Raw genomic sequence first — 72089 nt, forward strand, 5'->3', positions numbered from 1 at the left:
CTATGGATATGGATATAGTGAAAAGATCAGTGATTACCAGGGCTGGGAGAGGGAAGGGATGAGTAGGTGGAGCACAAAGGACTTTTAATGAAAGGAAAGAGATCTTTATTACAGTGGTGTCTGATTGACAGGGAAGGAAAAGAAAAGAGAGAGAGAGAGAGAAAGTGGGGGAGTGTATTCATTAACAATACAACATGTCAGCATTTTAAGGTGTTCTGTTTTTGGACCATCTTGCTTGTACAAAAATGCTATGCTTGGTGCTGGGGATGTGGCTCAAGCCATAGCGCGCTTGCCTGGCATGTGTGGGGCACTGGGTTGGATCCTCAGCACCACATAAAAAAAATAAAATAAAATAAAGATGTTGTGTCCACCGAAAAATAAAAAATATTTAAAAATTCTCTCTCTCTCTTTCTCTCTCTCTCTCTCTAAAAAAAAAATGCTATGCTAATCAATGAAGGACATTTGTCAAAATTCCAGGTCATTACTATATGAATTTTTAGAAAATAAGTCAGAGTCTGCAGGAGAACTTTCCCATGGCCTTTACATCTATGACATCACATGCCATTTTAGAAGTTCAACACTGGAATCTAAAAAGGAGTTTATTTACTTCAAGCAACAAGGAGACATACCCTCAATATTAGAAATTATAGACAACAATAAAAGAAATGTATAGTATTAGGAGCCCTTTCAGTGTGCTTAGATCTCAAGTGGAGGTGCTTTTAAGTGTACCTTTAAATACAAATAGTAATGCTTGGAAAATAGAAAAGTTAGTGGTTCTAGGGAGAATATTAGAAAAATATATCTCAGAGGAGGGTGGGTTCCCCAGCTGCAGGAGACTCTCAAACAATCCTGCCGCCCTTAAGCAGTCAATCAATTATAACAATGAGAAATGGGGCTTCACGACAAAACCGATCTGCCACTGAGGCCAAGTGACCACAAGCAGGACGGCCACGTGGCACTCAAGAGATTGTCTTGCGCTGGTGTCTTTCACTTGGGTTTCCAAGGGAGGAGATCAGGCTTAGCGCAGGACCAACATCTCCCTGCTCAGCACCAACAATCAGGAAGGGGCTTTGACAAGAAAGCATCCAGGGGCTGGGGATGTGGCTCAAGCGGTAGCGCGCTCGCCTGGCATGCGTGCGGCCCGGGTTCGATCCTCAGCACCACATACAAACGAAGATGTTGTGTCGCCGAGAACTAAGAAAAAATAAATATTAAAATTCTCAAAAAAAAAAAAAAAAAAAAAAAAAAAAGCATCCAGCTGGTTCTGAGCAGCTCAACCACGCCTTCCAGGTGTAGGTCTCAAAGCATGCACGGTGCGGCGCAAGCACTTGGCGCCCTCTCTTGCCAAGTGGCTCCAATCACTCTAGTTGCATGCAGATGCCTCTCCTGGTCAATTAGTCAGGTATGAAAACAAGCCATTCACTCCTGGGCCCAGAGTTAACAGCCGCCAAAGCCTCAATAAATTACTTTAGGAATGATGCCTGTTTTCAGTGGAGTCTACCTCATCTTTCTGGTTTTGTCAAAGATAACTATTCCAAGACAAACCTTCCTTTACCTATGGCCAACGGGAGGCTGAGAGGGCACAGGAGCGAGTCTGGGGCAGGGGTGAGATAATAAGATGAACACAGTAGATACAGATTTAGCAAGCAAAACAGGTTGGTTGTTTTTTTTTTTTTTTTTTTTTTTTGTGTGTGTGTGTGTGTGTGTGTGTTTTAAGAGAGAGAGAATTTCAATATTTATTTTTTAGTTTTTTGGCGAACACAACATTTGTTGGTATGTGGTGCTGAGGATCCAACCCGGGCCCCACGCATGCCAGGCCAGTGCGCTACCGCTTGAGCCACATCCCCAGCCCCCCCCACCCCGCCTTTTTTTATTCAGACGCGATTTCATGATTAATATTTACAAGGAGAGGATCTATCCACATTTGCTGCTGCTTATAATACTTTTTCCATTCAAATTCCTTGGTCTTGATGCACCTAGTTTAGCAGGTAACACCCCCTCCTTATAATGTAATGATAATATTTTCCACTGAAAAATAAGAGCCGAGATTATTGGAAATCCTAGAAGATGTTCCATGTCTTTGTCTATAGGAGGCTTCTGTCATTTCACCCCAACTGTCAAATTCCCTGTTGATGAGCGGTCCACTTGGGGTAGCCCACGATGCACCAGGTCCAGAGATCTGAGAAACCTGAATGACAGACTTCTATGAAACTCCACAGCCAACAGGAGGGCTCTGCTTCTCTTTCTTCAAAGCCACCTTTCCAGCACATGTCCAGAGTTTCTCCAAGCTTATATCTTTCCTAAATGACGTTCTTCATCATGAATTTCCCTTCCGACTTCTCCACTGTGTTAGCCAGCATCTCCTGCAGGGCCTGCACTGAGAGGGACTGCTCCAGCACAAAGATGCTGATGGACAGGTCCGGGGGCACATTCTATTCTTGGAATTGGAAGTAGACTCTAAGAAACAAAGTCTGTTGCCAAATCCTTCTGCTGCCAAACATAGTTTCTGTTGTTCTTTGTGGATGGTTGCCGTACACTGCAGAACCACTTCATCCTCCCCATCCAACATTCTGAAGTTGTTTTCTGTCACGTCCTATTAGAAATAAGCTCAGTAAGCCAAGAATCTTCATCCCCTGAGCATGGTGGCTGCAGCCCCTCAGGTGACAGATCATTCTGATGCTGTGCTGTCAGGGGCCTCCTGCCACGTGGGACTTCGGAGCACCGGAGGTGTGGTGAGTGCCAGTGAGGGGCTGTTGTGGTTTAGATGTGGTGTCTCCCAAAAGCTCATGTGAGAGACAGTGTAAGAGGTGAAACAATTGGGATGCAGGAGAGAGTTTTTATAGCCAAAATCTAATGGAGTCTCTGTGTCTGCAAGCTGCCTTGTTGGCATACAGTGATTGGATCATATAGTAGTTGCTAAAGGTGTCATTTTCTGCCTTCAGGCAGACCCAGTAGGGGCTAGATGTGGGTTTTCATCACACCAGTCTGATAGGGGTTGAGTGTTCATCCTTGAGTGGGGTTGTGTGTTCAGTCTTGAGTGGGGTTGAGTGTTCAGCCTTGAATGGGGTTGAGTGTTCAGCCTTGAATGGGGTTGAGTGTTCAGTCTTGAGTGGGGTTGAGTGTTCAGCCTTGAGGCAAACAAACAATAAGGAACCAGATGGGTGAGGGTGAGGGTCAAGTGTTCAGCCTACCCTGCAGCTAACATTTGTTCAGTCTGCTCCCCAGCTAACATTTAGGGTGGTAAAGCTATTTTGTACACTTTAATGAAGAACACCTATCATTATACATTTATCCAAAACTGTAGAATGTACAACACCAAGAGTGAACCCTAATGTAAGCTGTGGACTTTGATGATATGTCAATGTAGCGTCACTAATTGTAACAAATGTACCACTTTGGCACAGGATGCTGATATTGGGGAAGCTGTATAAGTGTAGGATCAGGGGTTATTAGGGTTCTCTAGAAGAACAGATCCAACAGGATATATATGCAGATATGATTATAAAAAGAGGGTTTATTAGATTGATTTACAATACCAAAAACTAGATAGTCCCACAGAGGTCTTCAGGCTAGAGAGTTGGAAGAACTAGTAGCAGAACAAGAGGGATCAATGATGTAGCTCCAATCTGGGACAGAAGACCAGGAAACTCCCTTGAAAATAGCTGATCAGTCTGATTCATAAGAATGAAGGGGCTGGAGTCTTATGTCCTCAGGCAATGGCAGCAGCAATCATAAGCACCTGTTCAAGAATTGAACTTGTCAGGCTGGGGATGTGGCTCAAGTGGTAGCGCGCTCACCTGGCATACGTGCGGCCCAGGTTCGATCCTCAGCACCACATACAAACGGAGATGTTGTGTCCGCTGAAAAATAAATATTAAAAAAAAAAAAAAAGAATTGAACTTGTGTCTGCTTCCGCTTCCTTGTTGTTCCAAGTTTTTGTTCTATCCAGGCTTCCAATCTATTGGACTGTGCTGTTAACTTTTAGGGTGGGTTTAATTAATTAATTTTTATGTGGTATTGAGGATTGAACCCAGGGCCTCACACATGCTAGGCAAGTGCTCTACCATTGAGCTACAACCCCAGCCCCTGTACACCTTTAATTTTCAAAACTAAATATGTGAACTCAAAGTTTTCTTATTAATGAAAACCTTATTAATGAAATGTTATTTAAAACATTACTAGGAGGTAGAATGACTTCTTTAAAAAATGAAACCCCAGATTTGTTTTGTTACAAAAGGAAATGTTTAAGTATTAGTAAAAATATTAAATGGGTCTCATTAATGTATCTAAAGAATACCACATTGTACACTGTCTTCCAGAGGTAGGGGGGAAATCTACATTCTACACTAACTTTTTCAGATGGAATGGGTTTAAGTTGTTCTCAGTTCTATCAAAAAATGCTCTTAAATATCTTTTGAAAAATTCAATTGGGGGCAGAGTTTGTAGCTTGCATGAGGCACTGGTTTGATTCTCAGCACAGCATATAAATGGATAAATAAATAAATGTCCATAAATTTAAAAATTTTAAAAAAATTTCAATTGTACCAGGGCATAATGTAATCCCTGCAACTTGGGAGACTGAGGCAGTAGAACTGCAAATTTGAGATCAGGTTTGGAACTTGGCCAGTCCCTGTCTCAGAAAAAAGTAAAGAAGGCTGGGGATGTAGCTCATTGGTAGAGCACCAATCCCCAGTACCTGAAATTTTTTTTCAGTTTTAAATTCTGATTCTCTTAAGTATCCCCAAATAGTAAGTGGTAAACAATGAGTTTGTTACTTGGGGCACTATCTTTCTGAAGTGGATCAAAGTTACTAAAATGTAATTAATTTTATTACATAAAATGTCTTTCATTGTTGCTCCTTTGTAGATACATTTAATAGATGGAGAAAGGTCATCATCCCCCACCCCACCCCCCCAAAAAAGCCCAAAAAACTTAAAATTCAGATGAAGGCAGAAAAAAATACAAAACAAGTGTTTTGAGTATTTCTCTCATTTTAACCTGAACTTTGTGTATATCTCTGGGTTTGACTGTGGAATCAATACTACCTCACCCCTAAATACACATGTTCAAAATGAGACCTTCCAAAAAAAGAATATAAGAGCTGAAAGAAAAAACTACACATTAAATATTTGCTCTGCTACATAACCAAAATGTTTCCTTTTCTAATGTATTCACTTGAGTTCAAAGGAATGTTAAAATTTCCTATGATTTTTATTCCTAAAACACAACATACTAATACTGAGCAAGGTAGTATCATCACAAAGAAATGATCAAAGGACTTCAATTGACAGTCCTCAAAGATGCAATACAAATGACTAATAATGCTCAACATTATTAGTCTTAGAAAAACATAAATCAAAGTCACAATGAGATCACTTCATACTCTCTAGGATATGGCTACTTTAAAAAAAAAGGAATATAAATGTTGGTGAGAATATAGATATTGGAACCCTTGAGCATTGCTTGTGGGAATGTAAAATGGTGCAGTTTCTGCAGAAAATAGAGTGGCTCAGAACATTAAACAGAATTTGATTCTTAACACATAACATGCATGCATATAAATATATGCAAACGTATTAGGATCACTTGAGTCTATTGCTTAGACTCTGTATGCTACTTCAGATACTGGATTACATGATTCCTCATTGTGGAATTGACATAATATCTCATCTCTTTTCTTTTGAACACCATATTGTCCACTATAATAGTATCTACTACTATATCCTCCCTTGTCTTCCTAGAGCTCATCATCTAAGTGGGGAGAGGAAATAATAAAAATATAAATAAACATGAATATAAGATTGAATTGTACATACAAATTTGTTTTGGGACAGGGATAGACCCCAGGTGCATTTAATCCCTGGCCATACTCCAAGCCCTTTTTATGTTTTATTTTGAGACATAGTCTCACTAAGTTGCTTAGGGCCTCACTAAATTAACTGAGGCAAACTTTGAACTTGTGATCCTCCTGCCTTGGCCTCCTGAGTCACTGGATTATAGCCATGCACCACGATACCCAGCTGTATAAACAAATTTAAATCAGTATAAAATTTTACAGAAATTCCAAGAAAGGTCACATGCCACCCAGAGATGCAGATCATACCATCTGTGCAATGGCCAGTGATAATATTCCCAGAGGCTTTTTGCAAACTGACCCCATGTGTAAGCACCCCTTAGGCTTAGAAATTTGACTCTGTCTTCACTAAGAGAGAACTTACTTCTTTTCTTCTGAGAAGTCTCACCGTATAGATGCTACAGGACTGACCCCAACACAGATTGCCAGAAAATGACCAGATAGTAAGAAATACTTCTGCTCCACAAACAGAACATCTGTCTACACCACAAGGGAAATGCTTCTCTGTAGAGAGGCCTCTGAGGCATACTTAAGCCCAACTGGAAAGCTACTTGGTGAGAATAGAATTAGAACAAAAGGCTAAGGTAGATAGATCCATTCATCTTCTCTCCTGGCCAGGGGTTGTCCGGCCAGTGAAACTGACTCCACACCTGCCCAGGGATCCATTGCTACTCTCGCAAAATGTTAGGATGGGCACTACTCAAACCAGTTTCTTTTTCTTTTTTTAATATTTTTTATTGCTGATGGACTTTATTGTCTTTATCTTTATGTGGTGCTGAGGTTCGAACCCAGTGCCTCATGCATGCTAGGTGAAGACACTACCACTGAGCCACAACCCCAGCCCTCAAACCAGTTTCTTTCTTGTCTTTTCTGTGCTTTTACTACTGACCAGCTCTCCTGTAGACATATTTTTCTTTTCTTTTTTGGTACTGGGGATTGAACCTAGCCTACTCTAGCTACTCAGCCCTTTCATTTTTTTATTTTGAGACAGGGTCTTGCTAAGTTGCCCAGACTGGCCTCAATTTCCCTGCTTCAGACTCCTAAGTCACTGGCAGTATAGGTCTGTGCCATCACTCCTGGCCTGGACCTATTTTTCTGTAGATATGTAATATACTCAGTCAGGTTTCTATTCAAGTCTGAGCCATCTGATCCTTATATATCTCTGTTCCACTCCATTAATGGAGCAGAGATGTTGGTGTTTCTCTCTCCTATAGCCATCTTTTAAAAATTGTTTACCAAAAATTTAAATTCTGAGGGGAGGGACAAAGCTTCACAATCACCTCAAGAAATGGAGACAAATCTCATAGTTGGCATAGGTCCAGGAGAACTGGGGTATTCAGAGAAGGCTTTGTGAAGAAAGATGAACTTGAGTTGGTTTTTGACAGATTCATAAAACTTCCACAGACATGGCAAAGTAAGGGAATTTTAGATAGGCAAGGAATGAGCATGGTGTGACGGGTATATGGAGAGGCTGCTCTGGCTGGAATGGAGGACTGCTATTACAGTAGAAAAGGCAAACTAGCTAAGTTGGGTGGTTGAATTGGGAGGGTAGAATCAAGATTGTCAGCTTATTAAATGACTCTTAATATTCTAAACCTGCCTATTGAGAAAAGTAATAAACCATCATGTAAGCAAACAGAAGGTAAACAGAAGCCAAAGCCAGGAATATACTATTATCACTAGGACCTGCTCTGTAGTAGCCTGATGAGAATTTAGCTGCAGTGCTTTAACTTAACACCTACTCAGACAATACCTCACACACTGGAGGAGGAGGAAGCTGTGTGGATCCACTGAGTCTACATATAGCACTTTTATCTTTTAGCCCTCTCCTTTTACCCCAGGGTAATGACTGCTGCTTGAGAGTGAAGTCATCTCTTGTCATTTCAGTAACAAGGAAAGAAATCAGTGGTAGAATGAGAGTATATCAAAACTTTACAAAAATGAGAGTAACAAATTGTGGACATGGTTTTGGGTTGGATAAATTTTGCTACGATGACATCTCTGGCCACATTAGTCTTAATTTCTTAAGAAATTATAGCTTGTTCTCTTGGTTTCAATTTCTCAAAGATTCCCTGGAAATGAAGTTCCTTTAAAAGTCTCTGGGGCTGGGCACTGTGAAGCACACTTATAATCCCAGCTGCTTGGGAGGCTGAGGCAAAAGGATTATGAGTTCAAAGCCAGCCTCATCAATTGATCGAGGTACTAAGCAACTCAGTGAGACCCTGTCTCTAAGTAAAATACAAAAAAGGGCTGGAGATGTGGCTCAATGTTCAAACACCCATGGGTTCAATCCCTGGTACCAAAAAGTAAAACAAATAAAAATCCCTAGAATATATTTTTCAATAAAAGAACAAAGCATAACTCAGTGTTAGTGACTGAAGAGAAATGTCAAGTAGTAGGTGGGGAAGGAGCTTTGATTTTCAGGGTATACGTTCTAAATCTATTACAATGATAAGATGTATTCTGGAACCTGAATTGATTGTTGTCCTTACCTCAATCAGACAGAAAATTATAATCAAAATCGTTGTTACTGCTGTTGACCGGTGACGAGTCCTTGCTTCCCCGATGTTGAAGAATAACACCAAAGAAGCACGCCGAGGCAAGGTCAGAGTAGAAAGTAGAAGTTTATTAAAGGACAGCAGAAAAGACTTCTCCCGGAGGAAGAAGGGGACCCAGGAGATGGAATCCAGTTGGCGGGCAAATGTGTTCCCCTTTTTATAGTTTTGGTGATGGAATGTAGGTGGGAGGGGTTGGGACACAGGTGGGCCAAAGAAGTCATCTGGGCAGGAAGGACTTCATTATCACTTCTTTGGGATGGGGTATCTTTAAGTTTGCTGGGGGCTGTTTATTAACACTTCTTTGTGATGGGCTATCTTCAAATCTGTTGGGGGCTGTTTCCTGGGCTCCATTAACATTCCATTGTCCTGTGTTTTTCTTGAGTCATTCCCAGCATGGCCTCCATTTTAGATTTCACTCGGTATTAGACCCGATTTACCTAACTACACTGACTACCTAACTTTAAATCTGGCTTCATCGTCACCACTATAGTCACAGATATTGCCAATGTCGGAGAAAGAGACCACGAGACTAGCTTCATGCAATTGCAAGGGGGATTTATTGGATCCATTCCAGCGCGCTGGGACTCCATGCTCACTCAAGAAGGGAGAGCAGACCAGAGCCCAGAGCAGAGGTCAAGCAGAGCTTAAGTACACTTTTTGGAGAGGGTGGGGGGCTTTGCATACATCAGAACAAATCATCATGAGGCGCGGGAAAATTGAACAACAACTCTGATACATGATTAGTCCATTCATTGGCGGGAACAGGCTGGGCAGGGGTGATTGGTCACTTCTAAACTGGGTACACATTCAAACTGATTGGTTCGGGCCTTGTGACAAAGCTGCACAGGGCCCTAGGCTGAATGGCCAGTAGGGCATTGTCTTAACTATCTCAGGAATCTGGGTGTAACAGAGGAACTTAATAGTACCTAATCTTTTACATTTTAATTCAAGCTTTCCAGCTTAGAAACTTTACCCTTTCACCAAGATGAGTTTGTTGTTATAACCATATCCCGGGACTCCTTTTGTAAGCTAAAAGTAAGAAAAAGAATAATTTTTATTAAGTAAAAAAGAGACTGGAAAGGATGAAAGTTAACTATTCAAAATTTCCATTCTTCCAGGTGAATAGCTTGCAGTTTCTTAAAGAACACACCAAATTTAATATGTTACATCTTATTATCACACATTTTTTTCCTATTATTTGTTTATCTTGTGTGTTAAGTCCACTTTATTCTCTAATGGAACAAAATGGGGATCACTGTCTTGGGCAAAGTTATGTGGCCAAGACAAGATGTGGACTAGAAGCCCCTGGTCTTCCTGCTTGAATGCTTCAATTGTATAACCTAAATGATGAAAAAGTCTGGGCTTCTTGTTCAATAGTTGCCCTCACCTCACTTGTCTCCTCATGCTCTTTGTTATCACCCTGGGCTTCTGTGCTCTCATTGATATAGTTCTCAGTTTTCCACTGGTCCGTATCCCATTCGGCCTTGGACACCTTGATTTCTTGCTGCTCACTGAGAAGCTTCATCAGGAGGCCTGTTCTGGAGATGAGCTTGGCACAGGCCAGTTGCACATAGGGCTCAGAGCAGTCCAATTTCAAAGTCCGAATAACATGAGAAATGAGCCTTCTCACGTCATTGTTGGGGATGAGGGACCGAAGTTGCTGGTTTAGCTGAATTTCAAACTGATCACCTGGGGATGCCCTCAATGGGTAGGATAAGTCTTCAGGCTTGGGTTGTGAGTCAGTGTTCGTGTTGAGGTATTCCCATTGTGTCTCATTGGTTTGTTGAACAGTTGGCATTATGTTGAAAGGAGTCACAGCAGAATCTACAGCCTCTGCAGCAGCGTTTTCATAGGTTGCATTTTCAGAGGTGGGTTCATCCAACACAGTAATGTTTGCTTCAAAAATACTTCTTTCAGAAGGAATTTTTGCAGTATTGTTTTCTGCAGGAACACTTTCTATAGGTTCTGAAAGAGCATGTAATCCTGAGAAAGGATTCTCCTGAGAATTCAGGTCTCCTAAAGATGAAAAGGCCCCTCGTGGGGGGGAATTTATGAGGCTCCTTATTGCAGAGAATGGGGGCCTCTTTGCAAGCATCAGTCTATTGTGCAAATTATCCTTCCTGAACTTTCGACTCACTTTGGCCTTGGGTATTCTGTGGGCTGCAAGAGGGTAAGTTTTATGAAAGCTGTGAGTTTTTTTGGAACGCGTGACTGGTTTATCAGCCTTCCTGCTTTTAACTCGAGCATTTGCACCTTCTAAAACAAAAAGGGTGTAGGTTAAGTCTTTTGTTTTGCTTCTAATCTCAGGCTGTAATTTTGAAATGCTGGAGGTGGGAGATTTGCCCAAGGAGTATTGTTTGAAAAAAGAAGAGACTGCTGCCTTACGTTCATTTGTAAATGAAGCGTCCAGGAGGGAGTTTCCCACTGACTTCCTGGGCCTCCACACCTTGTGAAGCTGCTCTAGTTCCCTTGGGATTGGTCTCCTGAGCCTGCCTTCTTGGGCAACATTCTCCGCAAGTGCCCGGGCACTCTGTTTCCTTCCCATACTCTGTTTTCTCATTTCATTGAAGTGTCTTTTCCATATGCCCTTCGGCCCCTTGAGGACTCTGTTCACTCTCTGCAGCCTTTTCTCTACACTCCCAATCTCTGCTAGGCTGTTTTCCTGTGGTTGGGCAGTTTCCAATTTCTTTCGAAAGATTTGGCGTTTGAATTTGGGACCTAAAAGCCTAGATTGCATAAGCATGGCAGTTTTTTCTTTTTTTTTCACCTCATCAATTTTTTCCTGAATTTCTGCATCTAACAAATTTTCCAGAAAATAAAGCTTCTTTAATTTGTTTTTATAAGTTGAATTGTTGGATGCAGTTGAAAGAGAGGAGTTATTTGTATTGTTCTTCAAATATTCCATGGCATTACCTCCATCTTGTACGTTTGAAAAAAGCAGTTTAATGAATGGCAATAATGTTGACTCTACATCTTCTAGATTTCCCTCTGAGAAATATGGCAATATGTAATTTAATGCACTTATAACATCACTTTCATCATTGAAGTCTAGCTGTTCATTTAAGAATCCCGAAAAGGTGACACCATTTTTATCTGAAGCTGGCTTTTCAGGCTCAATAGAAAGCTCAGTGCTAGTGTTCTTCTTCCGGGCCTGTAACACCTTCATGAATGATCCTTCTGCATTCCCTACAGATGCATCTTGAACTGTCAAAAAAGAAGAGACTACTTTTGATAACAGAAGACTGATGGACAGCTTTTTGTCAGTCCACAGCCGTACATTCCAGCCAAACATTTAAGTGTCATTTGGAAGAAAGAAAAATAATTTCATAATTAAACCTATGAAGTGGCAACAACACAAAGAAAAAAAAGACATCTTTTTTGACAAAGTGCTACTTAACTCAGAATATTCCACACTGTATATAAGAACTCTGTTTAGGACAGCCAATTGCCCAATACTCAATAAAAGCCCAAGACTAGAAGAGAAATATTCATGGGCTCTGAGAGATTCTCTACAGATCAGCTGTGTCTCCTTACATTTACATACCCCATGCTGTCCCCGCTCAGATACAGAGGGGGCACAAGGCTTCCTCTATCCACCTCTTCAGTGTGTCATGTTCCTGCCACCATCACAGATGATCATGACAAAGGACATTCTTCCAAGGAGAATAAGAACCAAGATGCTAAAGCACAGGCTCCGCTCTTTCTGTTAACACATCCTCCCTCATCTGAATATGTCCTTTCCACCTACTCACCCAGTTCCTTCACCTGGCCCCAGTTCCCCATACATCTTAGGCTCCATAACAGATGCCTCTACACAGAAAACAAAACAACAACAACAACAACAAAAAAACCCCCACCATATCCATACTGGTTCTTTCCCTAAATTACGGCAGGGATCTGGGATGTGAGTTAAAAGATTTTTAAGTTTTCCTGGTTCTATGCCTATGCTGAATGTGCAATAAATCTACAGAATAACAGCATTTTCTGGATAAACAATACTTGAGGTTCTGAAGAACAGTAATGGAAAAGCTATTTTTGTCAGAAGCCTTCCCTGTTTTCATACTAGATGTGAAAACTAGCAATTTTAGCTCTGGGAATCATCCAAAGCTTCTAACTACATGAGGTCAAGTGTACCATTGTGTAGCTGGATTTTTCTTTTTTCCTTTTTTTTGGTACCTGGGATTTGAACCCAGGGGCACTTAACCATTGAGCCACACCCCCAGGTCTTTTTTATTTTCTTATTTTGAGACATGGTCTCACAAAATTGCTTAGGGCCTCACTAAGTTACTGAGGCTGGCTTTGAACTTACAATCCTCCTGCCTCAGCCTCCCAAGCCACTGGGATTGCAGTCCACCATACCCAGCAATAGCTGGTTTCTTTCCCAGGAGAACTAAAAGTATTTTTTGTGTGGTGAGAGTCAAAGAGGAGGTAAGGTTGGAGACAAAAGAGGAATGTGGGTTAGAATTGGGTACAGAAGACCTGGGTTCAAGGCTATAGCACTTGACACCTCCCATCTTGTTTTCCTTATCTGTAAATGGAGATGAAAAATACTTGTTCTGCTCACCTCTGGGGGAAAAGGAAATAATGTAACTGGTGAAAAATCATTTTGAAAAATAAGTTATATGTATGTAATAAGTAGCAAAGTGCTATTATAATTTGCCCAAGATCACTGGTAGAGACCTATTTTTGAGCTATTTGGATATGAAAGCAACCACATTTTGAAAGTCATGAAATTAGTGCTAATAAACCTAATACACACAAAAACATTTGAAAGCACATGAATTACCTGAGGATAGAAAAGTTTGAGATTAAGAGAAGTTCAGAGTTGGATGGTCTAGGTGCAATTTCTTATTATAGAATCAGAAACTCCTAGGCTTCAAATAAAATATTCTCTTTTATAAAGTTGCACAAACAGATCAAAATAGATTGATGCCTGCACTATAAGGCAGAGGACACTTGAGACCTAGTGTATAAAAAAATAGCTTACTAACTGCATTGTACTATATGAATAAGTTATCACTGGAAGACAAAGTACCAAGCAGAAAGCACAGGACACCATGTGTGGCCATTAATATTATTCCTTCTCCCTTCTATTCCTTTCTCTTCATCCTTAGGCATACGGAATAGCTATATTATTAAATTATAGCTGAAAACCTCACTTTGAGCAAGAGAGCAATCCAGAAATTTAGGGAGTTGAATTCTAGATAAATAAATAAAAATAAAGCAGTTTCATCATTAGTTTGAAAAATCTATGATCACCAGTTAAAAGTTGAATAACAAAACAAAAGTTAAGACATTTCTCATCAGGCAATTCAGACTCACGGCAACGTGTATTGTTTGTCCGACATGCACTGTCACATCGCAGCTTCACTGTCTTGCAGACAACTTCAATATTATTTTTAAACTGGCAGAGGCAGCAGGCCAAATGGCTAGGTAAGATCCTATAAATAGAAACACAGAGGATTAAGTTAATGGAAAAGGAGTTACTTGAGTAGTAGAAGAACAGTCCAAGGCTACCACAGGACAGTGTAGAAAGGAGTTCTTGATACATATAGCCTGGACAAGAAACCAATGGTAAACTGCTTTTTTAATTATTATTTTTGTACCAGGGATTGGATCCAAAAGTGCTTAACCACTGAGCCGTGTTCTCAGCCCTTTTTATTTTTTGAGACAGGGTCTTACTAAATTGCTTAGGGCCTTGCTAAGTTGCTGAGGCTGGCTTTGAACTCATGATCCTCTTGCCTCAGCCTCCTGAGCAGACAGGATTATAGGCATGTGCCATGGTGCCTGGCATGTGGCTCTTGAATACTGTAAATATATAGGAAGGAGGAGGGAGATGCCCACCAGAAAGGAAAGCATGGCAGTGGGTATGGAAGGCCTAAATAAAAAAAGAAATTAGAATTGGGTGACAGTAAAAACATCTCCTTTCAACTTAAAATCTTGCTCTGGGTTAGGAGTGCACAGAAAGATAGAATTCTAAGAAGGATCTGAATAAGTCTCCAACTACTAGAGTCCATATCTCAATTCCGTTTGAGAGTGGTAAATGGTAGACATTATTCTGGCATAAACAATAGCTTAGTTTAACTCACATTGTGTGGTTAAACAACAATAGAGATCACATTGGCCAAATCTGGACACTTTGAACATGTAAAAGCATAAAGAGAAGAAACGTGCATAAAAATAGATATTAAATATCATCAGCTATTAAAGAAATGCAAATTAAAACCACAATGAGATACCACTACATTCCTACTAGTAGAAAGGCTAAAAAAATATTATTCCTTGAAACAAGGAATAACTTGAAACAAGGATTAGATGAAGACATGGAGAAACTGCAACTCTTCTATTCTGATAATAGATATGCTAAGAATTATGCTAAGTGAAAGAAGCTAAAAATCTACTACTAGATGATTTTATTTATAAGACATTCTGGAAAATTTTAAACTATAGGGAAAGATAAAAGATTTGGTGGTTTGTAGGGGCTGGTGTAGGAGGAGTGGATGAATGCAAAGCAATGTAAGGGGCTATTTTGGGGATGACAAATGTTCTATATCATCAGGTGGTGGTAACTACATTACTATACATCAAACTGTACGCTTACAGTGTGAATTTTATTACATGAAAATTATACCTCAATAAAGTTAAGAAAATAATGTATTAAAATAATTTTAAATTCAAGATATGAAAAGAGACCTAAAAAAATCAAGTAAAATAAATCTAAGAAAAAAAATAACTTACAGTTTTTCCAATTCAAGAGTCATCAGGAGGATATTCTCAATTGTCGAAAGCGATACTTGAGTTGTTCCCATGTCTCTGAAAGAGAAAGCCAAGATATTCATGATGAACCCCAATAAATATTCTATACTTGAAAAAATATTTCAAGGACATGTGATAACTTCTATTTTGGCTTCTCATAAAACAAGCTGCCTTAAGAGTTTATTTCGCATAGAAGATAATTCCATAAAGCTCTTATTGAAGATACGTAAGTTTACTATTTGCACCATCAAATAATGATCTTGGCATTGAAAAATAGAACTTACATCTTTTTTAAATCATCATCTTACTTCTTATTTTCATATTGCATCATTTCTTTCTTTTTTTTTTGGATATAGATGGACACAATATCTTAATTTATATATTTTTATGTTGTGTCGAGGATTGAACCCAGTGCCTCACGCATGCAAGGCAAGCGCTCTACCACTGAGCTACAACCCAAGCCCCTCTTTTTTTCTTTTTTAAAAATAATATACATGTATTCCTCTTTGCTTTCTGGGATAAATAATATATTCTTACATGTGTTTACATGTTCCATATCTGTAAGTGTTCTTTAATATGGCTGCCTTCTTCTGATGGCTGTCTTGCCCCATGATATATCCTTCCTTAACTCTTCTTTACCATGACATTTTTCTCCAGCAACTAATTAAAATTAAAATTATGACTTTCTAGTATTAATACAAAATACTTAACCCTTTGATGAAGTAAACAAGAAGAGCAGAAATCATATCTTGAGTTTAAAATTGTTGTAATACTTACAGATATTTTAATGCTGGCAATTTAAAAAGATATGAATCTTCAACAGTTGTCAGAGGATTACGACTGAGAATTCTGAAACATGCAATGGAATTAAAATTATATTTTCAACATGCATGAGACTACTTTTTTTTTTTAAAGAGAGAGTGAGAGAGGAGAGAGAGAGAAAGAGAGAATTTTTAATATTTGTTTTTTAGTTCTCGGCGGACACAACATCTTTGTTGGTATGTGGTGCTGAGGATCGAACCCGCACGCATGCCAGGCGAGCGCGCCACCACTTGAGCCACATCCCCAGCCCGAGACTACTTTTTTAGAAAGAACTTATATGTTTAAAAAATATTTTGTCTTTATATATAAATCACCCTTAGAATTTTATAAGGCACTTTTTTATTTGGGAATTATCCAGCTCTCTAGAAGATAAAGTGGAAAAGAGAAAGAAAAAGAAAAAAGGAGGGGAAAAAAAGTGAACACAAAGAAAAAAATATGGCAAAGAATTTTCAGGTCAAAAACCCTAGAAGTAGGGCACACCTACCTCATGGATATTCTCAGTAGTGGAATATATAACAGGGATAAATCTTGGATTTCCCTCTTATTTGTTCTTTGTGCTTATGTTCTTGGCACAATATTGATGTGTCATAGACAAGTCAGCATGTGAATATGCTCTATCTGAATAGAGCCTGCCTTTCTACCTTGTAGAGTCCTTCAGTTTCTAAACTCATGGAGCTTGTATTGTTAGAACCAATGAAGTAACTAAAAGAATATTTAAAAAAATAAGCCATCCATCTGGACCTGTGTAGGTGAATGAAGGAGAAGCACTTTAAAGTCAGGGGGAAAAAAGTAAACTTAACATTTAGGATTATCAACCAGTACTAGTTTTCCATATAATATGTTTCATTTTTGATTTCATCTGGAAGAGATATGATTATTACTACCATTTAAACAGTGGTACTTTACTAATAAGCTCTTGGCACATCTTTTTTCAGGTTCACCAAACTAGTAAGAAGCAAAGCTGGAATTTGAACTCATTTCTGACCCCTTTTTTAAGAGACAGGTCTTACTATGTTGCCCAGATTGGCCTTGAACTCCTGTCTTAGCCTCCTAAATGGCTGGGACCACAGCTGTGCACCTTGTCTGGCTCAATGTGCCAATCTATGAAAGCAACTATGAATTGGTCTGAGAGGCAGAGCTCCATTCGCATTGCATGATATGAGTGTTAATGTCCATTGCCAGTTGGCTCTGAGTTCTCATCATGAAGCAAATGCCTTTTTCTGTTCAGATGAACACAGAAACTAGAGATAAGTTGGTGCCTCCTCCATTATGAGTCTTTCTGACCCACCACCCATCCCTGCTTTGTTTGAAAAGTAGACTCTCCATATTCTTTCCCCAAGTTAGGCTTCAGCAAATTGATGAGGGGGAGGAGGTGGCTGCAATAAATGAGCATCTGAAGGAAAAGTTAATCCAGCTCCAGGCATACCATAACCATCCCTTCATGGAACCCAAAATGAACCATGTGAACCTGGATTTCTGATCCACGAGACAGGTGAACAATTTTTTCCAAAATTGAGTTGAGGGGAGAACTTTCACCTTGAGTCTTAAATCCCTTTCAGGGGTTAGGGGTATATGTTGCTCAGTGCCAGAGTGCTTGGCTAGAATGCCCAAGGCCCTGGGTTCCATCCCCAGCACCGAAAAACAAAACAAATCAAATAAATAAGTAAAAACAAAATTTCCTTTTGAGCTGAAAGGAAATAAAACCCATACTTCTTGTTGAGGGTAGTCAGGAAAGAAAGTATATGTAATTAGGTCAGAGCAATGTATTTTCTTTACAAATGTTTTTTACACTATATCATAAACATCATCTTTCTCACACCTCTTGCTGCCTACATACAATTCATGACTTCAGAGGCAGGTATTTTTAGAAAAATAATGCTCTGGGTGATTGGGGAGAGAGGTCCCCTGAGCCAATTCGTTTCTGCTTTCCATTGAGAAAGCACCTGCATCTGTGCTCCCTGGAGGGCTTTATGCTAAACTTCATTCTTTGTAGCCCTGTTGCATATATTTAAGCAGTTAGGGACTCTAAATGTGAGATTGAATCAGAGTTAAACTCAAAAATGAAATTCAAGGACAATTCACATGTCAGAGCATCATCACTGAGACTACCATGGCAATGCTAATTTGGGTGTTGCTTGCATGATGCTTTCTATTATCTATGCCAGAGATCAGTGCTAGGGAAAGCAGAGCATGTCCTATATAAATTACAAGTCTCTTGGCTTCTCTGTACCTTAGTTTCCTCATTTGAAAAGAATGAATGGATCTTAAGACATACTTCTCAGAATAAGACAGGGCTTACATCAAGCTAACCAATAACTGTATAACGTTTTTAACACATAGTTTTGGGGTTTTTTTTTGTACATGCGTGTATCTTCTATTTCACTTACAACTTGTGTAAAAACTGCAGTCCATGCCATGCCTGAAATGTTCCAAAGCCCAGTTCTGTGAGTAAATTGCAACCAAGGTTTCTACAAAAAAGAAAGCCAAAGAAGAAGGAGAAGAAAAAAGATATTCTTTCAGAACATTTATCATTTGGCAGTGATTCTAACTTATATATGATGAAATGTAACCTCAATACTTTTTCCACACACTAAAGAAATCTTGCTGTGGAAGATCCTGACTTATGACTTATATTTCTGCGTTTATACATGCAGAGCCTTAGCTATAAAACAGTGAATGCTCAAAAAATACTTGTGATATTTACTTCTCTAAAACAGGGCTTCACAACTTCAATGCTATTGACATTTTGGGCTGGAAAATTCTTGTTGTGGAGTTTTGTCCTGTATATTGTAGATGTTTAGCAGCATCCCTGGTGTCTGGCCACTAGATGCCAAAATGTCACCTGGGTATAAAATCACACTAATTTGCTCTGTAATGACTCATTTCAATCTATGTATAATAATTCTCATACTTATCTTTGCTAGATACTAAAAAGATTTGCTATATAAATTTAGTAACTTTTTACTAATAAATTTTTAATCATAATTTCAAATGAGTAGCAAGGGGGTTTATAAAATTTCAAATATCATCAAGTTATACTTGTAACTTACATAAATTGCAAAAAAGGTAGTGGTTCAAATGTACGTCTTTCGATAGATTGTATTTTATTGCAGGATAAATCTCTAGGAAAAGTAAAAGGAAAATATTGCCTTGATTAGATATTAGCTATCTTATTAGTATGAATAAATAGAATCCAGAATTGATAATATCGAATACCTAGTTTTTGTTTAAATTCTAAACCTTTGGACTTATATTTTAATTTTTTAGAGTTTTTAACCCTGCCCACTTTTCTCTTGAGTCTCACTTTCATAAGTAAAATATACAACTTTATATCTTGACAGGTTTTGAGATAGTCTTTCCTGACAGTAGGATAATTATTATGTGACCTTTTACAGTTTTATCAAGTTCAAGATTATGAGCTACAAGTATTAATTTCTGCATGTAATTTTTAAAATTAAAGGGAATATTCTCATGTTCCTGGCTTAATTTGGTTTTTCTTTCACACGTGCATGTGTGTGTGTGTGTGTGTGTGTGGTACAGGGGATTGAACCCAGGGCCTTGTGCATGCTAAGCAAGCACTTTAACACTGAGCTATACCCCTAGTCCTTTATTCTATTTTTCTAACCCAGTTTTAATACTAGAAGAAAAAGATACCTTTCCAATCATTTGAAAGACAGTTACTCCTCTAATTAATACATGTCTTTGAACTAATTCAGAGTTGTACTTTCTATCATACTAATGGAAACTCATTTTGGTTTCATATTACCTTAATACTCCATGAAGTACCCCAGGCCAATGGGGCCGTGCCTGTGCGGGCCTAACCGTTATGGCAGCCCCTTGACACTCGCGCCTGGGCAACCCCGTGGCCCCGCTCCGCCCCGCCCCGCCCTTTATTTATGACACCTTTGTTTACGCAACCTTTATTAGGCTCATCCTTTATTATGCTCACTCAGACCGGGAGTGACTTGGTTGGAGACCCTTTTCCCTTCTCACTTTATACTTTCCTGCTAAAGGATTTCATCCATTCTTATTACTTTAAAGAAACAATTATTTATGAATGGTTTCAAAACCAGCTTATGTCTTTAGCTGCCTGGTTGGTGGTCCTGTTAGGAAATTTCCCAAGCAACTCCAACTCAGTGTCTTAGACACCGAATTACTGATAGTTTTGATACTGATAGAAACAACTGGATAGATACCCATTGCCCACTCACCCCCTTTCTCCCTGCCTGATGAATGGCATTTCATCCACTCACCTGCTCAAGCCCCCCAAAGGAAGTTTTTCTTGTTCTCTTCTTCTCCTCTCACCTACAGCCCATCGTGGGCAAGCCCTGCCAACTCTCCTAGACATGCAGCTAGCTGTACACCTCTTCTCTCCACCCCCACTGCCACCCTCCACGCTACTCTCTGCTCTTGTCTTCTGCAATAATCAAGTAGGTTTGTTTGGTTTTGGTGCTGGGGATGGAACCCAGAGTCTCTTTACCACTGAGCCACATCCCCAGCCCTTTTTATATTTTATTTTGAGACAGAGTCTCACTAAGTTGATTAGGGCATTATTAAATTGCTGAGGCTAGTCTTGAACTTGCGATCCTCCTGTTTCTGCCTCCTGAATTGCTGGGATTACAATTGTGTGTCATCACACCCAGTGATAGTCAGGTATCTTTTTTTTTTTTTTTTTAAAGAGAGAGGGAGAGAGAATTTTTTTTTTTTTAAAGAGAGAGTGAGAGAGAGAGAGAGAGATCATTTTTTAATCTTTATTTTTTTTTTAGTTTTCGGCGGGCACAACATCTTTGTTTGTATGTGGTGCTGAGGATCGAACCCGGGCCGTAAGCATGCCAGGCGAGCGCGCTACCGCTGAGCCACATCCCCAGCCCGATAGTCAGGTATCTTTATGAAAATACCCAAAGGATTTAAAGTCAGCATACTGCAGTGACATAGCCACATCAATGTTGACAGCAACTCAATTCATAAGAGCTAAGCTATGGAACCAACCTAGGAGCCCCTCAACAGATGAATGGATAAAGAAAATGTGGTATATATACACAATGGGATATTACTCAGTCATAAAAAAGAATGACTTTATGACTTTTTTTTCCAGTAAATGGATGGATATGGAGACTATTATGCTAAGTGAAATAAGCCGATCCCTCAAACCAAAGGTTGAATGTTCTCTCTGATCTGTGGACATACAACAAGGTGTGTGGGGGGGAAATAGAAGTTCATTGGATTAGACAAAGGGGAATGAAAAAAAGTGAGGGGGGACAGGAATAGAAAAGACAGCGGAATGAATCTGACATAATATTCTTAGGTACATATATGAATATACCACAGTGAATATCATTTACAACCACAATTCTAGGATCCTAATTAGAATAAGATGTACTCCATGTTTGTATAAATATGTCAAAATATACTCTACTGTCATGTATAATTAAAAATAACAAGTAAAAAATCAATTGTAGGTGCTGGGGATATAGCTCAGTTGGTAGAGTACTTGCTTTGCATGCACAAGGACCTGGGTTCAATCCCCAGCACCACACACACACACACACACACGCGCACACACACACGCGAGCGCGCACACACACACACACAAAGAATAAACTGTAATCCCAGCAGCTTGGGAGGCTGAGACAGGAGGATCCTGAGTTCAAAGCCAGCCTCAGCAACTTAGCAAGGCCTTAAGCAACTCAGCAAGATCCTATCTCTAAATAAAGCTCAGCATTTGAGAGCCCCTGGGTTCAATCCCTAGTACAAAAAAAAAAAAAAATCAACTGGATTGTCACTCCTGCTTAAAACATGATTTAATCAACAGATACTCTCTGAGAATGAACATGGTATTCCAGTGAGGAAGACATCAACCAGCACAGAGCCACACACAGTTACTCAGCTACAGATAAGGACCATAAAGAAGGTAGCAGAAGGAACTGGGGCATAGCTCATGGGTAGAACACTGGATTCCATCCCCAGCACTGCAAGCAAAAAATGTAAAAATAAAACAAAACAAAAGGGGCTGGGGATACAGCTCAGTTGGTAGAGTGCTTGCCTTGCATACACAGGCCCTAGGTTCAATCCCCAGCACCAAAACAACAACAACAACAACAACAACAACAAAAAACAGTGCAACAAGAAAGTGACAGTAACAAGGTTGGGGATGTGCTCAAGGGGTGGGGGAACCAGAGAAGACCCACGGAGGACAGAATTAGCTCACTCATCACCATTCCAGCCTCTATCTGGCATGCAGAGGTAGGAAAACTAAAGTTACCTTTCACCCAGGGTACATCCCACCAATAAGATATCCCTTCAAAAGATCTCAACTTGGAGCATTCAGTAGGGAAAGAAGGACACTGAGCACTGTTGTCCTGCCAGCTCTGACCCCAACAGAGGCCACACAAGCCAGAGGCCACACAAGCTAGCAGCTTTCTCTGCAGCAGAAATAGCAGCCTCTGTGGTGGCCCAATGCTTTGTGTGACCTTGGGAATTCTCCCCACAACTCCAGCCACCCCCAAGGCTGAGAAGATCATGCTTCTACACCCATCCTCCTCATGGCCCACCTTGGGCTCACGGGCTATTTCATCTGGATAAGGGCAGTAATGGCAGGATGCCCAGTGCAATGCTGGGAAGGGGAATCTTACCTCATAGACTGGGGCATCTGGACTTTCAAACTGGAGACCTGGAGAACACAGGGAAAAGGACAAAAAGCGCCATCTGAGAGGATGCCAAGGATCCCTGATGCTCTCCCCTAACTACACATGCTTGAGAGACTCTAAGTGTCACCAGCTTTCCAGAGTGTTGGCTGACAAACCTCTTCTCTCCAAAGCTGTCAGATGGTGCCACAGTCTTTCACAAACCCAAGTGGTTCTAAGGCCTCCAGGGCCCTTCCTCAGCTTTGGATGCTGGGAATTCACTCAGCTCCTTCCTGGTACTGAAGGGAAGGCAGCAATGGAGACATCCTTAGACAAGGGATCTGGATTCGTAAAATTCACAGAGATAGAAAGGAGAATGGGAATTGCCAGAGGCTGGGGAATGAGGAGTTGTTGTTAAATGGGTATATAGTACCAATTGTAGCTGGGTACGATGGTGCATGCCTGTAATCCCAGAGGCTCCGGAGCCTGAGAAAGGAGGATCCTGAGTTCAAAGTCAGCGTCAGCAACTTATCAAGTCAGCAACTTATCAAGGCCCTAAACAACTCAGCAAAAGTCTGTCCCTAAATAGAATATGAAAAATGGGTTGAGGATGTGGCTTAGTGGTTGAGCGTCCCTAGGTTCAATCTCTAGTACCAAAAAAAAAAAAAAAAAAAAAAAGTACCAATTGGAGGGCTGGAGGTGTGGCTCAGTGGTAGAGTGCTTACAGAGCATGTGCAAGGCCTTGAATTGCATCCCCAGCACTGTGGAAAATAAAAATAAAATAAAAAGTTTCAGTTGGGAATTGTGAAGAAGTTCTAGAGATGGGTGATGGTTGTATAACAGTGTGAATATACTCAATGCCACTGAACTATATGCTTTAAAATGGTCAAAATGAGGGTCAGGGTTGTAGCTCAGTGGTAGAGTGCTTGCCTCTCATGTGTGAGGCACTGGGTTCAATCCTTAGCACCATATAAAAAATAAATAAAATAAAGATATATTTTAAAAAGTTATCTTCTGGAGCTGGGGATATAGCTCAGTTGGTAGAGTGCTTGCCTTGCATGCACTAGGCCCTGGGTTCAATCCTCAGCACCAAAAAAAAAAAAAGGTTATCTTCTCAAAAAATGGTCAAAATGATAGTTTGTGTTGTACATATTTTACCATAATAAAAAGTATCATCCCAAATAGAAAAGCGTTTTTAAATAGCTATTCAAAAGCTGGGGATGGTGGCACACACTTGAAATCCCATCTACTTGGGAGATTAAGGCAGGAAGATCTGAAGTTCAAGTCCAGCCTGGGCAACTTGATGAGACCCTGACTCAAAATAAAATAAAAAGGGCTGGGGTTGCAACTCAGAGTTAAAGCACTTGTTCAGTATATGGGAGACCTTGGGTTCAATCCCTAGCACCAAAAAAACAAAAAACAACAATAACAACAACAACAACAAAAAAAAAACTATTCAAATCCATTATCAATTCACTCCAAATGTATTTACTTTAAAATCTCTATTTTTGTAATATGTTTAATTGTAATTCAGACACACCTTCTTTATGTGGCCCAAGTAAGCTTACTTACCATCTAGAGAATTGGCAATATAGATAGAGTTTATTTCAGGGCCGGGGTTGTATTTCAGCTGTAGAGCGTTTGAAAAGCATGAGGGCAGGAACAGAAATGAAGGGAGCCAGCTCACCTGGAGGAGGGGCTGAGGCTCAGCCCTGCTACTCCCTTCCCTTTGTCCCATCTGGGAGGCTCAGCCCCAGCTCTCGTACCTGCCTCTGGCACTTACTCATTGTTCCCTGTTTGACTTGTGACTTTAGGTAATTTGGCTCTTGCTCATTGATACAGGACCTAAAGAGGGCTCATCTGGCTCCAGGAGACATGCCCCATCCCAGCTGTCATTGCCACCCAGCATATACTTGAAGAGTTCATGGTGGGGCTGTTTGCCTCAAGATCCCAGAGCAAAAGAGTCCATCAGCCCAGCCCACTGAATCCACCATCTCTGCACTGGGGGAAGACATGTGCACATGCAGGCTCATGCTTCTTGTCTCTTCTGGTAACATTGCACTTGGCTTTGAAAAGGGATGTGATGCTGAACTAGAGGGATGTGTAAAAATCTACCATGGAGGAAGTTCTAACCAGCAGAAATAAGCTTTTCAAAATGCCCTCCCTGGAGACCGGCTTATGTGTTGCCTTTGCCCTTCATGCTAAAATACTCCCAAGAGTCAACTTTGCCCTAAGATTCTTAGAGACACACAGCTCTCTGTCCTCTTCTATATTTTCTTTGTTCCCCAGGAAGATCACAGCCACTAAGGGAGATTGCCAGTTGTGGAACCAGGGAGGTTAACATTAAATGACATCACACCAAGCTTCTTGAGTTGTGCTGTGTATACAACTGGCACTCAATGAGTGACTCCTTCTTCTCCCTCCTTTTTCCCTAAGGAGAGTAAGAATAATGTCTGCAGCCTCTAGGATGCTGGTATACCTACCTGGGATGAGAATCGTGTGCAGGGGCATCACCTCTACTCCGTGCACTGGGTACCCAAAGGGGATGTTGGGCTGGGCCAGCAGGGGTGGTGGGCGTGGCAGCCCTTCTCTGCAGGAGAATGCAAACATGAGCAGCTGCCCTGATGCTGGTCCTGTGGTTGGTCCTCAAAGTGGTCCCTGCACACACAGCTTTGCCCTTCCCATGTTGAGAAATCAAAAGTAGATTGTTCCTGTCACCCTCCCCCATATCTTTATTTTCACTCCTCACCTCAAGCTCTATTCCACAAAGGTACTGGGGCAGTATACAACAAAGCACATAAATATTAAAAATCATAACAAAAAAATGAAATTATCAGATGATGGGGGTCAACTCTCCTGCAGTAGCTCAAACCAAGGTCATATCTGAACTTCCTGGTAGCCAGGTATAAAGTGATTGACAGTACACTGTCCTTATTATCAACAGGGAGATGCAGATCCATTCTGGAAGGGAAGGAATCTTTATCCAGTATTAAACTAAAAAATTAGCTATATCACAAGAAACTTGATTGTGAGTGGTTGTTATCTCAATATTTGTAGAGCAAACCCAGTAACTATTTTTATGGTTTGCTATAGTTGTTGATATCCTTCAGTCAATGGCAAAAGCATACCAATCCAGGAAGAATGAGTCTTTGAGGGACAAAACTGTGGTTAAAATGTAACTTTGAGGGATCCAGTTAACTAAGCATATCACTTAAATTACCTTGGGAAAAATTAGACCATTCCAGTGAATATGCATGCAAATAAAAAAAGGATAAAATTTTTAAATGAAAAAGGGCATAAATAGGCAAATGACAATAAACATGTGAAACATGCTTCACTACCATATCAATCAAGAAATGTGTATTTAAAAAATAATGAAGGGGCTGGGGATGTGGCTCAAGCGGTAGTGCGCTCGCCTGCCATGCGTGTGGCCCTGGTTCGATCCTCAGCACCACATACCAACAAAGATGTTGTGTCCGCCAAGAACTAAAAAATAAATATTAAAAATTCTCTCTCTCTCTCTCTCTCTCTCTCTCTCTCTCTCTCTCTCTCTCTTTCTCTCTCCCTCTCCTCTCTCACTCTCTCTTTAAAAAAATAAAAAAATAAAAATAAAAAATAAATAAAAAATAATGAACCTTGTAATCCCAGTGGCTCAGGAGACTGAGGCAGGAGGATCGCAGGTTCAAAGCCAGCCTCAGCAATTTAGCAAGGTCCTAAACAACTCAGTGAGACCCTGTCTCTAAATAAAATCCAAAAAAGGGCTAGGGATGTGGCTCAGTTGTTGAGTGCCCCTGAGTTCAATCCCCGGTACCCCCCCAAAAATAAATAAATAAAATAATGAAATACTTTTCAAATTGAAATTTTAAAATGGTAAAAGCAGTGGCTGGGGAATGTGGCTCAAGCGGTAGCGTGCTCGCCTGGCATGTGTTGCGGCCCGGGTTCGATCCTCAGCACCACATACAAACAAAGATGTTGTATCCACCGAGAACTGAAAAATAAATATTAAAAAATTATCTCTCTCTCTCTCTCTCTCTCTCTCTCTCTCTCTCTCTCTCTCTCAAAAAGGACTGAGGATGTGGTTCAGTGGTTAAGGGCCCCTGGGTTCAATCCTGGGTGCCAAAATAAATAAATAAATAAAAATGAATACAGTGTAATGAGAACATGGTAACAAATACTCAAAGCTCATCACTTCTTAAGTATTTTATTATTAACTCTGATCTTGAACCTCTTTCTGTACAGTGGAGATATTTTAGAATTGTGACCTACTAGATGTCTCTTTCCAACTCCACATCCAGTAACATCATACTGGTAACTTAAAATCAGCTATGATATGGGTATTTTTCCACCAGGGAACCTGGCAAACACTCCAAATCAGGGTGGCCCTGCTTGGAGGCCATTTAACAACACCCTCAATAAATAACACTCACACTCACGAATATCCTTTAGACTTTTAAAAGCACAAATAATGGTATACTGTGAAATCTTCTTACATCTTGCTTTTTTTAAACTAATAGAGCTCTGTTCCCTACCAATGCATCTAGATTTACCAAATTCCTTTTACTACCTGAAACTTTTGTCCTCAGAATTGCTCCTCTGTGCTGGAAGTGAACCACACTTAAGAGTTCTGCCCAGAGTCCCACATTATTTAATAGCATCCTGTCTGCCAGGCCTGTGCTAAACTGGAGACACAGAAATACACGAAGCCCCTTTCCTGGAAGAATGGGAACCCAGACCCAGGCCCAGATGCCAATAATGAGAACACTAAGCCCTCTTTTCAATAACAAAGAGAAAGCTGGGCTTTGACTGAAACTTGTTCTCGAATATTCTTTTCTCAATTATCAGATATGGAATCCATTCTCCCTCCCAAGATCTTCCATGTCACTCCCTCTAACTACTATGATAACACTGAGCTTTGAGTTGAACTCTTGAGCTTCCACCCAACTTGTTAAATACATTCCATGGACCACTGACTGTTCACATTCACTCACAATTCAACACTGGGTTCCGTCACTCTGTCGCTATAGGGGCACACAGGGAGTGTTAATGTGAATAGACACTTGATTATGGGTTAGGGTGCACTTACTATCATAAGCTCTTTGAGTGCAGGGTCTGCATTAGATTTATCTCTATACCTAACTCACACCTTGCTCAAAGCAGGCATTCACTGTATTTCAAGAGTTAAATAAGAAAGATGTGAGGAGTTGAGTGTGGTGGCACACATCTGTAATCCCAGCGGCTCAGGAGGCTGAGGTAGGAGGATCCTGAGTTCAAAGCCAGCCTCAGCAAAAGCAAGGCCCTAAGCCACTCAGTGAGACCCTGTTTCTAAATTAAAATACAAAATAGGGTTGGGGATGTGTCTCAGTGGCCGAGTGCCCCTGAATTCAATCCCCAGAACCAAAAAAGAAAAGAAAGAAAGATGCGAGGAACATCATGGAGGAGCTGAACTGAGCATCTCTCTGCCCAGCTAATTTTTACTTTCTTTCCTCACATAATAATTGCATCATGATTTTGGTATAGAATAATATTCACTGTGTATATTATTGAAACTATGTTCACATTAATCATGAATAAGCCATAGCTTGTTTTTTGCCAATTGCTACATTTTCTTTGCCAAACTTATACTTCCTCGTTTGCTTAAAAGCTTTCTGTACGTCATTGATACTTGACCTTGGAAGTCTGAGCCAATAGTATAAGTCTCTCGGTATATTTAAATGTATTAAGCAGTGTCTATTTCTCCTCTGTCACAGATATGTCTCCTACAGCCTTATTTCTGTCCCTCTGTTGACCACTTAGGCTTTGCTTGATGCATACCTGTCTTCACCACCATCCACGTCAACCATTATTATTGGGCTCTGTTGGCTTTTGTTCATTCCTATATTGTCTAGTATAATCTCAAGAGCACTGGGCATTTCCACAGGGGGAGGAGGGGAAGATTCGGACATGCCCAGGAACTTCTCCAGCTCCATAGCCTTCCCTGCTTGGAATCAGTCTCTTCTGATAATTCCTCTGCCCAGCTCCCTCCACCCTAGCACTCCACCCAGGACCCTTAACCTTTCCCTGGCTCTCCCCATCTCACCCCCCTGGGACTCTTCAAACACCTTTCTCTTTTCTTTCCTTCCCCACCTGGGATATTCCCTCCTGGTGACAACCAACAGTTCCCAGGGTGGAGGCAGAAGCTGGCTAGGAGCATGTCCCCTGTGCCTCCCCTTACACCGTTCTCTCATTTTGTGCATGTTTACAGAGTATTTCTTTGTGTCAGCCACTGTCTAAGGTCTGGAGTCTCTGTGTACAGAAATGTCATGAATCAGTGCCAGAGAGAAACTGGGAGACAATCAGACATATGGTCTCAAGGTGAGAACTTGTCACACCAATGTATGGCCATCTCTATACTTAGATTGTTATTATTTGTTTATTTGTTTATTTTGCAGTACTGATAATAGAACTCAGGCCTTACATATGTGAGGTGCGTGCCCCACCACTAAGCTGTATCTTCAGCCCTTTTCATATCTCCTCACTGTCCTATAATCTCACAGAGAACAGAATGATCATGATGAAGGTGTTCAATCATATTACAAAGCAGATACAGTTTTAAGCCCTTTCCATTTATCAACTCCTTAGATCCTTAGGATGACCCTGAGAGCTAAGTACCATTATTGTGTTACAGAGAAGGCTAAGCAGATTGGCCAAGGTCGCTAGCAGAAGGTGGAGGCTATAGGACCTGAGTGCAGCTGGCCTGCCTCCCATGCCCCACCCAGCCCCATTGCTTTGCACATAGTCAGATGTGCCAGGTTCAAATCCATGGCAGAATCACCTGCGTATCCCATTGGCTATGTGTTTTTCAACACTCCCTTCCTACTGGTGCCTGAATCTCTCTCCCAGGGACTCCTCTACTTGCATGTGATTTGGGGATAGTGGCTCGCTCCAAAAATCAAACACAGAGGGATTTGGCTGGGTCCTTCTCTTACTTTTGATTCATGACTTTGGCTCAGTCAACAGAACACTAAGGCAATGACCTGGGGACAGTATATTGCAGAGTTAACGACAACATAGGCACCAGATGGCTCTGGGGCCTGACCAGACCTTTAGTGTCCCCTTGGCTCTTGTCCAGCTTCCAGCCTACCCATTTTACCATCTAGAGATTTGGTGAAACCCCAGAATCCTTTCCACCAATTCCCTCTTGATATCAGCCAGAGAATCAATTTCTTCCCTTTTCAACTAAGAGTCTTGGTTGATACACCCGCTGAATGTTTGCACCTCTTGTAATTAAAAAAAAAAGTGTCATGCCCCCTTGCACAAATGGAGGTGAACTGTATGTTCCCAATATACAAATGAATAAAATAGTGCAACTTGGTGATGAGTACAGAGCGACCCGCTGAGATGCCTGGGTGCATGGAGGCTCTCCCACCATCACCCTAACAACTAGTTTCAAAATACCTCCATTCAAAAAAAAAAAAGAAAAAATACCTCCATTCCTTTTTCTTCTTCTGTTATGAAATATTTTATGCATGTTCTATAAAACTTCTCTTAAGGACCATGTCCTCAATTCCCTTCTCATAGCTCCTGCCAAGAGAAGGAAATCCTCTTTTTCTCTTAGGATCCACTCCAATTCTCCCCAGATCCACGATCCGCACCCGCCCACATTACCTCCTCTGAAAGTGTTCAAATTCAGCTTGTCTCCTTGCCTTCACCGCTGGAAGCTCGCTTTGATTATAGGAATTCTGAAAGTTATAACCTCCTTGCTGTCGGGTGGTTTCACATTTGCACTCCTTTTTAGGAAACAACCTAGAGGAAGCAAGAGGGCTGTAAACTTGGGTTGGGTGGGAGGGAACCTGAGGTCCAATTCAGTGTGTCTTTCTCCCTAAGGATCTCCTTTACCACACCCTTGAGATCTCCTGGAATCCTCCAGCAGAGACACAGGTAGGGAGGGAAGGGAGGATTGAAGATTCTCTCCTCTCTCTCATGATATTGACATTGATCTCTCTCTCTCTCTCTCTCTCTCTCTCTCTCTCTCTCTATATATATATATATATATATATATATATATATATATATATCCCCATCCATCCCAGGCTGGGCTTGCAATCCTCATGCCTCAACCTCCCAAGTCACTGGTATTACAGGCATGAACCTCAGCATCTGGCTTCTCCTCTCTTGAATTTTCCCCCTCACCTGGCCTCTTTCATCCTGAGAGCCACAGGAACCTCAGCAATGTCCCAGTCCCATGAGGAGGGAAGGCAGAGCAATAGGAACAAAATGTCTCCCTTTAGTCTTGGCCCATTGGGTCCTCCAAGTATTAAGGGATTTTGCTGAGTGCTACAGAGAACAGAGATTGTGCTCTGTAGACCAGGCTCTCTCCTGGCTCCTACAACTAGGAATCACTTTAGCAGATCAGCAGAGGTTCAGGAAGGCAGGGAGCTGTCTGTACACTGGGCATAGCGGGGCTCTGCCCACATGAGAGGCAAGGAAGAGAGAGCAGGAGGGTGAGAGTTGAGAGAGAACACTCAATGGCTCACCAGATTCCATCATAGGAAAACAATTTCCGGAGGTGCTCCTCAGGAAGAAGTTTCATCGGCAGGTGTGCATGCTCTGGCTTGAAGCTGCCGAATGCTACTGGAAGGGACACACTTCTGAATACAACTAGGGCAATGCTAAGTACCAAGATGAAGGCTGACGCCTTGAGGAGCCACAGATATCTAGAGATGATGGAAATACAAAAAAGCAAAACACTTTAACAACTCTTCCTCCTCCTCCTCCTCCATTTCCTCCTTCTATTCTGGGCGGCTGGGAATGGAACCCAGGGACTCTGCTCTTGCTACATCCCCAGACTCATTAAAATCTCTTTTTTTTTAAACTTCATAATAAATGGCATGGTTACATGACGTATATGAGAACAGTAACTTGAGGAAAAATGCAAGTTGAACGTGCTTCTTATACTGATCACCAAAATTGGTTTCTGATAGAGAGTGAAAGAATCAAGTTGCAATAAAAGTATTCAGAAACATTTCAAATAAAAGTGAATAAAACTGTCTCCAAAAAATGAAGAAAAAAATATAACAGTGATCCACTTTATACTGTGAATATAGCCCTTGCTGCTCTGACACTCTAACTTATTTTTTTAAATGGACACGTTTCTTTCTGTTCCTCTCTAGATCCTCCCTAACCCCATGGGCAAACAGGATTATCTTTCTTCCCCATTCTAGGCAGAATTATCTGTACATACACACATGCCACTGGACCAATGTAATTCAGACTTAGGGATGGAACCAGAAGTCCTCAGAAATGACTGTTTCCCAAATCAACAAGTGAATTACACCTCCAACAGAGAACACATGGACTGTAGCCTTTGGGTCACCTCTTTAAAAACTGCCTGGATGGGCAGAATCACAGGCCCTGGGACAGGAGTTCGCTGTGTTTCTCCTTTGCTAGCAAAGCAATAAGACTTCTTTTTCCTTTTACTCAAAACCTTGTCCTTGTTATTGCATGGGCATCAGGGACAAGAAGCAAGCTTTTGGTAATACTCGCCTAATATGTGCTAAGCCCTAGATTTGATTCCCACCACAAAGAAAAACAAAGATACCTTTTGATTGTGTGTTTTGTCACCATATTCATTTTATGATTCATGACACTTTGACAGCACAGATACATCTACAATGGAGTTGGGTGTGGTAATGCACACCTGTAATCCCAGCTCGCTACCACAGAGAATGAGGTTCAAGCAACCTTCAGTCAGAAGAAGAAGGAGGAGGAGGAGGAAGAGAAAGGAAAAGAAACACCTTTAATAGGTGTAAGGTCCTTGCTTAGCATCTGGGTGGCCATCCTAAGTAACAGCCCCCATTTTCCTGCCCAAGGGAATATTATCACTCCCTCAAACCAACCTCACCCTTAATCACCCACATTCGGACCCACCTGGCTCTAATGCCTGAGCCTCTCTCATAAAAGTCCCAGAACTTGGAGCTGGGGTATGATTCAGTGGTAGAGGGCTTGCATAGCCCATGCAGGGGGCTGGGCTGGCTCCTCAGCACCACATAAAAATAAAATAAAGACATTGGGTCTAACTACAACTAGAGACAAAATATTAAAAAAAAAAATTCCCAGAACTCAAGCTTGTGTTGCCTGTCTCTACTATGAAGGGATGTTGCTTTTATTTGTCAGCTCTGACAAATAAACTCTCTCATGTGTATCTCTGCCTGGTCTCCGTGTTTCATTATTTGCTCGCCCATTTCCCGCTTTCTCCCTTTCCTTTCAATAGGAAAGTCTAAATGTTTAAATATGCATCAGAACTTTTAAAGATATCTGCATGGTGAAAAATAACTGTGAAGTAAAAAAGAGTAATGTTGCCAAAATCTCGGTCCCTGTCTCCAATGCCAATTCAATAACCAGGACATGGTTTTAAGAAAAAGGAAAAAGAAGGTTTATTGTTTTACAGGAGACTTCTGTCCCAGAGGCTGTGATTCTGCCCAACAGCAGGAACAGGGGGTTTTTAAAGAGATGATTCAAAGGCTACATTCTAATTGTTCTCTGTTGGAGTTGTAATTCACTTGTGAATTTGGGAGATAGATAATCATTTCTGAGATCTTCAGGTGCCACCCCAAAGTATGAATTCCTTAGTTCCCATGGTGGGTGTGTACTCAAGGACAGATAACTCTGCCTTAGGTTGGGGGAAGAAAGGTAATCCTGTTTCCCCTGAGATTAAAGAAGGGGAGACATAAGGCAGGAGCAAGGAGAAAGGAGGAGAAAGAAACATGTCCATTCAAAAAAATAAGTCATAGTGGCAGAGCAGCAAGGGCTATATTCGAAGCATAAAGTGGACCACTGTTACATCCCCTCACTGTCCATTTCTACATTCCATTCCTATGGAAAAAATGGGCAACAATATCTCCAAACTGCTTCCTGCTGAAAGGGGGCAAAATTGGGGGAACCCAAAATTGTTGACTATCAGGTGGGGCATGAACAATTAAGGGTATTCAGCATCAGATCCGTCCAGAGGTTCACAGTGGCAAACAGCAGGTGACTGACCAGGCATATAATAGGGCAGGAATCTTGCTAAGACAACAATAGATAGGACAGTAAAGAATTGACTTTTTTTCTTGTAAATAATTGTCACAAAAGCAATTAGTGTTTCAGCCAGTCTCTGAAAACCATGAAGAGAGTAACTCATTATCACATCAGTGAAAAACAGATCAAGTTTATCAATGTAGGAATTTAGGAAGATTTATAGGTCTATGAAATCAGGCTCAAATTAACTCAGGACAAACTTGTGACTCAGTCCTTTCTGATCATTATTAGGCACTCCCACCCTAGAACCCTTCCTTTTAAAGATATCTGCATGGTGAAAAATAACTCTGAAGTAAAAAAGAGTAATGTTGCCAAAATCTTGGTCCCTGTCTCCAAAGCCAATTCAATAACCAGGACACGGTTTTGAGAAAAAGGAAAAAGAAGGTTTATTGTTTTACAGGAGACTTCTGTCCCAGAGGCTGTGATTCTGCCCAACAACAGGAATAGGAGTTTTTTAAAGAGATAATTCAAAGGCTACATTCTACTTGTTCTCTGTTGGAGTTGTAATTCACTTGTTAATTTGGGAGATAGTCATTACCACTTTCTTTTGGTAGGACTGACACAAGTGTACCTCTTAAGTTACATTAAAAAAAAAAAAAAACATTGTTTTTCCTTTTAAATGTCCATGTAGGACTGTGCTCAGGTTGTACTCTTCTGTCAGGTGTTTAAGACCAGGTTGGTCAAAACTGACCTTGTTCCTATCTATCCTTAAGAGTCAGCTGAGGGCTGGGGTTGTGGACTCAGCAATAGAATGCTCACCTAGCATGTGTGAGGCCCTGGGTTTGATCCTCAGGTCCACATAAAAATAAATAAATAAAATAAAGTTACTATATCCAACCACAACTAAAAAAAATATTAAAAAAAAAAGAGTCAGTGAGATTCCTCAGAGATTACTCTTGGGGACATGTGAGAAGTCTCTTGGCTCCTTTAACCAGTGGTGCCATCTTCCAGGATGGGCCAGTGTCTTGTTAACCGTACGTGATTTCTCTTGGAAGCATCAATGATACTTCCACCTCCAATGACTGTCTTCTTTGCAGAATGTGCACTGGTTGGCTTCCATGGTCCCTTCTTTTTTGGGGGGGAAGATATCTTTTCAATTGTTTTTCTATTTTTTCTCCAGGGTCCTCCTGATCAGCAGATTGGGTGACTCATGAGACTTGCAGGGCCCAAAGAGGGGTTCCTTCATTTTCTGGATTCTGGCTTAGGGCCAAAGTAAGGGCAAGGCCCAAAATGTTGGCTGCATTTTCCTCAGTCCTTTTACTTCCTTGACTTTGGTTTCCAAGTGTTTGGTTTTAAACACCCAGCAGTTTAGTTTCAACATTCTTAAAGTGGGAGTAACAGCTTATAACTTCAATATCTATGATTTTACAGTTACCCATTGAAAGGACACTTGTAGAGTCCACACAAAGTCCAAAGACCACACTATACACCAGAATCTCATTCAAGGGGTCAGGGAGGGTTTCAGGTGGGGGCAGAGTCTCTGGAGTCAGAAGAGTTGACCATGAATCATAGGTCTCTGTCTTGGGCATCAGGGGCTGGAAGAATAAGTAGGCAACAGTTCTAAAATGTACAAGGAAAATACTATTATGGGCAATGACCAACAGACTCCATTTTGCTGAGACTCCATGCCATATAAGAAATGCTTCAGGGGCTGGGGATGTGGCTCAAGCGGCACGCTCGCCTGGCATGCGAGCGGCCCAGGTTCAATCCTCAGCACCACATACAAACAAAGATGTAGTGTCCGCCGAGAACTAAGAAAAAATAAATAAATAAATATTAAAATTCTCTCTCTGTCCCCCCCTCTCTCTCATTCTCTCTTAAAAAAAAAAAAAAAAAAAGAAAGAAATGCTCCTTCCATGGGAAGGCCCTGCCTCTGTACCCATCATCAGTTGCTTAGCATAGCATGTTTGACAACACAAAATGGCAATTCTTATACAAAGTAAAAGTGTTCTCTCTGTTTCCCATTTTTCTTGGACTACATACCCTGTCAGAGATTGATTGTCTAGATGTTAGTAACCATTCTTTTTTTTTTAAAATATTTATTTCTTTAGGTTTTAGGTGGACACAGTATCTTTATTTCACATTTATGTGGTGCTGAGAATCGAACCACGGAAGAAGGAGTCTATCTCTGTTGCACATGCTTGTAATCCCAGCGAGTCAGGAGGCTGAGGCAGGAGGATCACAAATTTGAGGCTAGCCTTAGCAACTTAGGGAGACCCTGTCCCAAAGCTTTAAAATAAAGAAATAAGCTGAGGATGTAGTGCTAAAGAGGCCCTTTGTGCCGTTCTCCTGCAGATTTTTGTGCCTGATTCCAATTGTTTATAAAAGGATTAGTTGGCATCTGACGCGATAAATGTTGGGGGAATGTGTGAATGAAAGTTAGCCAGGAACTTGAGTAAATGCAACCGCTGCCTTCCTTCCCTCATTCCCCACATCCTGTGTTCAACGTGTGCTTCTTTCTAATGTTTGTAAAATGTCACCTCACGAACGCGGTTTTTTTGCATTTTCACAAGATGACTTCCTTGTCCGTGTTTAAAGATTGTTCTAGAGTTTTGAGAAATATAAACAAAGTATGCTTTGGGGAAAAACAAAAACCCGCAAACGATTTCTTCACAGTCTATAAAACTAATTTACACTTCCAAGACTAGTTTTCTGCGTTAATTATTATGCTAATTCTTAAAGACGTGTTAGCGCTCCGGCTACAGAGCGGACTCTCAATCTGTCTTGTGGATGTACGCCTGGATCTGCAAACCAATTTTTTCAAAATCCCAGGCTCTGAGCAAGATGCTTTCAAAAGCTGCAGAAGGGACAAAACCAGCTCCTGGACTGCCCAGAGCCCGCGCGCCAGGGGACTGTATCCCTCTGATGGCCACTTGGTCCTGGGCACCGGAAAGAAGCCCCAGCCCAGCTCAACGCTTGTGGGTTCCCAGGCTGCGAGCCGGGTAGCCAGTGCCTCCAAGGCCGAATGCCATGCTCTAATTCCTCCACAATGCGTTCCTGGCCACGAGAGGTTACCTCCATATCGAATTTTCTCACGGAAAAATCAGTTCCCTATTCGTTCCTGCGGGCGCCGCGTTGGGAACCCAACCTGGACTGCAACCGCTTCCAAACGCGCGGTCCCCTGTTACTGAGGCTGCCACATACCCGCGAGACGCATTGGACTTAACACCAATTCCCCGCTCTGACTGCGCTGCGCCTGCTGCGCCCACGTCTGCTCCTTCCGACGCAGTGCACCCACTTTTCTCTGCTTCGGGGACACTCACTTGCTTAAAGTCATCCCGAATCACGCCGCTCTCCGATGGCCGAGATCGTGGGGCGAGGCAGCCACTCCACCGACCGCCCAGGGCTGGTACAGACTCAACCAGGTTCTCCGGAGGCCCGGCAGGTGTGGGAAGCCGCCGGAGCTTGGGGCGGTGCACGCCCAGGTCCTGGATCTTCCTGTGCGCCCAGGTTGTTCCCTGGCTCATGGAAACATCTTTGTGCTTGTTTGGATTGGTTCTGCTGGACTTCCCGGTGCAAAGAGCCGCCACTGGCCCACGCCCGACAGAACTCCTTAAGGTAATGACGATGATCGCGGACCTTGTTTCTGCTATTTACTAGACAAGTAGTGGACAGGGCCCTAAAAACTTTGTCCACTTGTCAGTTATTCATTACAACAGCCCTAACCGGTGAGTACAGATGTTAGCCCCATTTTTCACTTGAGGGAATTGAGGCTATGTGGGATAACCGGATAGTAAGTGGGATTCAAACCGAATCTGGGTGACCCTGAAGCCCGCAAGCCGAGCGCTTTCTGTCCCTCGGACCCAGGGCTAAGAAAACAAGACGCCTTCGCTCTGCTTAGTGGTCTGAGTGGAAAGTTCGGGGACTCTCTGCTGGGGACCGCGTGTTTTCCAAGTATTTCCCAAACCTCAGGATCGAGAGGAACAGGGTGAGACTGGGTAGGCAGCACGGTCCGGTCCCCACTTCCCACAAGTCACCTTCCTTCTTTTATTGCTTCTAGGCGTCCACCCCAGGCTTCGGGAGCCCGTCGCACCCAGCGGTTATCGCCCGCGCCTATACAGCTTCCTCATTTCTCAGGTGACAACTCTGCCTGACCCCGTATCTATCTGAGGCTTCGTTATCCTTTTCTGTGGGTTAATGGGTTTCCTTTTCCACTTTACAAAGAAACGATTCCGGCGCACACTCCTAGTTTCCCTGCCCTGCGCCTACCTGTCCTTACTGGCTAGGCTCGGTCCTTGCGTCCACCCATCTCTCAGCCTCGCCCACAGCCCAAATTCGTCCTTTGCCGTACCTCCACCCTCTTCGCCCTACACTCCACCGAAGCTGTCTGGAGTGGAAAACTGAAGTGCGTTGTAATTCTTCTAAAAGGGACCTGTGCAGCCACATAATTCCTATATGCCTGGAAGAGTGAGTGGTGAATCTTGGACGAAATTAGCATTTCTCATTTACAATAAGCGGGGGTGCAGGGGTGAAGAATAGAGGTATTTTGGACTAGACAAAGGTGAGTGAAGGGAGGGGAGGGGACATGGGGTAGGAATGATAGTAGAACGAATCGGACATTATTACCCTAGGTGCAGACATGATTACATGCCGGTGTAACTCTACATGGTGTACAACAAGATGAATGAGAAGTTATACTCCATTTATGTATGATGTATCAAAATGCATTCTACTGTCATGTATAACTAATTAAAACAAATAAAGTGTATTAAAAATAAATGAGCATTTTCAGGACCTTTTTCATAAGCCAGCTCAGTGTTGGGGGTTCCAAAAGCCATCTCTACTGTAACTGTACTGTATTTTATTCTGACTCAGCTAAGTGGAAAACAGGATTGTTTTTCAAGTAGACACAATGATGGTATGCAACATTGCCATGCTCCCATGTGTATATTTAATTATACCTTGCCAGTGTCCCCAAAAGGATGTAAGATAATGAAATATAAAATACAAGGTAGTGTAACTAAAAGATAAAAGTGGCAATCAATAAGTTAACCAAGTCTGAAATTAGTGCAATAGAAAGATTCCCAGAATGATCTAAACCTTGGTGCCAGTGAGTTCCAGAATCCCTTGGGAATTTCCCTTTAGCCAGCAGACAAGATATCCAGCTAGAAGGGAGTTGGAAGTCACAGTTGCAGATAAGTAATTTCCCGGTTCTGGACTGAAAGAGGAATGTTATTCTCTCTTTGACAAGACCAATCAGCAAAATGTTGTACTGACCATGCGTGTGCATTAAATAAAGAATGTTGGTGCAAGACCTCCTTGCTTACTAAGGCTTTCCCTAACATTATTTGTTATTCAACACTCCTAATAATACTGCCAGAGAAGACCCAACCTGTGAGAGATTGTAAGATTCATTTGGATTTTTGTGGCCAGTGAAGGGACCAGTGTTGGCTCAGCACTGTCAAAATAGAAAAGCTCGGGCTGGGGATGTGGCTCAAGCGGTAGCGCGCTCGCCTGGCATGCGTGCAGCCCAGGTTCGATCCTCAGCACCACATACCAACAAAGATGTTGTGTCCGCCGAGAACTAAAAAATAAATATTAAAAAAAATTCTCTCTCTCTCTCCTCTCTCTCTCTCTCTCTCTCTCTCTCTCTCTCTCTCTCTCCTCTCACTCTCTCTTTAAAAAAAAAAAATATAGAAAAGCTCTTTGCCCTATCTATCACCTCTTCTTGTGACTTGGAAGTGTGGAAGGGGTTAATTCAACCCTAAACTTCTACCTCAAAGCAGTGCTGTGATTGGCAATTGTTCTGTGGTTGCTGAGTCTCTTCCTGCTCCAGGGAAGAATAGAAAAGAAGAGAAGGTGAAAGTCAAGTGAGGTTGTTCTTTTTCTGCCTGAACAGGGACTCTGCATCTGTTCTCCATGACAGAGCCAGTTGCCCTCCCAGAGCCAGGTGGTGTCTACTGCTGCTGCTCTGAGGACTAAAGGGGCCTCAAAACCCTTGGAGCCCCAAACCTGCCATGTCTGTGCACATCCCGTTAGTCACTCTCTGGGATCAGCCCACAGGTAGCCTCTCTCAGTGGCTTCCTTATCGCTATAGCTGGTAGTAATGTATCACCATATGGACTTCCATTTCCGCAAGGCTGTAGGCATTTCTGGCTCTCACCTTGGCAAACTGACAAATTCTTTTTTTTTTTTTTAAAGATAGAGTGAGAGAGTGAGAGAGAGAGAGAGAGAGAATTTTTTTAATATTTATTTTTTAGTTTTTGGCAGACACAACATCTTTGTTTGTATGTGGCGCTGAGGATCGAACCCGGGCCGCACGCATGCCAGGCGAGCGCGATACTGCTTGAGCCACATCCCCAGCCCCACTGACAAATTCTTAAGTAATTGGAAAATTGCCTGGGTAATTTCAGCTACTCCCAGGGCCCAGAACACCTGCCTCTAACATTAATCTTGCTAGGTTAAAAGGCAAACTCTGTTCTTTTCTTCCTTCCTTCCTTCCTTCCTTCCTTCCTTCCTTCCTTCCTTCCTTTCTTTCTTTCTAAGAAATGGTGCTTCACTAAGTTGCCCAGACTGGTCTCAAACTCCTGGGATCCTCCTGCCTCAGCTGCCTGAGTAGCTGAAGCTACAGGCATGAGCCACCATAACTAATAAGGTCAAACACCTTGTGTTTCACAGTTGGGCTCCTGTCTTCTTGTTCCTGTGGGAGAAACTTCGAGTGATCTGCATGGTACTCAGATCCGTTTAGCAGATCCTGGTGTTGTGACTGAGTTTTCTGACAGGTGTTCTTGGAAGACCAAATAAACTAGCTTTGCATTCCAGTCCAGTTAAGATAGCACTTTCTACCAAGAAAAGTGTTTTGGCGGAAAAGGGAAGTCAAATAATTTTTGCCATACCACCAAAGAGATTTTTGTTTGTTTGTTTGTTTTGTTTTGTTTTGTTTTGTGGTACAGGGGATTGAACCCAGAGCCTTGTGCATGGGAGGCAAGCACTCTACTGAGCTATATCCTCAGTCCAGAGTGGGGCGTTTCTGAGTCAATGTTCAATGCCAAGAGACTTGCACAGGTCTGACTCAGAGTGGGCACCATTTATTGATTGACTGAATGAATAACTGCCAGGAGTGATGGGGTTGTTTTCTTAACACATAGTCTTTAACCTTTCTTATTCCCCAAATCCAGTCCTTGCTGATGCTCAATAATGTATGTTGAAAGAAAAAATAAGGTGATGTTCTTCATCAAAGGTATGTTCTTCAGAGGACTGAAGGACAAAATGCCCTGACTTGTCATAATCCTTAAGAAAAGGAAGCATTGTCACTTGCTCAAGGATAATGATTAAGCTATGGATGTGCGGTACAAATAGCATTTGATTTTTTTTAGAAGATTAATTTTTTTAATTTTTATTTTTAGTTGTAGTTGGAAGGTATTCAGGTACTCCCAGTTACCCGAAAGCAAATCATTTTCTTTTGCATCACAGCCTGGTCACAATACTCTCCAGAAAAGAAAAAAAAAATTAAATACCTTTATTTTATTTATTTATTTTTATGTTGTGCTGAGGATTGAACCCAGCACCTCATACGGGCTAGGTGAATGCTCTACTGCTGAGCCACAACCCCAGCCCCAACATCTGATTTTATGATATATATATATATATAGATAGATAGATAGATAGATATTTTAGTTTTGTTCACAGTTCCTGATCATAACTCCCTCCCAAGGCAGGTGATTGAGATTCAAATTTCTTTTTCTGACAGAGACTTCTAGAAATGTTTATCTTTCCTCCCTTTTTCTGGTCTACTTTGTCTGATAGTAGATAAGACCCCCATTTCAGAAGGGATTCTGTCCCATTCCCAGGAGTAAGAAATACTATGCAGAGAGGTTGAGAAGAATCTGAACAGACAGGCTTGCTGGTTTTTCCCACCCAATCTATTAGAGTTTGTGGGGAGCCATTCTGACACGTGATTGGGTGACTCCCGTTAAGGGCCTGAGGCACTCTGGCTGTGTCGGAGTTATCCCGACCCTTTCCTGATGAGAGAGCCCATCCGTGTGGGGGTGTGCGTAACCACTGACCCTGGAGACCCAATCACTGACCCTGACCTTGGAGTGCAGCCCCCCCTCAACCTTCATTGGATGGAATTCTCCCCTGAATCTCTTGTTTCCCCCAAATAAAAGGCTGATCCCCGGCGTGTTCGCTCTCTCTCTCTCCTGCTAGCCCAGAGTAATCCTCGCTGCCCTGCTGAGCGGCTGGAGGCAGGGAAACAGGGAGACCGAGCCGTCTCGGACCTAGCATTAAAATAAGGTACTGTCTGTGTGTTTTATTTTGATCTCTTCTAACTAACTGAATGCCAGAACCTCATTAATGAAACCACTGCGCAGGCCGCGTGGTAGAATTGGCGCCCAACGTGGGGCATTCTGAATTAGTTAGATTGAGTGGGAGCGCGCGCTAAAAAGATTAAGGGAAAGAAATAAAGAGAAAGGAAGATAAGGAAATAGAAATAAAGAAATAAAGAGAAAATAAAGGAAAGTAAGGAATAAAGAATAAAGAAAAGAAAGAGGTGACATTTGGGTCACAAAAGTAATAAAGAGGATAAAGAAAATAGAAATAAGATAAGAGAAAGAAAAAAGTGACATTTGAGTCACAAAAGTACCAGGAAATATTGAAGGAAAGAGACGTTAATTTACTTAAAATGGGAAATTCTACTTCTTCGGATAAGGAAATGTATCTAACTATTTTAGACAGTATAATTAATCAGAAAGGAAAACAGATAAAGAAAACTCAGTTATTGCAATTCTTAAAGATTGTAGGTGAATATTGTCCTTGGTTTTGTGACCAAGAGTCTCCAAATTTACTTACTTGGGAGAAATTAGGAAGAAAGTTACAGAGAGTTTGTCTTTCTACTGAAATACCTGGAGGCATAGAGAATATACAGAAAACTTGGACGGCCCTAGAAATTTGTCTCTTTGAATACATGGACCAGAGTCCGTGGCCACCAGAAGAGCTTCTGAGAGGTATTCAAAGAGCCATTAGGTCTATTCAAATGGAAAATCAGCCTGAGGCTAAGTTAATTTCCTTTCCTTTGAGCCGTTTTAAAACAAAAGCGCTAGGAGCTAAAACAAAGGTTAGAAATGTGCAAGCTAGCCCGCAGACAGATTATACAGAACAGCATGATAAAGAAGAAGCATCTCTAATCTTGGAGAGCCCTCCAGAAGTGGTAACCAATCTTCCTGGAGAGGAAAATACAAAGGAAACTCCTAGCGGGGCTCAGGTTTCTTCTCAGCCACGTGAGTTAGAAACCCAAATTCCAAATGGCGATAGTACAGAGTCTGATAGCAGCTCGCAGTCTGAGGAAGAAGAATTAGACATAGAAACTCAGGACTTAGAGAGAAATTTTAATAGATTGCATTTAGCACCACCTGCCCAAGCTTTTAAAATTCAGCCGATACCTGCTAGAAGAACCAAATTTAACAGGTGTGCTGAATTAAAGATGACTTTTCTTACCCCAGTTCAGCAAGGTATTAAGAAGGCTCAAGAAATGGGGGAGGATACTACTGGTTTTCACCTCTTTCCAGTTTTTGAGCAAACTGATGAGCAAAATCAGAGAGTTAGAATTCATGCTGTAATTCCATTTAAAACTATCAAGGAATTAAAAAATGCATGTGAAACGTACGGCCCAAATTCGCCTTTTGGTCAGAGTCTGATAGAAAATATCTGCTCACAACCCCTTCCTCCTAGTGACTGGGTTTTTTTAGCCAGATCTTGTCTGAGCGGGGGAAATTACTTACTTTGGAAAACTTACTGGACTGATTTTTGTAATGAACAGGCAGAAAGAAACAGAAGACAGGGCATAGAAACGCCAGTAACGATGTTTTTAGGGACTGAAGATTTTGCTGATTTAGAAAGACAGTTAAATTATGATTTTGTAGTGTACAATCAAATAACTGATTGTGCAAAACGTGCCTGGAGGCAAATTGTCCCCAAGGACCAGTCCAATTTAGTTCTTACCAAAATCAGACAAGGTGCCAGTGAGACTTATTCAGATTTCGTAGCCCGACTATATCAGGCTGCGAACAGGTCCATCGGAGACCCAGGAGCTAGCGAATTTATTGTTAGACAATTGGCTTTTGAGAACGCAAACAAAATTTGCCAAGATGTTCTCCGCCCCCATCGTAAGAAAGGAACAATTTCTGAGTATATTCGCTTGTGTTCTGACTTAGATTCCACTCAGTTGCAAACGGTAGCCTTAGCAACAGTATTAAAGGAAACTTTGGGGCCACAAAATTCAGTTCAGAAGTCCCGCAGCAAGTGTTACGTTTGCGGAAAACCCGGTCATTTCGCCTACAAATGTCGCCAACGCAAATTTAGGTTTAGGGCTCCATCTACTGGCGATAATAGATATTGCAGGACTCGGCGCCACGTGGTTGATTCGGGTGGCGCGGATGAGCCCGCCTTCTCGCCACAAGTATTTCCTCCTAGCGAGGGGACAAAAAACTTCCGTTCGGCCCCTCCCCGGGCCCAGAAACAATATGGGGAGACGTCGCACAGTGTGACGTCACTAGCGGCGCCGACCAGGACAGTCCGCGATTTTTACCGGAACAGAGACATGGATCACAGACAGTTTTCTTAGGACCTTCAGAGACAGTTGAATTAGATCCTGAAACGGGACCAACACAAATCCCTACTGGGATTTTCGGGCCACTTCCTGAAAATACTGTAGGTTTAATTTTGGGGCGTAATAATTTAAAGGGAGCTATTGAAGTAATACCTGGTGTGATAGATTCAGAATTTAGAGGGCAATTATATGTTACTGTAAGATCCAATTATGCCCTAAGACTCACCCCAAAGGATATTTTTGCTCAATTAATATTATTGCCTTGTGTCTCAGAAAGGCACCTGCCGGCAGATTCAGTTTCTAAACCGCCGGACAGAGTATATTGGTCCCAGTTAGTGCGACAAGAACGCCCTTTATTAAAACTTAGAATTAATAATAAAAATTTCCTAGGAATAATTGACACAGGGGCTGATAGCTCCGTGTTGTCCAGCCGGTTTTGGCCCAGGCAATGGCCTCTACATACAGCCTCAGCTAATCTAGAAGGAATAGGAAAAATTTCACAGCCTGCTCAAAGTGCCAACTATCTCCGTTGGGAAGATTCTGATGGGAACAGTGGAATATTTAAGCCTTATGTGTTAGAGTCTTTACCAGCTAATCTATGGGGAAGAGATATACTAGCCAAAATGGGACTGCTACTAGTCACCCCAAATTCTATAAGGTCAGTTGAAGAAATTAATCAGAGGTATTTTCCTGGAGATGATAGGGAAAACTTTCAGGAAGAATATCTGTTTACAAGCCAGTCTCCACGGCAAGGATTAGTAAATACTTCAGGACAAAATTTTTATTAGGGGCACTGAGTACTTCCCCGATCCTTAAAACAGCTGAAAAAATTACATGGCTCACAGAAGAGCCTATTTGGATTTCTCAGTGGCCCATCTCAGGGGAAAAACTTAAAATAATTCATAGATTAGTTGAGGAACAACTTCAAGCTGGTCATATTGAACCAACACTTAGCCCTTGAAATACACCTATTTTTGTTATTAAGAAAAAGTCAGGAAATTGGAGATTACTACAGGATTTAAGGGCGATAAATCAGGCAATTCGGCCTATGGGATCATTACAGCCAGGACTTCCCTCCCCCACAGCCATTCCTTTAGATTATAGCTTGATGGTAATAGATTTAAAAGACTGTTTTTTCTCTATAAGGTTACATCCTGAAGATTGTGAAAAATTTGCTTTCACTGTCCCAACAGTTAATTTTAAGGAACCTGTTAAAAGATACTGCTGGAAAGTCCTTCCTCAGGGAATGCGTAATAGCCCTACACTGTGTCAAAAATATGTTGATCAGACAATAGATCCCATTAGAAATAGCTTCCCTGATGCATACATTATTCATTTTATGGATGATATATTATTGGCCCATGCTAATTCAGAAGTACTTTCAGAAATTTTTACTCAGTTAGAGACCTCACTTACAACTATGGGTTTAAGTATAGCTCCTCAAAAAATTCAAAAGGTATCTCCTTTTCAATATCTAGGTCAGATAATTCAAGGGAGTACAATCCGTCCTCAAAATCTTCAGATAAGAGTTAAGGAGTTACGTACCCTTAATGATTTTCAAAAACTATTAGGAGATATTAACTGGCTAAGACCATCCTTAAAGTTAACTACTTCTGAGTTAAGTCCTTTATTTCAGATATTACAAGGAAATCCTTCTCCAACCTCTCCACGTCAACTAACTTTGGAGGCCAAAGCAGCCTTAAGGAAAGTGGAAATTGCAATTAAAAATGCACAGCTTACTAGAATAGATCCTAAAGAAATAATATATTTATTAATATTTCCAACTGAACATACCCCAACAGGAGCCATATGGCAAAAATTAGGAGTTATTGAATGGATTTACTTATCTCATTCCCCTCAAAAAACATTAACACTTTTTCATGATTCTACAGCTCAATTAGTGATTAAGGGTAGAACTAAGATTTTACAATTAATTGGATCTGAGCCTGATATCATAATTATTCCATTTTCTGTTCAACAGACTAATTGGCTTTTTCAAACTTCTAGTTCATGGCAGATAGCTTTTGCAGATTTCCCTGGCCAGATAGATAGCCATTATCCTCGTGATAAGATTGTACAATTTGCATCATTAACATCACTTATTTTTCCAAAGATTGTACTTTCCCATCCAATAGAGGGAGCTTTATCGGTGTTCACAGATGGTTCCAGCTCTGGTAAGGCAGGTTTCTTCAGCCGTGTTCATACAGAGGTAATACAAACTTCTTATACTTCAGCTCAAAGGACAAAACTTCAAGCCCTGATTTTGGCCTTAGATTATTTTTCAAATGAGCCTATTAATATCTATTCTGACAGCTTATATACAGTCAGAGTTACCAAAAATATTGAAACCTCAGTTATTGGGTTTACTTCATCACAGGAGTTATTTGAATTATTTCATAATTTACAAAAGACAGTGCTAATGAGAAAGTACCCATATTTTATTGGACATATCCGAGCACATTCTAGCCTCCCTGGACCTTTGGTTGCAGGTAATGATAATATTGATAAATTAGTAGCTTTTTGTCAACAGATGTCTTCATATGACTGTGCCCTAGCTTCCCATTCCTTGCATCATCAAAATGCTTCTAACTTACGTAAAAAATTTAGTATTACCAGAGAACAGGCTCGTCAGATTGTAAGCCAATGTCCTAAGTGTGTTATTTACACTCCATCTCTGCCATCAGGGGTAAATCCCCGTGGATTAAAACCAAATCAAATATGACAAATGGATGTAACTCATATTCCTCAATTTGGTAAGCAATGTTATGTACATGTCATAGTGGACACTTATTCTAGATTTATTTTTGCCACAGCACGTACTAAGGAAAATACTCAACATGTAATTTCTCATTGCTTAGCAGCTTTTTCTGTTTTAGGGTGTCCTATGCAGATTAAAACAGATAATGCTCCAGCTTATGTAAGCTCTGCTTTTCAACAATTTTGCCAAGAGTTTCAAATTAATCATAAAACAGAAATTCCTTATAACCCCCAAGGTCAAGCCATTGTAGAACGAGCTCATTTATCTATTAAACTTCAATTACAAAAATTAAAAAGGGGGAATAAGATAATGACTCCCCAAAATAGCCTTAATCATGCCTTATTTGTTTTAAATTTTTTAAACTGTGACACAGAAGGTCACACTGCTGCTGAGAGGCAAATGTCTCCCTCGGTGACAGGCCCTTTAGGCAGAGTTCTGTGGAAAGATTTACAGACTGGTCAGTGGAAGGGCCCAGATCCGGTAATATCATGGGGCCGAGGGCATGCTTGTATTTTTCCAGAAGGTGCTTTTCGTCCTATCTGGGTGCCTGAACGTGCTATCAGACATGGAGGAGATAGAACCCAGACTCAAGCGACTGAGGATAGACACGGAGGAGCCACAACCCAGAAGGAGGAGATATTGGAAAAAGATGAAGAAAGACCAGATTGAACCAGCCGAGAAGCTGATTTCGTGGAAAGATGTGAAGAAATTGACAACCCAGGCTTCCCAAATACTTCGACGCCTAGGAAAGAACAGGACACCAGTCTTGATGGTAGCGACAATAATTGCCCTACTGGGCTGTCAGGTAAAAGGGAATCAAATAGACACTTATTGGACATATTTCCCAGATCCACCCCTGGTACACCCAGCTGTGTGGACTGGAGAATCTATTCCAGTATTTACTAATGACTCATTCATGATGGGAGGATTTACAGATGCTCATATTACTCCCAATCATGTGACTAGATTTAATTATTCTGGCTACAGTGCCCAATTACCTTTATGTTGGTCACATGATAAACATGCTGGCTGTCTGAAAGTATCATTTGAAGAAAAGACAGCGATTGGTAAACCTAGACTGACAAATAATTCTATTTATGGAGACTTAAAACCTAATACTAGATCAATAATTAAGATGGGACTTTCCCATAACAAGCCAGTCATTTCTGCAAAACCTCCACCGGTACCCCACTGTCCAAATAGTTCTACAATTGAAATTGGCACCTTTCCTAAATGGATGGATTGTGTAAATACCTTTCCTGTACAACATAAGGTGTCTAAAGCTAGTGGGTATATTTTAGACTGGTCTCCAAAAATTGATGAGAGACAATTACGAAGAAATTCTGCTATGACACCTGCAGGATTTGTTAGTAATATTTTGACTTATAGTGAAGGAGGCATTCAAAGAGATATTTGGCGTTTAATTGCTGCCTCAGAGTATTTACATTTTACAGATAAACCTTTACCAAAATTTGTTGGCAAGAACTGTAAAGAGGGATCTTGCTATGGCCTAAGAGCCTGTGTCCAATCTCCTTATGTTTTAATGATTGGAAATGTAAAAGTTAGATGGATAGGTGATAGATATTTTGTTACTTGTAATAAGTGCAACCTAACCAATTGTATTTCTAGGTATAATGGAGGAAAAGGAGTGCTGATACTTCATCAGCCCTCTTTTGTTTTATTACCTGCTAATATTTCAGAGCCATGGTATGCTGATGCTGGTTTACAAGTTTTACAGCAAATTCATGCCCAGCTAACAAGACCTAAACGTGCTATTGGAGTCATAATTGTTGGTGTCTTAGCACTGGTCTCATTTATTGCCTCAACCGTCTCTGCATCTCTGACATTGTCTCAGAATATTCAGCATGCAAAATTTCTTAATAATTTAGCTCAAAATACTTCCAAGGCTCTGCGTAATCAAGTAAATATTGATGAAAGGATTGAGACTAAATTAAACGCCTTAGAGGCGACTGTTATTAACATTGGTAATGAACTTTCAGCCTTAAAATTTAAGGAAAGGCTTAAATGCCATGCTAATTATAAGTATGTATGTGTTACAGCTGCCAAGTACAATGCTTCTCTCTGGGATTGGGAGAAGGTTAAAAACCATTTATTAGGTATTTGGCAAAATAGTAATAATAGCTTGGATATTCTGGAACTTCATCACCATATCCAAGACATTCAAAATAATAGAGCTGATTTTTCAGATCCTTCTTCTTTGGCTAACCAAATATTGAAGGAGTTAAATGGATTCAACCCTGAAAATATTCTTAAACACTCCGCTTGGTACATTATTGGATTATTCTCTTTGCTGTTAATTCTCTTTTGTATTGTAACTATAGGATGGCGAGTTCTCCAATCAAGAATCCGGGGACTCCAGAGAGTGAACCGCCGCCTCATTGTTAAGAATAAAAAGGGGGAATATGTGGGGAGCCATTCTGACACGTGATTGGGTGACTCCCGTTAAGGGCCTGAGGCACTCTGGCTGTGTCGGAGTTATCCCGACCCTTTCCTGATGAGAGAGCCCATCCGTGTGGGGGTGTGCGTAACCACTGACCCTGGAGACCCAATCACTGACCCTGACCTTGGAGTGCAGCCCCCCCTCAACCTTCATTGGATGGAATTCTCCCCTGAATCTCTTGTTTCCCCCAAATAAAAGGCTGATCCCCGGCGTGTTCGCTCTCTCTCTCTCCTGCTAGCCCAGAGTAATCCTCGCTGCCCTGCTGAGCGGCTGGAGGCAGGGAAACAGGGAGACCGAGCCGTCTCGGACCTAGCATTAAAATAAGGTACTGTCTGTGTGTTTTATTTTGATCTCTTCTAACTAACTGAATGCCAGAACCTCATTAATGAAACCACTGCGCAGGCCGCGTGGTAGAAGAGTTGAATATGTAGTAAATTGCTGAGGGCCATTGCCAAATAGGAATGACGCATCGAAATTTCCTTGCCAGGTACCCCATGTTAAATGGACTTGCCTTGGAAATTCGCTGTGACATTGCATGTTTGTTTGAGAAAGGTGACCCTGCTCAAGGACGAGGGTGGATCCAGGTTTAGGGTGTATCCTGCAGGTTTTAGGAAGTATCCCGGTTTAAGACAATTTGGGTTTAGGGCGTTCCCGGTTTAAAACAATCTGGGTTTAAGGCAGTTCCAGGTTTAAGGTTATTGCTGCTGGGAATAGGGCGTATCCTGCTGCCTGAGTTCCCGTTGAGTTCTCAAGGAATTGAGAAAGTATTTGGGACGTGAATTGTGCGGCAGAACTTGGATTTCCCCAGAACGTGTGTAGAGGCCGGTGTGAGTTCGGGAGTAAAGAATTGCTGTTTGAATCTACAAGGTGTGTGGTGGCTCGTGATTCTGTGCCCAGCCAAGACTGCGGCAGTAAATTCTCCCTAAAAACTCAAAGGGAGAGAAATCCAGGTAGCTAACCATGTGGAAATTCCTAGAGGGTGTTGCACCCCGAGAAGGCATGAAATCTCCATGCCCTTCTCCCACACCCTGTCCTATACATCTCTTCATCTGTATCCTTTGTAATATCCTTTATAATAAACCTACAAGTGTTAAAAGCTCCCCTGAGTTGTGTGAACCTCTGGAGCAAATTAGTCAAACCCAATGAAGGTATGCTGGGAAGTACAGGTAAAAAAAAATCTGTGGCTTGTGAAGGGTATCTAAGGGGACCTGGGGGTCTAGGTAGCTTAGTAGTAATGTTAGGCAAAGGGATAGCCTAAGAAGTCAGGATGAGGCTTTGTGACATTTTGACATGGGTTGGAACATACCCAGGTATTTGTCTCACAGACTAAGAAAATATGTACCTTTGAATTCATATACAGTTGCTGAACTTACAAATCAGATGTACATCCAACCAGATCTGAGCTAAGAATTGTAAGATTATTATAAACACCAACCTTGTTAGATTTCCTCTAGGTAGTTGGAGATAAACCCTAATCAGAGACCCTGGAGTCTGGTGGGGGTCGGGTGTGTGGGAGGGGGGGTCGGAAATGCAATTGAATCTGAAGGAGCCTGCTGGGGTATATCCTCCAACACTGGAAGGTATTCAGGTACTCCCAGTTACCCGAAAGCAAATCGTTTTCTTTTGCATCACAGCCTGGTCACAGTACTCTCCAGGGGAAAAAAAAATTAAATGATCAGAAAATTAATCTCTTAACTATAATATATTTCAGCTTGATTTTTTTTGCTCCATGAAAGGGCAGGAAAGTGAATCAAGATCCCTTCTATACAGAGCTTCTGTCTCACCTGTAGCACTACCACAGACAAGTGATACGGGGGGAAATCTTCCCCACCTATTCCCCAGACTCTGCTGTCAAACCCACAGCTCCTAACTCCTGCACAGATAGAACCTAATCCTTTACTCTCCCTGCCAGCAGACCCCAGCCCAGACACAAGGGTCACCTACTGCCCCAGCCCTCCCCTGCCTGACAGTACAACTACAATAGGCACGAGGGATACGTTATACTGGAAGCTGATAGAAATCTAATCAAAGTGCACTTGCCTTTCACCACCTGAGATCTATACAATTGGAAAGCCCCAACCAGTGAACAAGAACAAACCCTGAGGACTTCATCACTTCGATAAAATCTTTTCCATTCATAACTCCATCTGGGCAGATATCCAAAGGCTTTAGATGACCCTCTTCAAGGCTGAGGAAATGTCAGCAGTTTTGGCAACAGCTAAGAAACTAACCGATGAAGAGTCCAACAGTCTGGAATCAAGAGCACGGGTGATAAAGCAGGGAACTGGGACCGGTGATTCGGGACACAGGGAGTCATGAAAGAGCTACCTCCCAGAGCTGTGAGAAAAATAAGCAGATCTTGGGTAAATCTGGGCAAACCAAGGGAGGAAAACTCTTCTGTCTTCTTAGATTAAGGGAGTGTCTCAAGCAGGACCCTTGTGCCTCAGCTAGTTGGGTGCTTCTATCTCTGAGTGATCCACATATCAGCAGAAAACTGCAAAAGTTGTCCATGGGTCTGATATTGATTCTTCCCTATTGATAGAGGTGGCCCTTTAAGGTTTTCAATAACAGGAATATAACTGAAGATAAAAAAGAAGTTTTAAAAAACGAAAAACCAGGCTTCCCTGCTGGCTGTTGCCTCCAGACTACTCCAGAAAGGGACAGGAGGATGCCCTAGGTGAATACTCTCAGCCTCCAGTGTGGTCCTGAGAACCACCAACAAGTTTGGTGTGTTAGTTTGTTGTGGCTGTGACCAAAATATCTGGAAAGAACAATTTAGAGGAGGAAAAGTTTATTTTGACTCAGAGTTTCAGAGATTCCATCCTCATCCAAGGCAGAGACATCATGGCAGAAAAACATGGCAGAAGAAAGCTGCTCATCTCATGGCAGCTGGGAGGGAGAGAGGAGAGAGAGAGACAGGGAGAGAGAGAGAGAGAGGTCAGGAACAAGATATAGTCTCCAAGGGCACACACCCAGTGACCTACCTCCTCCAGCCATGCCCACCTGCTTATAATTACCAACCAGTAGTCCAATCAGATTATTAATCCATCAAATGCATGTATTCACTGATGAGGCTACAGCTCCATAATCCAATCTTTTCACCTCTGAACACTGCGGCATTGCCTAACACATGAGTTTTTTAGGGGACATTCCTAGATCCAAACCATAGAGTTGGAGGTCTCACCAATGTGCTTACTGTAAACGAGAGGGACATGGAAATAGAAGTGTCCAAACTGTCCCCAGAAAGGGAAGGAAGGGGCCAGACCTAATATTTACCAGTTGCCCCTGATCTACCCAGAGGACTGATGGGGACTTGTGGTTTCACTAAGATCTATCATAATTTCTCCCAAGTAGTCCCAGTTTAATTTGATAAAGCTGGAGAGAAAATTACATTTTTGCTTAATATAAGAGTCACTTATTCTGTGATGGTGAGCAGAAAGCCTTCTTTTTTTTAATATTGATTTTTTAGTTTTCGGGGGACACAACATCTTTGTTTGTATGTGGTACTGAGGATCGAACCTGGGCTGCATGCATGCCAGGCCAGCGCGCTACCGCTTGAGCCACATCCCCAGCCGGAAAGCCTTCTTTGACTGACAAGAGATGTAACATAAAAGGAGTATCAGGAAGAGGAGGGACTCAGTGATTTGTAGAGCAACTGGAACTGGGAACTAGGATATTAAAGCACTCTTTTTTATATGTGCTTGAGTGATTAATCCCATGTTGGAAAGATACTTGATGGTTAAATTAGAAGCTACTGTAAACCTACAACATAACAGGGGAGGCAATTTACACTCCTCCTGCAAAGGAAATTCTCAGCCCCATCCTTTTTTTTTTTTTTTTTTAAAGAGAGAGAGAGGAGAGAATTTTTTTATATTTATTTTTTAGTTTTTCAGTGGACACAACATCTTTGTTTGTATGTGGTGCTGAGGATCGAACCCGGGCCGCACGCATGCCAGGCGAGCGCGCTACTGCTTGAGCCACATCCCCAGCCCCTCAGCCCCATCCTTAATATTGAAGGAGATTGGGGGGTGAAGTGGGCAGTAATGGGGATTGAACCCAGGGGCATTCAACCACTGAGACACATCTGACACATCTCTAGCTCTTTTTTTTTTTTGTATTTTATTTACAGACAGGGTCTCACTGAGTTGCTTAGGGCCTCACTAAATTGCTGAGGTTGGCTTTGAACTCGCTATCCTCCTTCCTCAGCCTTCCAAGCCACTGGGGATTAGAGGCCTGCACCACTGCACCTGGAGGAGATTTTGGCTAAAGTTAACCCCAACATATGGTCACAGGGACAAGCATTCTGAGCCATAAATATCCAACCAGTGAGGCTTAAAACATATAGACAAATGGCCACAGGTAAAATAATACCCTTCAAGCCCAAAGTCACTGAGGGCGTTCTGCTTGTACTCACAGGTTGCTGGCATGAAGATTAACAAGACCCTGCAGATCCCCTATATTACCTCCATATTACCAGGAGAAAAGCCTAAAACTGAGGAATATGAGTTTGTGCAGATCAGAGCTGCAAATGGAACAACATGGGACATACACCCCATGGTTCCAAATCCTTATACTTTGCTGGCCAACCTGCCTGGAGAAAGTAGATTTTATCTTGTAATAAACTTGAAGGGTTGATTCTTTTGATTCCTTTAGATCCTAAGTCCTAGGAGCTATTTATGTTTAAATGGGAGGACCCCAAGATGCGTCAGAGACAACAGTACTGTTGGACTGTCCTACCACAGGGCTTTAAAAATTCCTCCACTATCTTTGGGAGATTTGGGAAAGTGATTTATGAAAGTTAAGTTTATAAGGTATATGCACCTTCAATTTAATTGGATTTTCCAAATTATTTTACCTTAAAATCATGTGATAATTCTCATTACTGAACATCCTGAACATGCTAAGAATATTAGAATTCTTTTGGCCAGCTGGGCGTGGTGGTATGTGCCTAAAGTCCTGTCCCGGCTGCTTGGGAGGCAGAGCCAGGATTGCAAGTTCAAGGCCAGCCTCAGCAACACAGTGAGGCCCTGAGCAACTTAGTGAGAACCTGTCTCAATTTTTTTTTAAAAGAGGGGGTGATGATGGCCAGGCACAGTGGCCCACACCTGTGATCCCAGTGGCTCAGGAGGCTGAGACAGGAGGATTGAGAGTTCAAAGCCAGCCTTAGCAAAAGTGAGGTGCTAAGCAACTCAGTGAGACCCTGTCTCTAAATAAAATACAAAATAGGGCTGGGGATCTGGGGATCTAGTGATCTGAGTTCATTAGGGCTGGGGATCTGGTGATCTGAGTTCAATCCCTGATACAAAAAAAAAAAAAAAAAGAGTGGGTGATGGCTGGGGATGTAGCTCAGTAATAAAGTGCCCTTGATTAAACCTCCAGTACTGAAAAAAAAATCATAATAAGAGTTCTTTTGATCAGGGCTGGGGATATATCTCAGTTGGTAGAGTGCTTGCCTCCCATGCACAGGGCCCTGGGTTCAATCCCCAGCACAACACACACACACACACACACACACACACACACACACAAAATTCTTTGGTCAACCTAGTAAGGATGTAAGTATGTATTAGTATATAATTATGGTTTTCATTTACAGTTTTTTAATAATTAAATATATTTTTAAAGGTTTATTTGACATTTTCTTTCTTAATTGATTTATAGGCATTTTTATTATATTCTGGACGGCAAATTCTTTGTTGATAATGTACATTAACAATGTCTTCCAAAAATATCTACCATCAAGGCCCTTAACTCTTTGGCTGATAGAGTGTAAAAGGTATCAGGCAGAGACACCTAAGGAAACTCTCAGGTACCTGGGGTTTATTATTTCACAAGAACAGTTCAGCATACCTTAGGAAAGAAAGTTGATCATTGCCAAATGTCACCACCAAAACTCTGAAAGTAGGTAAGAGGTTTTTGGGGAAGGCTGTTTTCTGCTGCATCTGGGTCTCTAACTTTGGCTTAATAGCTAAACCTTTAGATTATGAATAAAGAGGCTGACTACTTTGAGTGGCATGAACTATCAGATCCAGACTTTTAAGGGTTAGGGACATGACTCAGTGGTAGAGTACTTGCCTGGCCTGCACAAGGCCCTGGGTTCAATCTCCAGATTGAAAAATAAGTAAAGGAAGGAAGGATTTGCCAGTGGAAGTTCCACTTTTTGGTTTGTATGTAAATAAGAAGTAGGAGACAGCAGTGGGGGTACTAACCCAAACTCTGGACCCCTTTAAGAGACAGTTGCCAAAGGATGACCAGATTGCCTGTGGGAAGTGCCATCTATCTTCCTGCTTATTAAGGAAGTATAAAAACTGACTTTGGGACAGGTCCTTGCCCCACACCAACTCAACAGTACCTTGGAGACCAAGGGTCACCTTGGTTGACAGAGAGGAGAATGTTACAGTACCAGGCTCTGTTGCTAGACTCTTCCTCCCACTCCAACTTTAAAACTCTGACAGATACTTAACCCTAACATCTTGCTGCCTGCATCCCATGACTATATGACTGCTCAGAACTGGTCAGCCAGGTATGCTCCAGGAGAGACCTTCCAAGTGAGCCTCTACCTAATGTTGAAATCATATGGTTTATAGACAGAAGTAACTCCATAATAAATGGCCACAGAGGGGCTGCTTACCCTGTGCTACCTCTCCATGGGACCACGGAAGCAAGAAGCCTTCCTCCTTGTATCTCTGCTCAAAAGGGAGAAATAATACCTTTGACTTGGGGCTTGGAACTGGAAAAAGAAAAGCTACTAAATGTATATACGGAATCTAGATATACCTTCTCAGTGATCCATGCTCATGGAACAATATGGGGAGAGAGAGAGAGAGAGAGAGAGAGAGAGAGAGAGAGAGAGAGAGAGAGAGGCATCTTCAATACCAGCAAGGGAAAAAAAATGAAAAGGAGATTCTCAGAATCCTTCAGGCAGTAAACACCCCTCAAAGGTAGATGTTGTACACTTTAAAGAACATCAGAGTGGAGATTCAGAAATAATAAAGGAGAGGGGCTGGGGTTATGGCTCAATGGTAGAGCGCTTGCCTACCATGTGTGAGGCACTGGGTTCTATCCTTAGCACTGCATAAAAATAAATAAAACAAAGGCATTTGTCCATCTACAACTACAAAAAGAAATTTAACAAAAGAAATAATAAAGGATATAATAAAGGAAAACCAGGCAGCCCACGCTACAGCTAAAGGTGCAGCATTGTCCAGAGAGAGTTCCCAACTATCTTTATTTTTTTTTTTTGAGAGAGAGAGAGAGAGAATTTTTTTTTAATATTTATTTTTTAGTTCTCGGCGGACACAACATCTTTGTTGGTATGTGGTGCTGAGGATTGAACCCGGGCTGCACACATGCCAGGCGAGCGCGCTACTGCTTGAGCCACATCCCCAGCCCTCCCAACTATCTTTAATCCCTTCTTTGCCTCTCTACTAATTTGCCCCCTCCTATTTAGAGGAAGACAAAAAGAAACATAGAAGGAAGGATTTCAAATGGGTGTGGTTAGTAAGTTCCCAAGGCAAATTTTGACTCCCAAAGAAAGTAGTTTAGGAGTAGTTGTCAGTAGTTGTCCACCTGTACCAGATCATCCCTGCCCCTGCATGTGATCTCAAGTGACTACTCCTTGGTGAGTTACCTTTTGCAAGGTTACTTCCCCTTCCTGGTATTCTAAATTCTAAAGACTAATCACACCAACATGAGTAGAATGTTTACAGTTCAATAGTCTTTCTTTAGCTTGACAGATCCAGAATATCTGGATTACAGTACAATATATAACACCCCTCCTTAGTCTTTAGTTCTGTGCATTCACTAACAGAAAGCATGTAAATTGCTTTGAGGTTCAACTTGCAGAAAAGTAATACTTCCATCTAAAGAACTACAGGCTAGTCCCAAGAGGTCAAGGTCCATTGGGGTGCCAGTCAGAGAAAGAGGGAAAAAGGAGACACATTCCCTGATGAGAAAAATCTTGCCCACTACCCCCTGCATTTTATTTCTCTCCCTATAAAACCCTTTTCATATTCCTAAGTTCCACAAAATGGAGCTTTAAAAAGGACAGCCCTCTCCATCTCCTAGGATGCAAACCCTTAAATAAAACTGATTTATTTCCTTCATACCAACTCTTGTCTCTGTAATATTGTCTGTTAAGTGGTGACCTCCAGACTTGAGTTCAGTAACAAATTTGGTGAGCCAGCCAGGAGGGTGCCTCCTGAGCAGCACAGCCTTCTTGGTTTCTATGATGAGGAATGATGATTGCTCATGAAAATTCAGCTGCTCATGTGTGACAAGGGGACCACATATTTGGGATTGTGGGGACTTACCAGCAGCTTTTGGGAGTCTTTCATCTCAGGGGTTTTCCCTTCTCTCTTCCTTACGGCACCAGCTACTTATAAATGGAAGAGAACAGTCTGTGATCTTTTGGGGAAGTCAGTGGATTACAGGATGGGGAAATCATACCTGTGTGCACACTGGGAATCCTCTGTCTCCCCTGGTTGAGACTTAAGTAGCCATTTGGACAATGCATGGGTCATTTGTAGTACTAGTTGATGTCAGATAAGAGTCTAAGAACTAGTATTCCCAGGTTCTCCTTTGGGGAAAATGTATTTGTTTGGAGAGTATTCCTTTATTTTGTTTGACTTTTTCTCTTTTTTTGTCTTATAACCACCTGTCCTCTGGGTCACATGCTAGCTGACTGAAGAACTTATAGCTGTAATCCTCTTACTAAAAAGAATTGGAACTCCATCACAACACTGCTTGGCCCACGTATGTGCTAGATTCTGATGAAAGATGACAGCTTCATGGATCATCAGATTATATACTATTTTACAATAGGAATTGTTATGTCAAAGATCAATTCAAGTAGGGCTGGGGCTGGGACTCAGCAGTAGAGTGCTCACCTAGCACGTGCGAGGTGCTGGGTTCAATCCTCAGCACTACATAAAAATAAATAAAACAAAGTATTGTGTCCATATTTAAAAAGATATTTTAAAAGATCAAAACATATTTAAAAATATCAGCGGGCTGGGGTTGTGGCTCAAGTAGTAGAGTGCTCGCCTAGCTCATGTGAAGCACTGGGTTCGATCCTCAGCACCACATAAAAATAAAATAAAGACATTGTATTCATCTAAAACTAAAAGAATAAATATTTTTTAAAAGTCATGTAAATAGTATGAAATCCCTTATATACAAGTTTTCATGGATTTGCGTAATGAGCATTCCAATGAAGAAGGAAATAGGTTGATTATTCAAATAGGAAGGGAAAACAGTTCCCCTTCCCAGATAGTGAAACTCAGGAGGAAATGGAAAATGAAGAAATTGGTCTTTTAATGCTTCAAATCTGCCTCCCTCCAAATGGTGCAACAAGGTCATTGGACAAGGAGTGGGTCACTGGAGCTGCATCCCTTGACCATCCCACTGTGAGGCAGGAATGTTCTCCCCTTTTAAGACCCAACAGGCCAGCCCCAACAAGGGTGCTTTTAAGGCCTGTGTGTGTGTGTGTGTGTGTGTGTGTGTGGTGCTGGAGATTGAACCCAGGGCTTTGTGCATGAGAGGCAGGCACTCTACCAACTGAACTATAGCCCCAGACCTAAAGCCTATTTTTAATAAACAAATAAACCCAGGACACAAAGTTACATTACATAAAAATAAAAATTCACATAACTCCAGGTGCAGTGGCACACACCTGTAATCCCAGCAGCTCAGAAGGCTGAGGCAGGAGGATCTCAGGTTCAAAGCCAGGCTCAGCAATTTATCAAGGCCCTAAGCAACTCAGTGAGACCTTGTCTCTAATAAAATACAAAATAGGGCTGGGGATGTGACTCAGTGGTTGAGTGCCCTTGAGTTAAATCCCTAGTAACCCCCGCAAGAAAATTCACATAACTAGTTCTTATAAGGAATGCTCTCCAGAGCCTAAAGGCAGAACTACTATAGATTTATTGAACAAAAGAGGGTGTTCTAGCTGGGGCTATAGCTCATTTGGTAGAGTGCTTGCCTCGAATGCATGCACAAGGCCCTGGGTTCAATCCCCAGCACCACCACCACCACTAACAACAACAACAAAAAAAAAAGTATTCCAAGGTGAAGACATCCTGTCAAAGACCCTGGAGTGATCCTACTGATCACATCTATTATCCTGATTGTCACACCACAAGAAAGACTCTCTCAGTGAGACTGGGTCCCAACCAGTGAGTGCTGTGAGAAGATGATAAACATACAGTATGTGTGTATTCATGTTTGGCTGTTGAGTAGAAGCAGTTATTGGAAACATGGAAATTAAAATAGCAAGACAAAAATGATAAAAACATAAGCATCCAGGAAACTGCGTGATGGAACAGGAAGTCAAATCCAAAAGTCCCTTGCATTATGCATCACTCAGAGAAGCTACAAATCTAGATTTGTATTTCCCAGAGCCCCAGATGAAAAGGGAATGGAGCAAGGTATTCAGCACAGCACCCTGAGCTGTGTCTCAGACCTGCACAGCTGAGGGCTTGCCCTTGCTTGGGAACACCTCTCTTGCCTGGGAAAATTGAGAAATTTCAGATCCTATTGAGGCATATGGAAAGGAGTTGTATTTTGTCTTGAGTGACTTGATGTTTTAAGGGTTTTTGTTGTTGTTCTTTCTAGTTAAACATGACAGTAGAATGTATTTTGACATATGTTGTATACATGAAGTATAACTTAAAAAAAAAAATCCAACAGGGCACTGTGTTTGGCCAGAGAGCATCCCATTTTAGGGCAGGACAACATCCTCTAAGACAGGCTCCCATCAGAGAATAGAACCATACCAGCCAGCCAGCAGAATTGTATTAGAATTACCCTCCATTCTCAACTTCAGATTTGTTAAATTGAAAAAATTCTAATCCACAATAAAAAGGCAACTCGTAGAAAATAACCAATTTGTTTATCTCTACTTTTGCCTCTCACCATCCTTCCTGGGTGGATATCCAAGATTTTTTAAATGTTTCACTGACTGCAAATTATAGAAGGCTCATGTTAGACATGAGTCTTATGTGCCCAATGCAGAGGCACAGAATCTCCATCAGGAAGATCTCAGAGGAACACCCAGCCCTTCAAGAGCTGTTTCATTAATAGCACTAATTGGAACCCAAAAGATGGAAGGATGATGATTCAATTAGATCATGATAAATGATGCCTCCTGTCAGGATTAAGGAAAGGGGTGCCTAAGCAGAGAAGTTCTACAAAGTACAATCAATCCAATAAGAAGCAAATGAGGGGGCTGGGGATGTGGCTCAAGCGGTAGCGCGCTCGCCTGGCATGCGTGCGGCCCGGGTTCGATCCTCAGCACCACATACAAACAAAGATGTTGTGTCCGCCGAGAACTCAAAAATAAATATTAAAAATTCTCTCTCCCTCTCTCCTCTCTCACTCTCTCTTTAAAAAAAGAAAAGAAAAGAAAAAAAAAAAAAGAAAAGAAACACCAGCCTGGGTGTTTCAGAGGGAGAACAGCTTGAGCTTGGGTCTCCTGAGAGTCACGACACCTTCCAGGAACAGTTTTCCGCAGCTTTAGGCAAAGCCCATATCAATGACCCAGCTGTTCAGCTATTTAAGCAAGGTGTTAATTGTAGATGTAAAAAAAAAAAAAAAAAAAAAAGCACTTCATTTTTATGACCCTGTAGTTGGCTCAGCTCTTAGATATCCATCTGTAGATGACACACTAGACATGAAGTAAGTGAAAGAGTAAAGTATAAAGAGGAGTTCAGGAGCCTCCACAGTTTCTGATTGGGGTGATCAGTGTCAGCAGAGTAAGTGTGGCAGAGTCCTAAGCCAAGATGTGAGAGACCCAATTCAGACTCCAGCTCCAGCTCTCTGTGTGTCCTTGGGCAGGCCACTTCACCTCTCGGGGCCCCATTCTTTCCCTATAATATGCAAGGACTCTTTTATATATATGTGTATATATATATATATATATATATATATATATATATATATATATAATCTTTATTTGATTGATTGATTGATTATTATGTGGTGCTGAGGATTGAAACCAGTTCCTCACACATGGTAGCTAAGCGCTCTACCACAGAGCCATAACCCCAGCCCCATGCAGGGACTCTTAAAGTCTATTCCTTCTTCTCCCATCAACACTCAGAATTGGGATAAAGATAAAAAGAATAAATTCATGTTTGTGAGAATGTGTAGATGATTCCAAGACCAGAGGCGTAGCTACTAGCCTAGAAGATAGGAACAAGACGAGTGTTGGCTCTGTCCAGTTATGCCTGAGCCTATTCTGATGAACTTCATAGGGCTGAATGTCCAGAGGGACATGCAGGTGCACGCTAGTGTTCCAGGACAGGAGGAGGGATTCTGCATACCTGCAGTGAAAGAGACAGGGAGCTGGTGTCACCTCAAAGTTCATCATGAATCAAGGGTGCGGGGCCCCTCTCCTATTGACAGTACAAGTTTTACCTGTTTCCTGGATCCTCCCCTGCAGCCTGGTCGGGGCCTCACCTTATCAACCCACTCTTTGTTTCCTGGATGTTCAATTTCCCTCTTTACTGGACTCTTTAGCACTGTTCAAACACGCTCACACCTATCATTAAAAAAGAAAAAAATCCTTCCCAGTTCTTTCTCCAGCTACTGTTCTTCCTCCCATCACAGTTCCACAAGATGGTCTGTCCTCATTCCCACCCCGCCTCCGCCTGCCACAGTCCTCCTCCGCCCCTGTGGATTCTACCCCACTGGTCACAAACACCGTCACCGATGATCTTCACGTTGTTGACTCTAACAGTCCCTTCAATCTTCATCTTTCTCAGCCTCTGGGCAGTGTCCCGGGAGGCCAAATCCAGAGAATTGGATCATACACATCTCTTCACACTCAGCCGCTGATGACCATACCACAAAGAGTAGGTGGCATCAGTGTTCCCGCTTATTCACCCTTCTTTGGACCTGTGCCCTCCTGTAATGTGACTTCGAAGCTCCTCCCTTTAGAGGTGGCCTGTACACTCCACTCCACTGGTGTAGGGATTGGCCATATGATTTAGGTTAGCCAGTGCAGTGAGGGAAGACGTGACCGTGTGCCTGAAGGAACCCAGGACGTCAGAGGCACTGTGTGTTTCTCTTAGCTTTGTTTGTGCCACAAACATTGTCATGGGAAGAAAATGCCCTGATTCCAGAAGAATGAGAGTAACACAGAACAGAGTTGCTCTGACCAGCCTGTGAGCACGTGTGTGATAGTGAAGGCTTACTGTTGTAGCCCACCCAGAGTGGGGTAGGTGGTCCCACAGCACCATTGTAACAATGGCAGCCATACACCATGCCCTCCCCAGGAGACAGTCATGGGCCTCAAAGAGCAGACAGTTGAGAAATTAAAGCTGTTGACCAACAGTTTTCTTAAGACTCTTTTTCCATTTCTCCTCTTCCTGTATCTTAGCAATGGAAGAAGAATGGAAGGTTCTATGAAGAAGACTTGTCAGCTTTTGAATTTTATTTATTTATTTATTTTTGGAACCAGGGGCATTTGACCACTGAGCCACATCCCCAGCTCTATTTTGTATTTTATTTAGAGACAAGGTCTCACTGAGTTGCTTAGTGCCTCACTTTTGCTAAGGGTGGCTTTGAACTCACAATCCTCCTATCTCAGCCTCCCGAGCTGAGGATTACAGCCCTTTTTAATATTTGATGTAGAGACAGAGTCTCACTGAGTTGCTTAGGGTCTTGCTAAGTTGCTGAGGCTGGCTTTGAACTCTCAATCCTCCTGTCTCAGCCTCCCAAGCTGCTGGGATTGCAGGCATGCACCACCACGCCTGACAGCTTTTGGAATTTTATGATATTTCCACATCAGAGTTTGAGATCTGGAATTTATGGGTCTGGGTCTCATTAGAAATGACCTCGATGATTAACATCACAGTGTTTTGGTCCAGGAACCAACCATCTGGAACTGCAGGTAACTGGGTTTTGGTTTAGTTTTCCACGCATGGGTACCCTTTTATTTCCTGGGTTATAATTCATGACCATAAATTCCCAGTGGTTGATGTTCATGAACATGAGCAAAGTTTCCCATACTTCTGAAAACAATAAAATTTCATTATTAAATTCTGAAACCCCATCCAACAGTCTCTGGTTTCTGAGTTATAGACCACCAGCCTGGGAGTTCTGTCAGTCAGCAGCAGTTTCAGTCATATTGCACAGTGAAGGGATCTGTATTTGTTTAAAAATTTCTACATTATTCCATTTTTGCAATCCCAAACTAGCATTGTTCTTAGTGATCTTTCTCTAATCTATGTGGCCCATTTCTAAAAAACTTGTAAGGTAGAATTGAACCGGCTTCCTATAGAAGAGCCCTTCATATATATAAACTTGACTCTTATACATGAGCTTGACTTGTCTGCCTAGCCATAAAGAGGATTTCCATGACCAAATGAGAATATTAAAAGCCACATTAGGTTAGAATCCTTGTGTCAGAGATGACTAGTGCTCATTGGTATCAGGAATATCCTCTTCTTGACACAGCTCAATAATGTCATGTCTTCCAGCCTCCCCTGCAGTAAGCAGCCACATGAAATTTAATATGGGGTTACCCTTGTGGCCTCTTCTGTTTGGCTGTATTACCCATTTTGATTGAATCAGAACACCTGACAGGTGCCTACAGCCCTTCACATGTCTGCAGTCCTGTGTCGTGGGACCACATGGTTTTTATGTCATCATGCCCATGAATTTCAGTACGTTTGTCAGAATTTGAAATACTAATTAAATATCCACTCCACCCATAAATCTCCAACTCTCCATTTACCACCAACTCCAGGTTCTACTCATAGTCCCTGGGCATGTATAAGAACTTCTTTTGGTATCTCAGCACCGAGACTCACGTAAGTGGTTCTGTTCTGCTTTGTAGAACAGGCCCAGACAGAGAGGCAGGGCAGAGATATTTGAGGAGTACTCGTTTTCATTCCCTGGACCTGGCATCCTCCTTCTAAAGCTCATAAAAGAAAACATGATGACAGATGAACCAGTCGCAGTTACTACACAGCTGCCCAGGCAGTTTTTATCCATTACCCAGAGATAATCCCATTGACTTCCAACTTTTCTAGTGTCAGGGTGCCAAGGAACGAAATGACTCTCACCCAACAGGTATCTAATGGCACGTCTGCCTGTAAACTGACATCCCTGGGAATCTAACACAACCGGATCTATGCTATAGGTAATTCAGAGGCTGCATTGAGAATTCGGGTGGCCAGGCAATGAGTGTAGAGAGTTTGCAGTTCTTTGTGAGCATATTTTCTACCTTCACAATTTACAAAGGTTCTTCTTCCAACCAAATGTCACTGCTTAAATCTTAGGGAATCCAATACCACAGTATTTGGTTGGGTACCTGGAACAGTGTCTCAGGCCTGGGAGCAAAAGAAAAATCAGATGATGAGCTAGAGCAGAGTTGTGTATTGTTCAGTTTTAGTCATAGGAAAACTTCTGGGCACTTCTGACCACACGTTTTTATCTGTAAAAGATTAGCCAGGGCTCATCTGTTCCCTTATTTAGTCTTGTATATGCCCTGTCTTGGCTTATACACACATCCTCCGGACCCCCAAGCAACTTAGCCAGGCCCTGTCTCAAAAGAAAATTTGGCGTTGGGGTTGTAGCTTAGTGGTGGAGCACTCAACAGCATGTGTGAGGCACTGGGTTTGATCCTCTGCAACACATAAAAATAGATAAATAAAATAAAGGTATTGTGTCCATCTACAACTAAAATTCTAAAAAAGGAAATGAAAAAATAAGCCCAGCAAGGTGGCACATGCCTGTAATCCCAGCAATTTGGGAGGCTGAGGCAGGATAATTGGAGTTCAAAGCCAGCTTCAGCAACATAGTGAGGCCCTAAGCAACATAACGAGACTCTGTCTTAAATAGAAATATTTTAAAAATAAGGGGTGAGGATGCAATTCAGTGGTCAAGTGCCCTTGGGTTCAATCCCCAGTACAAAAAAACAAAACAAAACAAAACAAAACCTCTCCATAACCTCGTGAGCTATTATGGAAATGACAAACAATTCCAAATTTGATCTCCTGGCTCTGAGCCTTCTCGAATTCTTTGATCTCATTGGTCAGCATCTGAAGACCCTCCTATAGCCAAGTTTAAGCAACAAGTTTTAGAAGGTTTAGGCCACAAAAATACAAAACATTAAAAAAAAGGGAAGGAATCCAGTCTGTATAGTAGACTTGAACTGATAAGCATAATCCCTTTAATTCTATCATTTTATTGAATCAAAGAAAACCAACTTGTCTGTAAAATACTTCTGTCAGCTTTTCACTGAAGAGTACCTGTTAGCTAGGGTCCTTCTTATGCAAATCAGTGTTAATTGACATCTGGGTAGAAAGTTCAACATCACATTTTATAACACGTTTAGAATGTTCAGTCAGGTGTGGTGGCTCAGGAAAATTGCGAATTCGAGACCAGCTTCGGCAAATTAGCAAGGCCCTAGACAATTTAGTGGGACCCTGTCTCAAAATTTTAAAAAATGAAAAAAACTGGGGTGTGGCTCAGTGGTTAAGCACCCCTGGGTTCAATCCCCAGAATCAAAAAAAAAAAAAAATTTATGTACATTCCAAAGAACTACAATAACCTTGAACAGTCTGCAGGAATTAATGTCAGCCCACTAATTAAGAACATACACATACTCAAATGTATTTTGTAAACTAAGTCACAATGCAAATAGTATAACTGAGAAAACCTTTTAAAAATAGCCAATCTTATACATATGCCAAGATCTTTAGCCTTAAATTCATTTTGAGATAGAGGATGGATAAAACAGGATTTCCCTTTAGGAACTACACAGACATTACTCATGAGATCTAAAATAACTATAAACATTTAAGGTATTATTATTACATAGAGAGATTAGCAACTCAGCAAAATAATTTTAGTTACCTCTACAATATGTTAAGACAATAAGCATGGTTTACAGCATTACATTTGGGCTATCAGACTTTTTATTAAAAAATATCTTTATTTCATTTTTATGTGGTGCTGAGGATCGAACCCAGGGCCTCACACGTGCTAGCCGAGCGCTCTACCGCTGAGCCACAACTCCAGCCCCATATCAGACTTTTTAAAGGTTTAGAGTATTTATATCCAGAAAAATATTGATTATTATAAAAATAGTAGTTTATTTAACCAGAGTTATAAACCAAAAGGAGACTTTAGAATAAAGAATTGAATAAACTATAACTCCTGTAGGATTTAGTTTATCCTTTCTTATTTTAGTTAAAATGCCTTTATTTATTTTTATGTGGTGCTAGACTCACTTGCGAGGCAAGTGCTCTACCACTGAGCTACAACTCCAGCCCTTAGTTTATCTTTTAAGCAATCAAAACCCTAACAAAAGGGCTGAGGACATAGCTCAGTTGGTAGAGTGTTTGCCTCTCTTGTATAAGGCCCTGGGTTTGATCCCTAGCACCACACACACACAAAAATCCTAACAAAATTAGCAAAAAACATAGGAAATTATCTTGATAAAACATAAAATCTTTGTTCTTTAAGTCACTTGTTTTGTAAACTTTCTTAAAAGCTGGTCAGTTATTGCCAAACTGTTAGAGCCTACCTATAAATGTATTTTTAAAGCTACTTTAAGTTTTTCTGGGATTTAACCATTAATCAAAGCGCCAAAACATATATATATATTAGTTGTTGATGGAAATTAATTAACTAATTAATTAATTTGTTTATATGTGATGCTGAGAATCAAACCCAGTGCCTCAAACATACTAGGCAAGTGCTCTACCACTGAGCTACAGGCCCTTATCCTATATATTTAGGTAATTAAAAATGGAGAAAATATAAGACTTTTAAACTAATACAGATCCTCAAGAAAAAACAGGCATGATGACATATTAGAAAGATAGATCTACATTTACTGTCAAAAGAAACAATATTTTTTTAGTAAAAAAAAATGTTCTACAAAATTCAATAAAAGTAAACTAGATTTTTTTTTAACTTCAGACATAGCATAAGATCCATTTCACAGTTTTTAGAGTCATTATATGAAGGCAGTTAATCATCTTGCTGATTAAAAACATAAAACCCAAGTAGTTTGTACAGAAACCATAAATCCAGTGTCTGAGTTACTTTATAAGCAACACCATATAAACTCACTTTTAATTCTAGGTTAACAAAGAGACAATGTTAGTTTACAGAGAATTGAGAACAGGCTTTTAATCTGTTTTATTGAGGGATAATGAACATCAATTTTATTTTTAACAATCACAAATTTAGGACCTCTGTATTTCAATATGAACCTTTTTTTAAACAAGGGAATGACGAAAATAAAAATGGCAAACTAGTTTTAAAAGCTAATGTCTAAAAACTTACAAAACATTAAATTTCTCTTGTACACAATATAAAGAAAACAACAATCAAAATTCTGGAAGTAGGCTGGGGCTGGAGCTCAGGGCTGGAGCACCTGCCTAGCACATGTGAGGCACTGGGTTCTATCCATAGCACCACACAAAAATAAATAGGTAAAAATAAAGGTATTGTGTCCATCTACAACTAAACAAATCTATATACTTTTTATTTTGGAAATGTACATGAAATTTAGGTTACTGAATGAAGGTAGACTGATAGTTAATTTCTGAAAGTACTGCTAGAATTTATAATCAATTTGCAACAATAACAAAAAAATATATATAAAATTATGCTATTCCAAAAATCAGAAACAGAAACCACCAATAGGTAATTAGCATTTTAAAGTCATTTATTATTTCTTTTGGCTTATTATGGGACTGAACAAAGAAATACTAAATAAAATTTAAAACTTTGAGTTTTAAGAATTCTACTAATACATTCTTAATAAAATTTAATTATACACTCTTTTCTTATTCAGTCCAAACTTCAGTCTAGGCATTTTAGTGCATAAACTCACTTGTGAATTTCAAGATCTATTAAACAATTAATATCTCAGGTAAACTATGAATATTATATATAGATGTAAGAATTACACATTTATCAAAAAAAAAAAACATATTTGATGTGTGAAAAGTCTAAGACTTTTTATCTCTGAATCAAGTTTTCCAGGCCAAAAGATAAAATATACTACCAATTTTTGAAGACATTCTAATTACTAACAAATTGAAATTAACTTATTTGTCACAGATTTGCTAAAGTTATGTGAATCAGAAGTCATTTAGAGGGGCTGGGGATGTGGCTCAAGCGGTGGCGAGCACGCCTGGCATGCATGCTGCCCGGGTTTGATCCTCAGCACCACATACAAACCAGGATGTTGTGTCCGCTGAAAACTAAAAAATAAATATTAAAAATAATTCTCTCTCTCTCTCTCTTTAAAAAAAATAAAGAAGAAGAAGTCATTTAGGCTAACTTAAGTTTTAAGTTATGGGCTTACTTTTCTTATAAGCCAATTTGGTACCATGCAACAAACAACTTATAAGCATACAGACGTATAGGCACAACAAGACAATTTCAAAACTTATCATTTGCCAGTTTTTATTTATTTTTTTAATTTGTTCTTTTTAGATATACATGACAATAGAGTGTATTCTGACATATTATACATACATGGAGTATAACTTATTCTAATAGGATCCCAGTCTTGAGGTTGTACATGATATGGAGTTTCACTGGGGGTGTTTTCATATATGAACATAGGAAAGTTATGTCTAATTCATTTGCTGGTTTTAAAAGCCAGATTGTTGCCAGGTGTGGTGACACACACCTGTAATCCCAGCAGCTCAGGAAGCTGAGATAGGAAGATTGGAAATCCAAAGCCAGCCTCAGCAAAGGCAAAGTACTAAGCAACAGACCCTGGGCTGGGATGTGGCTCAGTGGCCAAGTACCCCTGAGTTCAATTCCCGGTACCAAAAAATAAAATAAAAGCCAGATCATGATCTGATATCACCCTAAGCAGTCTAGAAATTTTAGGTTTTTATTGATAAAGGTAAAATCCTTAATTGAGACTAGGTAGAAAAATTACATCTGGAAGATTCAGGTCGGCAAACTTAAAATAAGCAGTTTTTCAGAGAGAGAGAGAGAGAGGAAAAAAACCCCTCAAGTAGATAGAGAAAATGAAAAATTTTTAATCAGGAAAAACAAAAATGTATAATTTAAGCATGCAAAATAAAAAGTGAATTCACGGGGGTGGGAGGGGGAGAGATCTTAAGCTCAAAATAAAGCAACTGCATATAAAATTTGTCCACTTTTTGACAAAGGCTCTTGTGATGACTGATGCAAGGATCATTCTTGGGAAAAATGAAATTCCCTATCTATGCAGATAAATCTGTTGCTGTAGTCATTGAAGTTTAGCCTGTTAAGCCAACTGTCTGTCAGCTAATGAACACAGAAAGCAGTCGTATTGACCCAGAATGAGCTTCTAGACATACAGACGATGTTGTATTAATTTTCTTTGGTAAAAGCAAAATCTAACAAACTCTCCAAATGAACAAATCCACATAATTGCCAGGCATGTTAGCCCTTTGAGTTATACCCTATACCGACCTGTACCCCAAAACCAAATGGCTTATTCAAGCCCCAAATATAGAGAGAGGGGGCGGGGCGGGGGAGAGAATGAATCTGCAATGTGCACCCTGCGGTGACATTCAGAGGAACCCGTAGATCCCCAGATCCCCTTTTTTCCTCGCCAACAAAGCGTTGATGCTACGGAGAGAAGGAAGCAGGGTGGGGGGAACGGGATTTTAAACGTCTCTGAGCAGCTGCTGCTATTTCTCCCTGAAGCTCCCAGGGTAGGGTCAGCCAGCTGTGAGCGCTCCAGCCCCCTCTTTCTAGAGCTCGCTGCTCTGGGCAGACCCTACCCGCGAGCGTTCCCAAACTGAAACCCGGTAGGGCCAGCTTTACCGCTGGTGGCGCTCCACTAAAACTCTGGGGGGCAGGTTGGCAGAGGGAACAAGTTTTATTCAAAGTTACCTTTGCGAAAGATAGAAGAGACTTTTTTTCTTTCATCTTCTGGGACTCTGGGAGGAGAGGAGGCCCAGTGGGACAGAGGGCAGGAAATACACATAGGTAGACTTGGCTAGACTGTATTCATCAGAAACATGTCACAGTCAGGGCTGGGGACAGCCCCTCAGCCTCCATTCTCAGTTTGAAAGTCGGAAGTTAAAACAATTTAGAGTTTGGTGTTGTTGGGGTTTTTTGTTTGTTTCTTTGTTTGTTTGTTTGGTACTAAGGATTGAACCCAGGGGTGCTCTACCACTGAGCTACATCCCTCCCCAGCGCCCTCAACACACTCCCACCGCTGTCTCCCCACCCCCAGACAGAATCTGGCTAAATTGCTGATTCTGGCCTCAAATATATAATCCTCCTGCCTCAGCCTCATGAGTTGCTGGAATTACAGGCATGTACCTGGTAGGAGTTTGTAATCTTAAAAGGGGTCTGTTTCAGTCCCTCCAGCTCCCACTCTTTTTCCTAGGGTAACTCTTCATCCTCTCACATCATGGTTTAAGTTGAAGCATTTTTAGCCGTGAGAAGGGAAGGAGGGAAGAAAGGGCCAGTAACAAAGGCTGAGATGTAGGTGGATATGGTGGTGCACACCTGTAATCTCCAGAGATCCTGCAGGCTGAGGCTGGAGGACCACAATATGTCCCTGGCCCAACTCAACAATTTAGTAAGGCCTGAAGCAACATAGGGAGACCCTGTCTCAAAATAAAAAGTGAAATCACCCCTGGTTCAATCCCCAGTACAAAATAAACAAACAAATTTTAAAAAGCTGAGATTGCCAATTGAGCCTGCCTCAACCATCCAGTGACTCCCAGTGATATCTCATTAGCCAGAATCATGTTACAAGATAGGCTGGGAAGTGTGGTTCTTTTTTTAGCTGATCTTATTGACACCCAGAATAAAATGGAGATTCTCTTGTGAAGAGAAGAGGGGAGAATGGAGATTAGAAGACACACACAATCCCTGCCACCCAAGAAAAAACTCTGACCCTGGATTCGGGGATACACACACACCTAAGAGGAGAAGCCCATTCTAATTTCCCTAAGAACTGCCTACATTTTGCCCAAAACAGGACTTGAATTTGAGACTTTTATTGAACATTTACTTTTTTTTTCCTATAAAGCCAACTATATAACTTTTTTTTTTAAAGAGAGAGAGAGAGAGAGGAGAGAGAGAGAGAGAATTTTTTTAATATTTATTTTTTAGTTCTCGGCAGACACAACATCTTTGTTGGTATGTGGTGCTGAGGATCGAACCCGGGTCGCACGCATGCCAGGCGAGCGCGCTACCGCTTGAGCCACATCTCCAGCCCCTATATAATTGTTTTTAATTATTTGCTTCCATGGACTATATGTGCACTGTTTACCTGTGAGAATCCCAAACCGTCAGATTAATGTAAAAAATGACTCAGAACAGGCAGATTCTGTAAAACTCCATAAAAAGGTACAATAAGGACATGTTTATATGAGAGACAATCATAAAAATGTACAATAAGGACATATTTTAACAGGATAGTCATGGGACTTCCACAAGAAGAAACATTCAGGTACCCACCCAAGTTGAACCCATAAATAAAAATTATGAAGCATATGAGGAGGGGCTGGGGCTGGGGCTCAGTGGTAGGGCGCCCGATGTGCACGTGTGAGGCCCTGGGTTCGATCCTCAGCAACACATAAAAATAAATAAAGATATTTTTAAAAAGCATATGAAGAAACATGATTCCATAAGAAATAATTAGCAAATGTAATAAATTGT

At 41.3% G+C, this 72089-nt stretch overlaps 1 protein-coding gene across 1 annotated transcript; it reads right to left on the bottom strand.

Moving 5' to 3' along the window:
* Window positions 1-2300: 2300 nt before the first annotated feature.
* On the bottom strand, window positions 2301-37135 carry LOC308636351 (leucine-rich repeat-containing protein 37A3-like; the record flags this gene model as incomplete). The annotated part of the gene is made up of 12 exons (XM_081271766.1): window positions 2301-2406; window positions 9386-9441; window positions 9800-11616; window positions 13735-13853; window positions 15151-15225; window positions 15946-16017; window positions 22522-22660; window positions 25097-25203; window positions 30258-30395; window positions 31127-31306; window positions 35097-35228; window positions 36813-37135. The coding sequence occupies 12 exons, from the start codon at window positions 37133-37135 to the stop codon at window positions 2301-2303; spliced, it is 3264 nt and encodes a 1087-aa protein (XP_081127892.1).
* Between the last annotated feature and the right edge of the window lie 34954 nt (window positions 37136-72089).

The sequence above is a fragment of the Spermophilus citellus genome (genome assembly GCF_964194105.1).
Source record: "Spermophilus citellus genome assembly, chromosome: 17".
NCBI classification, from domain to species: domain Eukaryota; kingdom Metazoa; phylum Chordata; class Mammalia; order Rodentia; family Sciuridae; genus Spermophilus; species Spermophilus citellus.